Source organism: Chamaea fasciata, unplaced genomic scaffold (assembly GCF_029207755.1).
Source record: "Chamaea fasciata isolate MVZ Bird 193981 ecotype frontalis unplaced genomic scaffold, bChaFas1.0.hap1 SCAF_14, whole genome shotgun sequence".
Classification (NCBI taxonomy): Eukaryota; Metazoa; Chordata; class Aves; order Passeriformes; family Sylviidae; genus Chamaea; species Chamaea fasciata.
Window position 1 is genome coordinate 6,783,426 of NW_027094099.1, and position 65,372 is coordinate 6,848,797.

Consider the following 65,372-nt stretch of genomic DNA (forward strand, 5'->3'; position numbering starts at 1 on the left):
TCATACTTGGAAATAGGTTATCCTGAGGTTGTATGGTCTCCTTCCTTGGAGGTTTCCAAAACCAATCTGGATTAAGGCCCTGAGCAATGTCACCTGGCCTCAGAGCTGCCTGCTTTGTGCAGGAGCCTGGCCAGGAGTTCTCCTGAGGTCCCTTCAAACCTCAACTGCCACACGAGCCCAGCCTGATGCAGGAACAACTTTGTCAGCCAGCACAAGAGAGTCTTTCTGAATTGTACTCAACTGGTGGCTGCCTCTCCCACCTCTGAAAGGGATGATGACCTATAGGTCAGACTAACACAGCAGACCCCTAAAATTTTCTTAATCTAGTGGCATAGCAGAACTCAGCCAGTGACTCAATAACGTTGGCAGCCAGCTTACACTTGTGCTCCTGCTAGTGACAGCCAGGGCAGGGAACAGCAGAAATGTGCTGATGTTGAAAGGCTGGGCTGTGGGGCAGCATAAATTAAACTGAAAGTGGAAATTGAAGATTCCTAAATCCTGAGTGCACTTCAGAAGAATTCCTCATTTTGTCCAGGGCCCCCAGCAACCAAGGTACAGATCACCTCAAAATTATAATAAAAATCTTTTTAAAGCATGAACATAGTAATTTTAATATAATGTGGAAATAACTCTTCAACCTCAGAGACATGATTCATTCCTCCTGAAGTAAGTGGCTTTGTAATTAGAGCCCACAGTAGAGGCTTTTCTAAAGAATATACAGAAAAAAACCAAAAATTGAGCATGCTTTTGCTAGCCATTGACTACTCACAGTTGTAATAGTAGGATCAGATCTGGGTTGCAATCAGTATTCCATCCAGTCTTGTAGCTTCATTACCCTTTTTAAAATACTTTGGTAGATATAAACATCTCTTCACTGTTTGTAAGGGATACCACATTCTTAGCACTATCACATTACAAAAAGTAAAAAGGTAAATTTTCTTCTAAATATCGATAATAACTTTTTTAAACGATTATTTGTAACTTTCTTTTCAGCACAATTTAAGTGGTTACCATAGTTGGAATGGAGTACAGTGCACTGCCAGGAATTTCAGAAAAAGCCCTTCCACCCCAGGAAAAGTTCAGTTGCATTCTACTTTAATGGCTTCTGGCAAGCTTGCATTATTGTTTTTGTACAAACAGAAGTAAGTTTGATACAAATAAAAAATGGAACTTTATGTGAATGAAGCAAACATCAAATTCCTTAATCTTCAAAAGAAACTGTATCCCTGAATAATTAACTATGATATATTTATAAAACTAGAATAATTGAAAACAGAATTCTAAGTTGATTCATGTGGACTGCGCTGAAATATTTATTATTGCAAGTCCAGAAGATCTGTCTGGGTTTTGTCACTGGAAATGTCTAAACTCAGTGTCCAGATGTTTATTTAAGTTGCTCCCACATAGTTCTAATGTCAATTACCAGGGGTTATCAGAGAGCATCACTGTGTATCTTCCTTGACTAATATTCTCATTTCTTCTGTATCTTTGATGTTTTCTTTCATTAAAATTCCTGGCTCACAGCCACAAAAATCTGCCGTGCAGGCAAAAAAACTGGTCGGCAGGCATGACACATGATGATGCCCAATGTCTGTGCACGGATAATATTTATCATCAGCTATCATTTAAGCAGTACTATAATCAGTACAATGCCAACTTAAAGCAGTTTTGAGAAAGACATGTGAAAGCAAGGATCAGGAACTTCTAATCAATATGAAATAACCTGAGTCAGTAAAGAAAATATTATTACATATAAGAAAGGTTTTGTCAATCTGTGTGGCTTGAGTTTATTTCTTCTTTCCCCCCCTAAGGAAAACGCAGGGAGAAAGTCAATGACAAAATAATTTCACACATAATTACAAATGGAATTGATGGATCTGTAACTCTGGAAACCAGAATTACATCAAGACTTTTATAGTAACCAGGAGACAACACAGACCACTCGTAAGAGTGACTTAAACAGAAAGAGCTTATCACACAGTCTCTGAAGGTTTCATACATTCAAATACAAATAATAGCCAGATAACCTAGCTCATGTTTATATATATATTATCTGTTACCCAAAATCAGGGGGTTCATTTCATTGTACGTAAATTCTGGAAGATTTTTAACGATTTGTAAGAAAACAGAAGGAAAACAATGTTCATTCAAAATAAGTGGAAGTAGAGCTATAAGATGGCTGAAGAAAAGAGTACCAATGCCATTTCATGTTTTCAAGTTAGTGTCCAAGTACTAATACCAGGTTCTTCTCTTGGTGAAGAATTTTAATTCTCATTGATCTATAAGCGACAGGCATCTTGCAACTTCAATGGAAAACTGCATAAATGACTTGGGAACATAAATCTCATTGACTGTGTAATTTACTCTCCCTACAGTGTCACTTCAGGAAGGTGTCTCCATCTACCAGGTAAAGCCCTAACAGCTGAGCATTCAGCCTTGCATTCTCCCTCACCAAGATCTACAAATGGTGTCATTGCACCTCCACATTCACTTGTGATTCTGCAGTACAAGGTTTGTCACAGTATTTGGGCCCAGTGCAGCACAGGTCGGGCAGTGCAGATGACAGCTTCAATTCAGAAATGGGTGCAGGAGATCTCATGCTGTTACAGCCAGAGCTGCAGTACTCCCACCACTGTCTGACTACTCCCTGGGTAAATTTAATGTGTATGTTACTGTCATCAAGGAACAATTGAGAAAGCATTTTTTCAGGGGAAAAAAAAAAAAACATACGGAAATTTTACAACTGAAATTTCTATTCAGGAATGTGTAAAGAATGTCTCCTGTCAAGTACTCAGCTTCAGAGACTCAGCAAACCTTGGACTGAAACCACTTGCCACATTATATCACTGTCTTGATCTAATAAGCAAGTACATTAATACCAGCTGTGTGGAGAGAGAGAGGAAATAGGAATATGTTCATTAAGCATTATGGCTCCACTTATATCCCTCATGATTTCAGTGGAGATCTGCCAATTCATGCATGACACAATTATGGTCCCCAATATAAACCTGAAAGAAAAGCAATGAGGGTGTCAATACAAATTCTTACAAATTTTCCTGTCAAGAAACCACTCTTAAACTTACTGCTGGAGGACAACACATTCACTCATATTTACGTGATTAGAAGTGAAATGCTCAGTTCAATGATTCTAGCAAGTTGCAAATCAATTTGCTTCCCACACACATTTCACTGGGCTCATTTATGTCTCCTCACATCCAGTAACTGGTTCACAACTCTTACTCACAAATTGCCTTGCACACAGAGATTAAACAAAACACAGAGCCAATATCCCAGTTCAACAGAGCACTTGCACATAAATGTTCCTAGAGGAATGAAGCTTTGACTTCAGTTCAGTATTACAGTGAGCTTTCATGCTTCACCAAATCAAGACGCAATTTAGTAAAAGCTTAATAACCAAGTGGTCAGAACAGTTGCTTTAAACAAGAGATGACTAAATGCCTCTAAAGCTTTGCATAGATAATAATTACATATGGATTTACAAAGGGGTCAAATGCAGTTGCACATCCATATCCCATGAAAAGTCAGTGTGAGTGGAAAATGTTTGGGCTGCAGTCAGCTAACATTTACCCACCACAGTGGCAGCAGTGACATAGCACTGCAGAGAATGAGAACAAAACACAACCATTAGCTGACCGAAAAACAAACAATACCACAACAAAATAAATGTTTTCACACAGCTGTTGTTTCAGCTTCTCTTTCCCTCCCACAACGTGGGAGTTCACAACCTAAACCCAAAAATTAGGAGACCAGAAAATCTCAATGGTGATCTCCACACATACCACCCTAAAAGCAGTAAATTCACAAAAAACCCCCTGTAAACCACAAACTAAGGGGAAATACAGGTCAGTTGGCACCTCCTTGGAACAAAGCCACAACGTGCAACACCTACACCCTGAAAAATTTGTCCTTACAAAATATTTTGGACAAATTACGCTTCTTTCTTATCCTGCTCTGAAAAAGAAGCAGGGCTGGGAAAGCTGAGAAAAGCTGCTTTTTCCTACAGTAGAGTCCACAGGGTAGGACACAGCTTCTTCCAACACAGCACTCCTTCAACTTGTCCTCTTTGTGCCATTCATTTTCATTTGTAATAAAGGGCCAGTTGCAATTCCCCCAGCCCAAGTACACTCCTTGCGGCACTGACTTGCTAAATGCAGAGGATGAGCCAGACTCCACCCAAACCGTGCCAGAACTGGGTCCTACTGCAGGTAATTTTCACTGGCAAACCCCAGCATGGCACACGACTGAGGTTCCAGTCCTGCACGCAGGGAGCTGGCTCGGCAAGGGAGCTGCACAAAGGAACAGAGCGGCAAGCCACATCCACACCTACGGATGGGGCTGCTCAGGTCCGACGCCGGCAGGCTGCTAAAGGCTGCCGGCTTGTGGTGTCTGCGAGTTCCACACACTAACCCCGAAACCGCTGCCTGGCCCCTCATCGACCAGGACCAGCTTCTGCCGTGGCTTCACACTCAACTTTTGGCTCATCAGTCAGTAGTGTCGGGGTATTGTTTTCCCTGACTCCTGATACTGTGTGCCTGTGGCAGGTTCAGAAATTCCACAGCACTGAGCCAGTTTCCAAATTCTCTCAACTTACCAGCCCCATTTCCTCCACACAGGAGCTCAGTCACTGACTTTTTTTTTAATCACGTGGCCCTTAGAAGTAGTCCACAAGCCACACAGAACACTATCAACACAACTCTAAAGAACAGGAAAAGCAACTATGTCTTTTCTACCCTTAGTCAGTCTGAAAGGCTGCCAAAAATAATTAAAGCCCAGCAGCATTTAGGTTTTTCTTCAGATTTTATTTCCTAAATACTTGGCATAAATTTTTAGGTGGTTAAATTCTTTAGATAATGTTATCACCATAGCAGGCAAACCAGACTGCATGTTCTCTCCCTCAGGAAAGGTTAAAGCTGCTGCACAGAAAATCTGTTACAAGGCTTTTCTTCTGAGCACTTTGGGAATCAGGTACTCCCAGCAATGCAGAAATCAAGGGACTACAGCTGCTGCTGCACAGATCCCTGCCCCACCTGCTACAGCTCTCTAACTCACAGGACACGTTTAAGCTGTGTCTCTGTGCCATCTCTCAGACCTGCAAGATTGGCCAGCTTTAGGTCCACAGGTCTTTTCTCATCCATTTGCATTCCTAGTTTTCTTTTTCTATATAGCAATCATTTCCTAGCTCCATCTCCATGTTTTCCTTGTAGAGCACTGAAGCAAAATAGCTCCAATTCTCTTCAGAATTTTACATGGTCAAAACAAAAATTATTCACATGAACAACTTCAAAACTATATTACCCATTCTTTATTTTTACTGTGTTAACAGCCCATTCCAATATAACAATCCATTCTCAAAACAGAGAACAAGCTTCTCAGCTCTCACTATACATTTTGAAATGATGTGCAAGTGGGGAAACAATGAAATACACAACAGCGATACCATACTCGATCAGAAACTTTTTTCAATGTGACTAAACCATTTAATAATTCATCCTTTCATTATCCAGCAAATTCTTTCACAATCCTCTTGTACCCTAACCTTTCACAGACTTCAAGATTGCATATCCTCCTTATTGTAGGACTCTTTTTAAACCTGATTTTCTTTCTTATCCTTCACAGAATCTTAATTCAAAGTGCATACCTTTGCTCAGAAGCAACAACCCCTAGGAAAGCTTCTAGGTTTTACAAATTTTTAAATAACAACTTAAAATTCATACCTTTAGCTTGGTTTTGTAGTCACCCAAGATTCTCCTCCACAAGAGCTCCCCAAAACTGCACTGAACAGCCAGCAATTGTTTAACAAATATGTAATACCCTTCACCTGTTACCACAGTGATTTCCACCCCACCCTACCTCTCCTTAAGGGGGAAGTTTACCCATTCAGGGATCATTTTGGCAAAGACCCAATATGTTGAATGCTATCAAAATAAAGATCAAGAAAACTGCCTCTGCTTTAAAAGTTTAGAGAGCAAAAGTATGTGTTAATAGCACAAGGAAAAGAGTTGGTTTAGTTAGCAGAAGTGTGTGGTCAGCAGAAGCCTAGTACCTGGTAAATTTCAGCACTCTGGAAAACAAGTCCCTCACTGTGGAGCTTTGTGTGAATTCCTTTAGCACAGAAAAGCCAGCACAGAGGGAATGCACACAGCATCTTACAGAGGTGTGACAGCACAGTCAGTACAGGATAAGGGCAATGATGCTAACCAGGGGAAGAGATGCAAACAGCCTGGAAGCGGTAATTTATGTTTCATGAAACAGCAAAGGGAAAGTCAATACAATTCTGAGGCTGCTTGTCCTTGAGCAGTACAGACTGCAATAATGGGAGGACTGATGACAAGATGCAGCTGGACAAGCAGGTGGCAGCATGGAAAGCATTGATCTGAGAGATGAGCTGCACCCACAAGAGGAGGTCGCCCCTGTGGCCTGTGAGTCAGAGCTACGTGCTGGACAGAAATAGATACAACTGAGATCCACTGGGTCATCAACAGGGATGAATGTGAATGGCTGAGAAGAAGCCAAAGAATTGTGCTGACAAAGGCAAGTGATGGTGAGAAGCTGGGAGGATGAAGGAGGAGCATAAACAAGAGAGGAGGGAAAAAAACCCAACCATGAAAAGAAGATAGAAGGGTGAGAAGGCCTGGAAATGACAAACACCTGCAGAGTCTGAAACCAAAACAGGAAATAAGGAAAGCCTCAGGAGAGCAGTCACGGCAAAAACACACAGATATTGAGGTCTCTGTGAGGTATTCAAGGGAGTGAGGCAGGTAGGAGGTGCCAGGTGCACAGCTGGTATTTGGATGGAGTTCCAGAAAGCAAGGTAAGATAGCAGTGGCAGGAGTCACAGACACAGACAGCAGACTGTCACAGGAAAGGGAATGGGTGGTGCAGGAATGCAGAATATGGGTTGGGTTTAGTAACAGCAAGGAAGTCTGAGAAAAAGGGAAGAGCAGCTAATGAGAAGCCAATGAACAATGAGAACAAGAAGGTTGCAAGAGGAAGGGGTTCAGGAAAGAGCAAGAGATGACCTATTCAAAAAATACTACAATTAGCTTAGCAGCAGTTCCACCTGTCCAACTGCAGTGCCAGGGAATGGACTGTGCCACAGGGACTGCCCGGGGGGCTTGTGGAGCACTTGGGAGAGAGTTACTGCCTGCACTCAAGAAGAGGCTGAGTCCTTCCTCCCGCATTTTCATCTCATGCAGCTTTTTGAAGGACTTGCAGCTGGAGCAGCCTTGGTTTCCAAAGACATCACTCGTGCAGGAACATGTACACAGCCAGGGACAGCCCTGCACACGCAGCTGTGGCAACATCTTGGAAAAGAGGTGTTGCCAGGCTATACGAGGAATCTCTGAGGTTTGTTTTTAAGAACCGAACTCAAACTGGGCTCAGAAAATCCTAGACCACGGTGAAAATACCATTGTGAGATACTTGTCAGGTGTGTTCCTTACCTTTCAAAACTCATATTACTATTCATGGTCTTGTACGGAAGGTTGTTTTTTGTCTTCAAATAGCAGCCAAAACTTAAAAATACACACAACACTTTCTCCAAGAAAACCAGAGGTAAGACCTCCTAATTTACAGTATTGGACTATGAAAAAATAGTACCTCCAAAGTATGAAAGCAGTATACAAAAATACAGAAAAACATAAAAATCTTTAATAAAAATAGTAAAGTCTTCAGATTAACTTGATGTCTTGATGTGTTTTGCCATAATAACCAAAAATCAAACAGCAGAGTCCCTTAAAGCCCAAACAGAATTTGTGTTACAAAATAACTTTACATTCTTACCTATTTTACAACGTAAGGGCAGGAAGTCTTGTTTTAAGGTGTAGGCACAGAAACAAGTTCACATGTGGTAAGAAGTTACCTCAGAGCCCAAAGATCAGGTATTTATTGTAACTCCCAGGGCAGGTATTTTCACCATGCAATAAAAGCAAGGTAATATTAAATAGGTAAAAGAAGTAGCTCACATTTACACAAGACAAGAGCTTTTGTACATGCGAGCAGTTCTTCCCAGGCACCTCAGCTTACTTTATGGACATGTTTTGTGCCAAAGCCCTCTGCAATCACACTTTCGCACAGAAGAAACCTTCTGTTGTAGCTGATCCATCAGAGCCTGCAAAACTGTATTAGAGAACTAACTTTGCTAAAGCTGAGAACTGTGGGGCATTCCACAAGGATTAACTGCCTCAGGTGCTCAAAGGAGACTGATAAATAATTGTGACATGTCTATTTATGATGTCTACACTGAACCCTTCCAGGAGCTGTCATGTGAAAATTTAAAAAAAAACAACTGACTAGATGAAGCATTCTCAATATTCAAGTTTGGGTTTTAAGAAGTACTGCATAAAGATCAGTTACACAGCCCATCCAGAGACATCCTTTCATGTATTTAGTCTTCTGCTGAAAAATAATCTTCATCTCTCACTTCTCTGTACTGCATTGAGGCCTCCCCCTCTGGTTCAAACCTGAGCATTTTTATATTCAGTCTCTCTGCAAGCTTCTGTGCTGCAAGCTTGGCTTGCATTTCCTGTGTCAGAAAAAAAAAGACACAGGTTAGAAAAAGTGTTCGTTTGTCATTCGCATGAATAAACTAATATACTAAAATATAAACTTGACATCATATTATCAGTAATTTCAAAGTCGCCTTAATTTAAAGTTTTAGTAACTAGCAAAGAATGTCAGGTTTCTTTTCACACTTATACATAACTATGCTATTAATATTTGACTCTTTTTAATAAGAGTTGAAATTTTCCACGTGGCAGCCCCCACCTGTGATATAGTAATGTCAATTTTAACAGAACACTTCTACAATAGTGTCTAATTTAAACATGAGCCTGACACTACCTGGAAAACCAAAATCCATTCTAACAGAATTTGAAGAACCTCAGAACCTGGATTCTTCAGACATAGCATAAATAAAGGCAAATGTAGATACCTGCATATTTTAACAACAACAAATACTGCTAGGCCTTCATTTCTCCAAGGGACAGAAATTCTTTAATGAAGAGTGGAGTGAAGAAAGTGCAAAAAGATCAGCATTTCAACACACAGAGATTGTGTTTAATGTAGGACTAATATTTTCAGAGGCCAATATATCACTGGAAGAATCAAACACAAGACAAAGTGCTTTTCCTCAAAGTCTGCCCATCTCAATTCATCATCATGAAAAGATCCCTTTATCTTTTCTTTTTTGGAGTGATCCTGATCATATAATTTTCAGACTGAATTGTAAATTCATACCTCATAAGCTTCTTTTTGCTGTATCTGAATTGCTATGGATTCCTCTATGGATAACAGCTTAGCAGGGGAGTGGTGAAGTGGTGGCAGTCGAGCTGCTGTGATGTCATCCAAGTGTTTCTTATCTCTGAGTCGTCTCTCCTCTGCAGGAACAGGAGAGCCAAAACCCCCGGGGGATCGACTGGATGAGGAACCAGGAGATGATCCACTCTGGTCTCCTGAGAGTCTGGAAGACACAAGACACCCACACTGTAACCCAAACTCGCATCACAAGGTTGAACAACTCCAGTTTCAAAAGTTATTTTTAACATGTAAGAGTTGAAAATATATCTGAAGTACTATGAAAATACAGACAAAAAAAGAAAGTAAACAGCACTCAGAAAAAACAGAGAGACAACATCACAAGTTACTCCTGACAGTGAACCAGACTGGTTTGCTGATTTATTAGCGAACTGAAGTAGCAATGCTTTGGGAGTCATCACACAAGGTACAAACTGTCAATGCTACCAGAACAGACAACATAAACTGTAATTTTCCTAAAAGTGCAGAAAAAGCAAAAGGCTTCCAGCTATTAAAGTTCTACATGCTCTAGAACTGATCCAAAAGTTTTGCCAATTGTTTAGCAGTTTTGCACCTTAAGCTGTGAAATTCTATGAAGATTCATGACAGTTGTTTCAAATGGGTAGAATTAAACCAGTGCTCAGTACTGAGATTCTGTGGCATTTAAAGCTGAAGAGCCAACATATGAATCTTGTGAGTCATGAGACTTTAAATCCCTTTAATCATCACTAGAAAATAAAGCCATCATGCTTGTCCTGTACCATTTCCAATTTTGTGCACATCAAGTATCTCACGAAAGGTTTTTCTGTGTCATAATACTTACACATTTGTTTTAAATTTGGGTTTTTTAATGACTGGATTCTTGGCTCTGGCCTCTAGAACTTCAATATAATGGGGTGTCTTGGGATGCTGGCTTCCAAACACACTGCCCTTATGTTCTGCCACTTCCTGCTCTTTTTCCAAGATTTTTTCATTATTTTTCCCATCTGCAATTGTAACTCTTTGAAAGGCATCAACCAAGGCTTCTTTACCACTGTCCAAAGCAGCTGTACTTGCTGTACTATCCTCAGTATTGCTCTGGGAGACTTGCTGATCATTGTTCAGGTGATTGCTTGTGGCTGACTTGGAGACAACTTCACAAAAACTATTCTGATCCTTTGTAAGAGTCTTTACTTTATTATTTTTCCTCTGAGTCCTTTGTTTTTCCAAAGCTGGATCTGTGGCATCTTCTTCAACACATTCAGCCTCCTGCCCTTCAGCAGGAATGTCAGAAGGGTCTTTAATATTAGAATTTTCATGACAGACTGAGGAATGTGCACTGTTTGCTGTGTCCTCAGTTAGGACAACTTCCTGTTTGCTTGTATTGATCTCTTCCTGTTTTGCCTGAAACTCCAACCTGACAGCAGATAACAGCTCAGCTGTCCTGGCTACTTCTTCCTCTTGGAAAATGGCAAGCTTCAATTTTTCAACAAAATCAGAGATCTTCTTACCCTTATCTGGAAGCCTGGCGATGAACTTCCTAAAATAAGCAAAAATTATTACAAACAATCCTATTCCAACTTGAGATACAGAAATTTTATTAGAATAGCTAATGGGACAGGTTTCACATTGCAAAATCAGCTTCTTATTTACATACTAAACTTCTGAAACACAGCAAGATGCAAAGCACTTGCAGCACAGCAGTAACTACGTGTTGTCAGTGAAACACAGGAGCCATGGAATGGTCTGGGTGGGAAGGGACCTGAAAGATCACCTCGTTCCGCCCCCTGCCACGGGCAGAGACACCTTCCACCAGACCGGATTGCTCAGAGCCCCAGCCCTGAACACTTCCAGGGATGGGGCAGCCACAGCTTCTGTCCCAGTGCCTCAGCAGCCTCACAGGGAGTTCTTTCTTCCTTCTGTATCTCATCTAGACCTACTCTCTTTCACTTTGAACCCGTTCCCTCCTTGTCCGTCACCACATACTCTTGCAATAGTTCTGCCCCATCGTTCCTGTAAGTTCCCCTCAGGTTCCGGAAGGCCGCAGTGAGGTTACCCAAAAGCCTTCACTTTTCCAGGCTGAGCAATCCCAATTCTCTCAGCCTTTCCTCGCAGGCCAGGTGTCCATTCCTGTGCCCGCAGGCAGCAGGGCCACACGGACACGTACAAGCGGAGCGCTGCCCCGCATCCCCAGCCGCTGGAGCCCGGGGACCCGCGCCCCGGCCGGCCCCGCAGGCGCGGAACGGGAGCCAGCGGTTCGTCCTCTGCCGCCTGCGCGGGGACGGGCGAAGCCGGCGGAAAGCCCGGCCCGCTGCTCGGCGCCCGCGCTCCGGCTGCCCTCACCGGTCGGCCAGCAGCCGCTCCTGCCGCCTCAGCATCTCGCGGAGCTCGGGCAGCGCCCGCCCGCGCAGCCCCGGAGCCGCCGCCATGGGCCCCCGCCGGCGCCCCGCGGGCCGCCATCTTGCCGGAAGCGACGGCGCGGCGGCAGGGCCCGACTTCCTCGGACGGCGAAGGGCGGCGCGGCTGGCGCTCCCCGGCCGGGGCAGGCCCGCGGGGGGCCGGGCTGCGGGGCCGGGGCCGCGGACCCCCGCGCTGGGGAGTCGCCTTCGTCCTACGGGAACTGCGGCTACAGCCGGGAGAGCTGCGCTTTGTGCCCTGTACGGCACGTGTGAGGCGCGCGGAGCAGCGCAGAAAGGCTGTGGGTTTGAGTTTGAGAGCAATTTGACACCTTTTAGCAATTTTTTGGGTTAGCACTTCAGCAGACTGTGACTTTCACCCCTCCCCAGAGACCGGTTTGGTATTCTAAGTTTTTCGACATCTTTTGTCTGTGGAAGTTACTCAGCAAAGTATGAGAACGATTTTTTTCCCCCTCAAATTCCAGGAATTTTATCATTTTTAGCCATTGCGTAACTCCAAAATCCAGGGGGTTCCTTGCCTATGTTATGCTACATTTACTATACTTCATTTTAAACTCTTAAGTACTTTTTCTTGTGAAATAGACATCTGTCAATGGATATGCTCCAGCTAAATTTTTAAAGTGAATGATTAGCGAAATGTCACTGCGGGGTCCCACGCGCGTGACGCGGCGCTCGTGGTCCGGCCGAGGCTCCCGGGGGGCCACGGCGTCCCGGAAAGAATTCCAGCAGTGCGCAGAATTGGCGGACGGTGGGGCAGCACTGACCGCACCGCGCCTGAACTGCCGCACGCACCCGCGCTCAGCCTCTCCGGCTGGCAGCAGTGGGTCATTAGTGAATGGCGATTCCCGGGTGGCAGCTTTTTAAAGGGGATCCCAGCGGATTGAGGTTTCTCCATCCGAGCAGAAGTGAGAGGCACGTTTCCCTGGGACATAAAGCCGTTGTTCTGTGAGCAGGACAAAGGCAGGGCCAAGGCGGAGGGACTGGAGAAGGAAGCTCTGAATGTTTGCGCCGCTGGACGGCCGAGGGAAAGGCTGAGGGCCGGGGGAAATGGGATTAAACAAGCAGGCTGCTACCCATGGAAAACAAAACAAAACAAAACAAAACAAAACAAAACAAAAAACCACACAGTCAGGGTGAGAAAACCCATCCAGTGACTACTTGAAGAGACCATTTCACTACCTGGATCATCTGTGGGAAATCCCTTGGGGCAGTTCTGCCTAAGAATTCAGGGAAATCACTGAGTTTCTCTCACTGGGAGATCCCCCGCAGTTACAGGACACAAGTTCTTTGAATTGCTGCCCCTGTCATGCAGGTTTAAGTCATGCATCTGTGTCACATTTCTGCATCATGCAAGGATGAACACTTCAACCTGCAGATAAGAGAGAGTGGGAACACTGGGCACGGAAACCGCTCCTGCCAGCAGGGAAATGAGAATCTAGAAGGAATGATCTCATTAGACCACTGCTCTCATAAAGCGTTCAGCTGCTTTACCACAGTACAGAAAAGCAATGCCATTATTTACAGTGGGTTCAATTTATGTGCTAAACTGCATAAACACAGAAAAAAGTACAGCAAAGAGGAGAATGAAGTGTTAATAAGATGGCTTCTGGGAACCACAGCTGATCATTCTGTACCTCACCTGGGATACTGTTCACTAAGTCTGTATTTGTCCAAGTTCACTGGGAAGGAATACTGTTCACCTTTAGAGTTTGGGAGTGTTAAATTTTGGAGTAACATTGTCTGTTTACAGGTAACCCACAGTTCCAGAATGATGAAATAGTTGAAATTTGGAAGGTGCTGGAACAAAGATTCTTGGTTATGAACAGGGGGGCAGTATCTAGATACAATGCAACTGAGACAGCATCAACTTCGGTACAAATTTGAAAGAAATATATATTAGGTCATTTAGTACTATTTCTAAAAAAAAAAAAAAAAAAAAAAAAAAAAAAAAAAAAAGTTTTCTGCTTTCTTCAATTTTATAAAATATTACTTCTTTTCAATTGGAAAAGGAGCAAAAAACCCCTTGAGATTGTAGTTTTTGAGAAGGAAGAACTACCTTTATAGTTTCCCTCCTCAGAAATACTGAGGAGCAGGAAGGCAGGAAACGAGCTGCACATACAATGTAAATCACCCCCAAAATAACAAGAAAAAAAATGGTATGAGAATTTGGAATTCAATTTTTATTTAAGAAAAAACCCCCTAACCTCACAGATGTTCACTTCTATGTATTTTCTCTTTAAATCACCAAGTCCCTTTTTCTTTTGAGGATATTCACATACCATGAGTTGTAAATGGCTTCTATGTCTTTCTTTTCTTGTGTTCCTTCCATGTTGTGCTTGAGGTAGGGCTGGAAGGGCCTTAACTCAGGTCTCTCAGGCACTTTTCTTCTTTTACACATGGAAATAGCCCCAGGGGCTGGACAAGAGTGAAGTAAAATATAAGTGGAATGAAACTCAGTGTGTACATCTCCATTCTGTGGAGCAGTGATTTCCTGTGCAAAATTACAGACTTCATGCACAGAGAACTTCTCATCTGTCCATATGCAGAATTTTCAGATGTCAAGTATTTAGCGCTCTCTGAAGAGCACTGGCATCCAGCTCCCAGAATCCCATGTTGTAGGTTCAGCACCAAGCACTGCTGACCTCAAAAACATTTTATTACGGCTTGTTGGCAGTCTGGGCTGAATACACATAAATAGGGAAGCATTATTTGAGTTACAAACTTGACACTCTTCCTCTGAGCATTACAAACCTGTGACATTGTGATTGTCATGTCTGCACAACCTCTTCTTTAGTTGACACATAGATTGCTTTATTTTTACAGTCTTAAAAATAAATCTGTATTATCAGTAAGTGGATATCAACTGTAAATAAAGATGGGCCACAGCCATCCCAGTCTCATCCTGCTGAGGACTGGAGAAAATCATCCCAGATGGATTCAGATGTTATCCGGAGGACCTGAAGCTGTTGGGTTTTTTTCCAAGAGCTGTGCTGCCCAGTTTTTTGTTTATCCTGTGCAAGTCAATAGTTTTTTATTTCACAAAAGAAAGAAATTTCGTCTACTTTTGTGACTTGGCTTTGAGGAAGTGTTTAGGCAGGGAGTACCTTCCTGTTCACAGGAGCACATCTGCCAAGGGAAACACCGACGAGAACATGGAGGCTCCGTGGGAGCTGCTTTCCATCCCCACGTGTTTGGAACAAACAAGGTTGTGAAAGTAAGAGTCTGCAGCGTTTTAAGGTAGGTTTATTTCTAAAAGACTGTTGACACAACAGAACAACAAGTTTAAATACAAGTGTTTATTGCAATTTATCCTTTTCATGTCCTGCATACCGGATGTATTAAAAGCATACAATGTAATACATTATCTGTACAGCATATATGAAAAGTTTATCCCAAAATACTTTCCAGAGTATCTGGAATATATCACAAAAGAATACTTATCATGGTACAAATGTAGTCATACAATTGACTTACATTTAGTGTACTTTATGGGCCCTTCTTACATGGCTTTTACTGCTGTTTACAGAAATTCTACTAGTTTCTAATGTGACAGTACTAATTAACTCAGTCTCAAATTGAGAAAATTTATACAGAAGTGTTACAGTCCTTTCAGTCAGGTTTGTTATTATCTATGCTAATTTACATTACTGCTCATTTGACTGGAAAGCTCTACGTTTTCATGTAACACAATGATATAAATACAGTTCCTCTCCTGTTCTTCACAGTTACCAAATTTAGACCAGTAGTCCAATCTAAGTGATGGTCATCCAGCTCACTGCATGTCAAAATGCTCTTAAAATACAGCTTCGACTACAGTCCTTATTTGGCTTAGAAAAAAATACCGTATTTTATCAAACAGTCAAGACAAAATTTACACAGAACACCTTTACAGTAAAAACTTAAGGCCTTGCTGCATTCCTGGTAAAGTCTTGAGCAGATTATCATAATGTTGCAAGTCTCAGAGTTAAAACGACTTGCAGCATTTTCAGGATATTCTCAGTAGTATATTAAAAGTAGAATGAACTTCCTTTGAGTCTGTGTCAAAACAGCATTTTGATACTTACCCTGCCCTCTACTACCATTCATTGAGCACCTCACAATCATCAGGTTCTGTTTTCTGAATTCTGGCTAAAATCAGAGGTGTAAAGGATTTTCACTTTTTTAAACTTGTCAGTTAATGTCTTTTACAACAACATGCATTTCCTTTTATCTAAAAATACCACCTTCATCCATTCATCTTAAGTTTGAAGGTAATTTTCACAAACCTTGATTCAGAATTCAAGTCCTGAATTACAAAGGGACTGTTTGGGCATGGAAATGCTAAAAGACATGTTGTAAGATCTAAAGTTATATCCCTAATGGACATTAATATACCCGTTGGGATTAGTTTTTAGTGTCTTTCTCTTCAAAAACAGATACTGTCCAACTATGTGCTGTTATCAGCCACTAGATGGAGATAAGATTTCACAGGTACAAAGCTGATCCCTGAAATCAGTTATTACTCATCTTTTGTGTTCAATATGAGATCAACATTATTATTTTAAATATAACTTTAGTAAGTGTACTTGATTTGAATAGACAGGACTGAATTGCATTAGGCTGGAGATAAAAACAATCCCTTTGGGAAGCTTTGTGGCAAGGTGAGCACCCCCTGGGATTGACACTGCATGCAAGAACAATATTGATCATACGGAACATAAGTGGTTTGTTTTCTTTTGCGGGTAATGTAATTAAAAATAAAAAGGTCCTTCATTCATCTTAACAGAATTAAAGTAAAATATTCTTATTCATTTGAAATTCACTAAGAGTGGAAGATCAAAACAAGATGTAAATAATACCCTATATTTATATATTTAAATTAGTTCAGTACTAGATACAGTCATTCCTGCTGCTACTTTGAAGCCAAAGACAAGATTTTAAGTACTTTGGGGAAAAAAAAAAAAAAAGTAGTACTCAAAAACCCCAAATCCTGATTCAGGATTGCTATTGCTGTTGGCATTGCAAGGACTGCTGCAGGTTGCAGTAGGCAAACTTTTGCTTAATGAGAACTCCTTCCTCAAATGGAAAAGTAAATAAATAAAGCATCAGGGATTTTCCTACACAATTGCTACTGAATGGGTCACCCATGGTCACTCTGTCCCATGACTGGGGAAGCGCAAACCCCTCCCTCAGAGCAAATTCCTTTATAATCTGCTCTATCCCTTACTGTTTTGAGCATCAAGCACAATATTCATCTGCCATGTGTTGAGGGAATTGTTTTAAACAGCCCAGTTCATCTCTCCCTCCCAGACAAAGAGTGCTGGCTACAAAAGAGCTGCTCCCAGGTGAAGACAGCCCTCAGCTGCACCAGGTCTCTGGGACAGGTTGGGCAGATTCGGAGCTTTCACTTCCTTCTGCCTGCACAACTTCAGGTACTGCTTCAGTAGTATTGACAACAGAATATATTAGAGCTTCATTACACAAACAGAATTACAACACAATTGAGGGAAAAACCCAACTGTACAGCTATACAAGTCCTTCTTACAGGGATTTGAAATGACACATTGCACTAGACAGCTTCCAAAGAGGCAATATTGCCCGACTGCTGCTTCACTCAGCCCGCTGCTTCCCTATCCTCTCACAGTTAACGTCAGTAGTAACTTCAGGTAAAAAGTTACTAAAGAGCTGCTTTCAGGATAAATTTAGCAAGACTCCGTGCTGCTGCTCTTCTCTATGAATTGATAAAAATTTACCTAACCAAGCTGCAAAGGCGTGAGATATCTGCTCATATTTAGGAAGCTCGATGAGCTGAATGCTCAGGATGTGCTGCTCTTGGTGCTAAATTCCAGCACTCTCTTGAACGGGGTGTATGTCCTCACCGGCCTCGGGCTTTCAGGAAATCTGTTCTCAATGCTTGTGCTGTTCAGGAGACAAGAGAAAGCTTACAGAGTTAAGGTCAGAGTATCACACAGCTGGGCTCCTAATGCCATGGCAATGAACTTGTACCCTTGTGCTGATATGGACAGGCTAAAATTAAACTTATCAGTGCTCTTGGTGTGTTCCTTATTTCTTTTTTATAATGCCACAAAGAATATTTGGTAAAAACCATGGCAGATACTGACACGTTCACAGGCTGGCATTTGCTGCTGCTCACAGTGGAATGCCCAGCAATAAAGTTATTAGGACTAAGAGTCCTGCAACAAAGAAAGATGGCGATATTGCATTTAAGAACACAATCAGTAAGAGTAATTCCATGAAATCTAAACTGTACAGAGGTGCATTCCTGCAGAGAGATAAATCTCAAAAAGAGGAAAAATATCAGATAAGTAGAGGCTATGCTTGCATACAGAGGGGCCCAAGAGAGGGCAACAAAGATAGGTTTCTGTTGACCACCTGAGTGAAAAAACGCTGTATTTAAGGTTCCAAAACGCATGTTATTAAAATATGCTCTAGGCTGAACTCCAAATTTATTTTTAAATTATGAAGGAAATTTTAGTTTGCTTGCTCATTTTATATGCTAATTTATATTCCTCAAACCAAACTAGTCAATTTGCAGGGTGGTTACAACAAACAAGTTTACTTGTTGGTAATAAAACTAATGTGAAGTGGTCATCCTTATTTTACTGGCTTGTTTCCTGTTTTACTCTTCCCTGTGGGGACTTGGGGGGAATACTGAAGTGAAAGTGTAGAGCCCTGCTCCCAGGGCTCAGTGACCTGCTGCAAGCTCAGGGCAGAGAAAGCAGGGGAGAAGAGGAGGCACTACACCCGAGCTTCCCAAAGCCAGGCTCCAGAGCCACTGGGACCACACCTGGGCTTCCCAAAGCCAGGCTCCAGAGCCACTGGGACCACACCTGGGCTTCCCAAAGCCAGGCTCCAGAGCCACTGGGACCACACCTGGGCTTCCCAAAGCCAGGCTCCAGAGCCACTGGGACCACACCTGGGCTTCCCAAAGCCAGGCTCCAGAGCCACTGGGACCACACCTGGGCTTCCCAAAGCCAGGCTCCAGAGCCACTGGGACCACACCTGGGCTTCCCAAAGCCAGGCTCCAGAGCCACTGGCACCACAGAACAGCAAGAGCGTTCTGGTGCAGACGTGGCAATGTCACAGCACTGTTTACCTGGCAGTCCTCCACCCTGGGCCAGGAGATCTCCAGAATCACTGCAGCCCTCCCCTGTCGGTGTTACCTGCTCTCCTGGTCACACCTCCAGGCACAGAGGGTGAAGTGTGCCCGAAGCCAGAGCTGAGCAGCCTTGGGCAGAGCTGTCCTGTGTCTACTGTCCTCCAGCAGCCACTCTGCACCAGAACTTCTCACACCTCACAGTCCCCTCTCTGACTTCTCGACTTAAATTGTATTATTGGCAACAACTACTCCCCAAAAGTCTGCAGTATGTTTGCATCTTTAAGGAAAGAATAAATCCTAAACCATAAATCACTGAAGTAAACTGCACCTAGGAGTGGAGTGCTCTTTTAAACTCCACAATCCACTTAATCAGTTTATCAGCAAAATGGTTTACTAATACAGCACGGGTAAGGGACAGTGTGAGGAATTTTCCTACAAACAAGGAGAAAAAGTAAATACCTGTATGGAAGATCACATTCTACACCAGTATCTCTGGTTTCTATATTGGTCTTTGGTTGGTTTTCCATTAAGTAGTCCAGTTTATCTTGTAATTCTTTATTCTGGGAAACAGTAATTTTCATCACAAGTTTATTTTATTTTTGGTAATTAAACAAGGAAATAAAATTGCACATTGACCTCTCCCTACAAGAAACAGTGTTAAAGTATGTATTGAGAAAATAAAGGAATTCTTAATTCTGGAAAGAATATGAATTAAACCAACAGTTTTATTCAGCAGCTTCTGGTTTAAGTCATTATAAAACCATTATAAAATTTTAAGTTAAGAAACTTAGCATGAATATTGAGACTTTATTTCATGTATTCCTGACTGTATGACTGGTGTCATAAGTCTAATTTCCATCTGAAGAACAGCAAATACATATAGTAATTATACATCCAGATAGCACTGGATGACATTGGTTCAAATTTAATTCAGTTTCATAAAATAATCACAATAATGTAAACTTAAAAGGTAATGCCTTACCTCACATTCTAAGAAAGAGATTTTGTCTAAAAGCTGTATTATAAATAATTCCTTTTCTTTTACTTTCTTCCTTAGCATTTCAATCTATGAAGAAAAACAAGGACATTTAGTCTGATGGGGATGGGAAAAAGAAAACAATCTAGGTATCAAAGGAAGAAAATGTGTTTAATATTATTGTTCAGAAACAGCTGAATACCTGTAAATATTCACAAACTGCTTCAATTCCTGGATTAGCTACCAAATTTAGTGGACTTTTCCTCAAGTGAATTCATTTTGCAGAACAGCTAAACAGAAATCAAGGAACACTCAGAACACATTCGTTTTTTGCTGGCAGTCATTGCGGGAATGGCCATTTCTGAATACTTTGGTCAGATTTCCCATGCATTCTCACCAGTCGCTTTTAAACTCTGTGTACTAAAATCAAAGCTGTGAGCAAACACTAATACCCCCTCTAAAACCACCACTGTAAAAATTTTCAGCATATCTGGAAACAGTGATTAATAGAAATATTCCCATCCTGCAAAAAGAGAAAGATAAAATACTCAAGGCACAATTAAAAAAACAATAGCAGTACTACCACCCTACCAAAAATGATAAAATATTTAAACAAAAACATACAGAACTGTGAAAAAAAAAATGAAGCAAAACAAATCACATATTGAACAGAAAAATGAAAAGTTGTAACATCAACTGAACTTTAATTTAGTCTCTGTGACTTTCAGGTATCACGTGTCACGGACAAAATGATCAGTTGTTACTTGGAAAAGCTAAAACATAAACGCCTTACAGTGTTTTCAGCTGAACAGTTACAGGATTACAGGAGTGCTTTCATCATCCATCTTTCTCAGAATCAGGTATTTCGTTTTTTAGCTCTTTTAAAGTCTTTGTAAAAACTACCCACGACATCTAAAGCTATTGTCATTTCAGGCTTCAACTCACAGAAACACAAAGCTTGTAGCATTTTCAGAAAATCTTGGAACATACCTTGATCTTGATATTTAATTACAACTTAAATAGCATGACTGAATTAAGTCAGCTATGTCTTCCCTGGTTCAATAGCTTCAGTCCTGCCAATAAACTCCACTCTAGAAAAGATAAGCTGTTCTCTAAGCACTTTCAGTTGGATCTTTTCTATTAATATTCTGTTCTCCTTCTATGCATATAAGGAAATAATACTAATACCAATAATCAGTGCCACACAAAGAAGCCCAAAGCCAAGCACAGCTGTGTGATCACACTGACACAGCCATTCTTGCTCGTTATTGAAAATAATCAACTCCATCTGCTGCCTAGGCTGGTTTTTACACCAAACACAAAATATTTCTCTTTCCAAATAAGTGATCAAATTATCTGTCACCCAAAAGCAAGACCAAACTCTAGTGTTTCACAGGCATTTACCTTAACTTATATTCATTCTATAATAGAAAGATCTTAAGATATGAAGTAAATTGAGAGTAACCATTATGTTCACCAAGTATTATGTACAAACAGATTTTGTGTAAGTAATTAAAGTTCTGCTTATTTTTCACATTGGCTAGAGAAAGACAGGTAGGCCCCTCTGGATGTTTTTGAGTTAATTGGAATAGTCTGAAGGTGAAGACGATCATGGACACCTTAAAATCTAAGAGAGAATACAAAAAGGAAGACCTTGGCAAACAGCTTTCTCCCAAACACAGAACTGAACTCAAAAAAGACATTTTGTATTTTGGTGAGGATGCTCTAGGGAGCAGCAGACTGAAGCATACACAACAGTATCTCCAGCCTCTTTGTAACGTGTTTACATAGTGCCAGTCAGAACCCATTAAAACCATGCCCTTGCCCCAGAATTACACCAGATTTGTAAAATCTGCCTTCTTTTCTGCAGAGAATATAGGACTATATCATCACAAGCTCTGTGTTTCAGTCTAGCAGTCAAACAGAATGGAGTGGTTAGACCATGCAGGTTACAGAATGATCAGGCTGTGGATTGTGTAACCTACATGAAACTGTTTGGTGGATCTTTAAACATTAGGAACTCAGACACAGCCGCGTACCAGATACATTTCAGGAGAAATAAATGCAGCAGTGAGGCTGCATCTGAGGGGCTAAAATGAGAGGCTCTTTCAGCACCAGGAAAAATGTCCTGCAATCCTGCTCTCTGGATGCAGCAGAGCACCCTGCGAGGCCGCTGCAGAAAGAAAGCAGGGTCAGAATGGAGCAGGAATGCGGCACCAACACACGGCCAAACAGTGGCCTCAGCAGCTGCTGCAATCCAAGGGCTGAAAACAATGGCCTGACACAGATGACACATCCCAGCACAGTAATTTACTATAAAAGTAAGTTTATTTACTGAATAAGGACTTGAGTACACATCATCTCGTGCCATTAACACCAGGAATGAAAAACCTGATTTGATTAATCCTTGAGAGGGTATATCACAGGAAACCAGGAAAACCAGAAATAAGTCTAAGAGATTATATTAATATATTACTATATTAAATTTTTAAACACCCCCCCCCCCCAACCAACAAATCCACATCTTGAGAGTTTCTTTGGTTCTAGAAGCTACATAAAGCAAGAAAACAAGTAGCAGGTGATAGAGCAACAGATTTTGACTTTGGGTTGAATACAAGGTAAGGAGGAGAAGGGGAGAAGCAAGATGGGTCAAACACGCACAACACTCAACTCCAGGCCTGAGCAGTGGCCAGAATGGTCAGAAAAAATTCAGTGCAAGCCAAAGACTCTCAAATTCCATGGACTGACTCTTGTATCCAAGTAATTTCTGGACTGACTCCAGGATAAAATTACCATCAAGATGTTCCTATGTTTTCTTTGGTCAATGCCCATGGCCTATAATCCACCTCATCCTCGCTGTGTCTGCAGACCTCAGAATTTCTGCCCACTGAACTCAGCAACTTGCTCCCAAACCTGGCTTTTGCATAACTACCCTCTTAGATTTCTTCATCATTTTCTACAAGTGCTATTCAGGTACGTCCTTCAGGCTCTCTCTTCCAACCTTCTCCAGAAATGTCCAGACAGACTTTCCCTAGCACTTAATTCTTGGCCTGACTTACATTGTTAAGACTCCACATTTCTACCTGTATTTCTATAACCTTCATGTCTACACTTAGCACTCAAACAAAACTGGCAACCTACTTAGAAATATCAGTTACATTAATGATCCACCCATGTCTTTCAAAACAGTTCTGCTAACAGTAATAATGTGACTGTAGCAACCCTGGGCCACACTGTCACCCTTCTTCCTACCACTTCGTTCTCTCTGACCTCCCCCAAGTCACTGTATCCATTCTTCCTGCTTTCCCTTCTCCACCTGGTAGACATCTGACTATTTCAAAACTGGGAAGAGAAAAGCTACAAGCTACAAGGCCTAAGCTCCAGTTTGTAATTTATCTGGTGTGCAGAAACTGAGGGGCATCACTTGCTCTCAGCCCTTCAGTCACCCCACCTCAATCCCTGGCATTGCCCTGCCAGGCAGAGAAAGGGCACCTAATCTCTCCCCATCCTGGCATGACCCATGAAGTTCCCTGCCAATGGTGCTGGGTGTGCAGTTTGCATTTCACATACCTACTGCAATTTTTAATGATCTGAACCAGCACGTAAGGTCCAACATGGAATGTGAATCATCCTGAATTTATCCACTGACTCAGGATCAATATGGTCACACACTTCTTTTTAAGATCTCTCATCCTTGTTTCCGCCCTACTGCTGTTACCACCTCTATGCTTTTGCCTCCTTCTGAAACCTTGAGGTCATTTCTCAAACTGCCTCAGTCTCCAGATTGTCACTTTGTCTTTCTGCATCTCCCAGAAAATTCAGTTCTTCTTGTCCATCCATTGATGAAGATCTCTTTTTTTCTCACTGCTGCACCTTATAGATTCTCCAAACACCAAACAATTGTCATGGTACTTGAATGGGCTGTGTAAATACTTTCTAGGAGGAGCTGAACTTCTGACTATCTCCTGCACCACCAAGCAAATAAACCTTGCTCCCCTAAGATGGAAAGTGAGATGTAAGAGTCAACAGCACTAAATTGATCTCATGGACAGAATACCTAAGAAGAACAGTCAGGAGGAGAACTGGAGAATTACAAGACTGAAAGGAAGAGTCTCTAAAGAAATGCTGGATATGTGACTCATGGTATTAGAATGAAAAGTCAAGAGAATTACATAGCTATTAAAGCAGAAGGAAAGAGCATCTTGAGAGAAAACTAGAATTGTATTTGAATGTAGAGCCTTTATAAAGAAAGCCTGAAATAGGGAACTTTATTTTCTTCTGTGTAACTCAGACACAGATTTGGAGGCATTAAGCTATACAGTGATCTCCTGGATTGGAACAGATCCAGCTATTAGGTAAACTCAATCACCATTTAGCACTTAACAGTATTATCCATTAGTTAAAAATATTTACCAGAACATTAAAAATATATTTAAGTATCACATTATTAAAGTATGTTTATATTTTCCTTTTTCATCTACTGTTAATGGACTGGGCATCAGTAACACTGATACAGAGACATGAACAAACTGGTCAGAAATATGACTACACAGGACAAATGGATGCTACACAGCATGCACAAAACAAGACAGACAAGACATTGCAACACCAGCCTGAGCTCTCAGAGGTAATTGCTGTACAGGGAGAACAGGATTTTCCTCAGTCCTGTATTTCACTGGACCTTAACCGGTATTTATGGGAGGCCAGACGAGTTGAAACTTTTGCAGGGAGCATAATACAGCGAATAGGAATAAGCACCTTTGCCTTTTAGTCCTCCTTAAATCACATGAGCAACTTACCCATACTTTTTGTATTTTAAAACTCACATTGCATTTACAGAAAAAGGAGACCTTCCTAAATGAACGAGCTCTACGAACACATTATCCAGCGGTTGATGTCCATGTACTGCTAAAGCAGGAGCTGACATGTCCTAACGAGTTACAGACTGGCTCATTGTCTGCACATCAACCCACCTCGTTAAGCACTACCTTAGTAATGGGCAAGTTTCTAATTAATCACTTGGCCTGGCAATTCCCAGCTGAAAGTGCTGATGTTACGCATATATAAACCCTCTCACCCAACACCAGCAGTGATTCTACTTCTGCCAACAGATAAGCACTGTACTGCTTGCTCAAGTCCACTGAGGAATGCCAAACACTTGTACTGGGGAGGGGGGAGGAAGGTGTGGCAAGTTATTCACGTTTTGTCCTTTATCTTCTTTCTCCAAGCCCCCAAGGTGGGTTTCTCTTTCTACATTTCTTGTTCTGCATTTCTGTTGTTGTTTCGTTTTCATGGTAGGTACTATGCAATGCTGATTTTGGTTATTAAAAGTTTGGCTCTGTTGGTAATTCCATCTTCTTCTCCTCTGTACTTCTGTGTGGCTTCTTTTTTTTGACCTTGAAACTGTTACTCCATACTAAAAGAGGTAAATTTCACTATATATCTGAAGTTGGAGTGACTTGATACAGATGTTTTCAGATGTTTAACTCCATTTTGGAAAAATTTCTTCTTTTTATACCCCATTTGTGCAATACAAAGTATCTTCTCTATTTGGGATGTCATTTGCTCATTAGCACTTTGTCCTTTCATGCAAGTATCTTCCCCGACAGAACAGGAGACAGCTTCTCCCGGTGTCTGGTCACCATTTATTATCCAACGAATCTGAGACTAAAGCTGGAGAACAGCTCATGGGCCATGACCTAGAGACAGTTCAATTCAGTAGTTAGGGGAATTTCACGTGAAATCTGAGGTCTGTAGATAATTTCTTGGCATAAAATCAAATATCCTTTTTTCTTCAGACCCCTTCAGAACAGCTTCCTAGTTCTGCATCAACCCCCTTGCCTTGCTTACAAAAGATAAACATCTCTTAAATCTCTCCAGGCTTGAAATCGAGATCAAGCCACAAAATAATTATTTTGCTAATTAAAAATCTATGTTTTGTATTTCATTTATCTTACATGAAAGTCTCATTTCCTACAGTGGCAGAGAAAGGATGAACTGGTTGACCAATCAGATAGATACTTAGAAGAGAAGCTTTTACCCCTCTACAGAACAAGAGTAATTTCAACCCTGAAGGGAACAGTATGGTAGCAGCTTCCCATGCCCTCCTGTGGTGCCTCTGTGCTTGCATCTGCCTGCCCTGTCCCATCTCTGCAGGGGAAACTCCTTAGTGGAAGGGCCTGAAGTTTGTGTGACTCTGCCTTTCATCAATGAGTCTCCCTGCAAATTCTTCCTCTCATCAAATTGTCTTTTTCCTGGATTCCCTTTGCATGTCTCTCTCTGCCCAGCCATACTTTAAGATAGCTACAAAGGCAAGGGCTAAAAAATCTGAGCCTTGGGTGACCCACTCTGGCCATCTGTCTCTCCTCACTCATTTTTTAAAAGCCTTCGATGTACAAATAGAGAGAAATGGGCTGGGTTCCTAAACACCTGCCAAATGCAAGTCCTGCACTTTTAACTGCCAGCAGTGCATTTAAACGTGCTACACTAAGCTGTGAACAAATAGATTTGTTTAACAAACAAGTTCAACACAGGGATAAATCTGTCAGCCGTAAATCATCTGCAATTTCTCTCTAATGAGAACATGAGGCTTTAAGACTATGCAGGATAACTTTCTGCTCAGCTGGTGCACTAATGAGCACCAATTTTTGCTCTCACGGAAAAGAAACCTTATGTGGATGAAAAATGTGTGTGTATGAGAGCTAACACAGAGAGATTTTGAAGGTCACCAACTTCAGAAAACTTCCATTTTACTTCTTCCATTTGTTTTTCTTCTGAAAGTTATTTTCTGTGTTTGTATTTAATTTATGACTGGTTTGACCAGATCAAGTTGAAAAAGGTTCTATTTAATACCTGAGATGGAAGGTTTTATTTTCAGAGGAAAAAAATTAGAGGCAAATCATTTTTTTGCTAAGGAGTATAAGCACACTGAATTGTGAGCATCCTTCTCTGCCTGGGCTCAGTTCCCTAGATCACATAACCATTGCATTCAGTACCAACAAGATGAGATCTGTGAAGAGGAAGGTGTTAGTACTCTTTACCTCCGTGGCCTCCTACATTTGGTACTTCTCTGCCAGCATCCCCTTTCATGCCTAAATTAGGACTGACCACCACCTCCTAACACATTTTTAAATGCCATCAAAATAGCAGCCGAGGTGTTAGAGTTGCCTGCTGCATCACAAAACTGCACTACAAAGCTTCTCTTTCACTTCCTCCTGGCTGCTTGCTGTTCTTTTACAGAATGCCCTGCATCTGTCACTCACAAACGATCTGTCATCTTTCCCAAAAAGGGCTTAAGAGCAATCTATTTTGTGATTTTTTTTTCCAGCCAGGAGATTCATCTCAGTACTTGTCCCATTTTGACAGTTCTCCAAATGAGTTTGAAGCAGTATATCTTGGTTCAGCATCCCTTTGAAGTGATGTTCATGTCTCCAATTTCTCTGAATTGGAGGTGGTAACAGCATAAACTCCTTGTGATTTACACTGGAAGAGTAAACTCCTTATTTATTTAAACCTCAGATCTGTGTCCAATATACGAAGATTAATACTGAACAAAGCTCATCTTGTAGTCAAACGAGTTTAGGCTTTCTCACCCAACAGCTCATCCAGTAGTTCTGTTTCAGTTTCAAACATAAGCACTGCTGATAATTTTGACTACATACTTTCCTTCCATTTCTCTCCTGAGTTTCCCAGGTTAGCCTGTTCTCACTCTATTGACTGCCACAGAGAAGCTAAGTGTTTCAGAAAGCAAGATTTCTAGCTTCGGAATTATTTGGTTATTCTTTCTCAATTATTTAAATGCAAGTTACCAATATCATTATAATACCCTCATAAAGCCTAAGATGGCATGTTATTGTACAGATAGCAGCCATGGAAATACTGCAATAATGAGTAACATGGCAGGTTTTCATTACACTTTTCTTGATATTCCTTGCTGTTACATTCTGCAATCAGTCAAATTTAGTGTAGGGAGGATGTGTGTTTAAATATACCCTGATGAACATGTCTTCCGGGACTTAAATAGTAGTGCAATCTTCCCTATTTACTCTAGCAGATATTTTTAGTGCTGCTGCTCACTAGTTTTTAACCTAACTTCAGAACGGACTCTTCAGATAGCATTCCTTTTCAATTTTTTTGTTGCCAATTTTCCAGCTTCTATGGCATAGTTAGCAAGCGTTCGCTTAAAATGAGCCAAAAAATACTTATCTAATGTTATGCAGAGAAAAGCACAAAATCATGAGAAGCACCACATGCTTGCGTAGTTGAGGACATACATATCTGCAGTGCTTTTTCTCTTGCCCCATGGTGAACAGCTACTCTTCTCTACATTATTAAAGCTGCTATGTTTAGGCCTTTAATTAAGAGTCCAGTTTAAAACAGGGCATACCAGCTATATTATGGATATTTTCTCAAACACAGTACAAACACAAGCAACAAATAGCACAAGATTAAGAAACACAGCCCCAAACATTAAATGCCTGATATATTTGGTAGCACCTGACCTGATCAAACTCTGGTACAGGACTCTTTAGCCAGCTCACTAGTGAAAATATAGATGTAGCTACACAGGTGTTCATGCAGTTCTCAAGGACGCTGAATTAAAATAAAAATTAAAACACACAGGGACTAAAGGAGAGAGCAAAAATATCTACCTATGTGGCAGTCAAGACTGATAGAGGTTTAACTGAATCTGAAAAGCAGGCAGTCAGACAGCAGTTAGAAGCAAACATGTTTGACAATTAAGTAGTGACTTGGCCAACTAACACTCATTTAACAGGATAACCAGATGGTCTAGAAGGACTTTCTGTGTATATGAAGGCACCAGCAGAGATACATTACAAGGAATTAGCAAGCTACACTCACCCATTAAATCTAATATTAATGAAATCATAATCATTGGCTCAAGCTTTATATGTGGTTTTATTCCAAAACAAAACATGAAGCTGAAAGGACCTGTTATACCAATGCAGCCCACTAGAGGTCAAGTTACAACCAGAAGTTTAAAATATATTTAGTAATAAAGGGTAAAATTTAGGTCACCATCCTCCTGTATTACTAGATTCATTCAGGGTGCCACATATATCACAAATCCTTTAGAACTTTTGTTTAGAACCAACAGAAAAAACTGTTAATCCAAAGTCTGGAGTACGGAGAAACAAAACAGATTAAATAATTGTTCCCATAATCCATTAATTAGATGGATTGGATTATTGGACTGGAGAAATTTCCCTTAACAAAACACCATCGTATAAAGACTGTAAGTTCAGTTTTAGACCAGCTATGATGCTTAAAAACAATGATAATGGCAAACTAAACTAAAACCAAAACCTCAAGACTTGATGTCTGATACAACAGAAGAGCTTTAATCCCTCTGTGTAAAAGACACTTAGTTTCACACATTTGATCACACAGAAGAACTAGATCAGAATCTTACAAAACAAAGCATACGTAAATACATACAAATACAAACTTGATAAAAATAGAACGTGCCCATGCCTAATCAGAAATCCTGTAATAGCACATTGTGAATGTAGAAAGAATGCCTTAGATTTGAGTGGTTTCTAAACATTCGATATCTTGAGTATATGATGTAGGATGTCCAGATACAAATCAAAGGTATCTCTTGAATGCCCATCCTCTGTGGAGTAGGTGGCTTGTCTAATAGAGCTGTCAGTCAGCTTTGTAAAGCCCCAATTTAAACTTAGCTCTTTCCCATATCATTCTTTCCACTTGGAGAAACAGAAATGTTTGCAATTACAGCCTTCTGACTGCAGAACAGTTTCCTGACACATAGGTAACCTGTAACCTAAAGCACCTATGCAGCAAAATTCCACTTAAAATTTTACAGGAAGTGGCAGCAGCTAAGATGATGTCCCCAGACCAGGGCAAGAAGAGATGAGCAGTGAAAAACTGTGCTTGCTCACCTATTTCTATGAGGAATCACATTAAACAAACAAACAAAACAAAACAAACAAACAAAACAAACAAACAAAAACCCAAACAAAATCTCCCAAAACCAGAAGAACAAAACAATAAAGGTCAGATTTGCCTTCCACTTCTGTACAGGAAGCAGACTGTTAATGACGAGACTGCATCGTATCAGAGGTACCCTCTGAATGGTTTAAATTGAGCTGGAAGTTGTGTCGCATTTCCTGAACACCCATGAAGAGATACAGAATTAGTGTCAGCCTAAAGATCACATTATATAACCCACAGCCACTGGATTAAACTGCTTTCGTCTACTCTTTCTGCTTCACTGGCTCCAGATGCTTAACTCAACTTCCACGGTAACAAAGGTGGCTAAGGCAACTGCACAAAGAACACAGTTCCCTTTGGATTATGAACTAAAAGAATCAGTGCTCCCCAAAGACTCTGAGCTGTTTTACTACATCTCACCTCCTCAACCATATGCTTGACTTTCTTCTGCTGGCAGTGGACCATGTCATCCAGATGCTTGATCCGCTCTCTCAGGCTGGCTGCTACCTCCTCCAAATGCTGTGACCTGGTAAAACATGCAAAAATCAAGCCTGTGAGTGAGGAGCTATGCAGTATAAGCAGAACAAGAACAACCCCCACAGTCCACCATAAATCAGGACAGGCAAGTCAAATTGCACTGACAGATGTCAAACTGTCCAAAGGACGTTTTAATGTGCTCTTAGTTCCAGTGGCCATCTCCACCCAAGTTATCTCACCTCTGTCTTGCATACTGACATGCTTACTCAGAGCCTGAAGTGCTGACAATTTAAACCATGTGACAAAACTCATCTCATGATGTGTTTTCCTTTAGTGAAAGGCTTTTAGACAACTAGATCTTTAGCTTCAGAGACACACATTCAGCCTGACTTACTACTACCTGCAAATATTTTGGAAACGTATGCTAAACAAAAGCCAGGAAGCAGGTCTGCCTTCAAAGCTGTTTTACTGCAGGGGAGCCTTGAGTCAAGAATTTGGCAGAGCTGCCAACAGCAGCAGAATGCTAACGGGAATAGTATTACTCCTCAACAGCCAGCAGGAATGCTATGAATGGTTTAAATTTGTGCATACAACTCTTCGGATAGATTCTGCATTTCTTCAAATCTGTTTAATACAGAAAGTGAACTCCCACGGAACTCCTGCCACAAGCTGGTTTGGCAGCTTGTCAGAAAAGTAGCTTTAGAATATGCAAGGGAACAGGAGTGAAGCTTTTCCATAATACTTCGTCTCTTTGGCCATGGGAGTCTCCATTTTTATCTGAATGTCCAATTCTTAAAATTTGTCAAAGAAAGCAATCGCTTGCTTACGAAATAAACTGCTATACTTCCGGGTTCAGGACTGGATAGAATTTGAGAACAGGAGGAGGGGAATCAAAAACAAAAAGGGTTTTTTCATCTTGGCCTGTGCACAGCAGAAAAAAAAACAACTGTTAAAGCTGCAAATAGAAAAACCAGTCTAAGACAAAGCAGCAGATGGCAAACTGTAAGACATGATTCCAGTGAATGACTGAATTGTATGCTGTTTCCCCCAAAAAGAGTCTCTATTAACAGTGAAGTACTCTGCAGAAATGTAACTGCAGCACTTTGACAAGGACTTGAAAAATTCAAAGCATTGCTGCACATTTTTCACTTGTGCATATTAAGGTCTCACAAAACTTTAATTTATATTTTGATTGCAATTGTAGCACATATTTTGTATCTTATTGGAAGATTCAGGATCTTAACATTGACAGCAATGGAGAAATGGAACAGACATCCTTCCTTAAGGTGGAGCTCAAGTGTCTGATAAGGTACAGACAGGTAAAGACAAGAATAAACCAGCATCATCTGAACACAGATTCATTGCTTGCATGGCATAGATTGCAACTGTGAGCTTGCTTGCATTGCACGAATTCCTGCCTGAACACTGCCTTTACCCTTTTACTGCAGTGTAACTTTTCACACTGAAAAGGATTCACTGAAGCAGGAAGAGTCTGGGTTATTCAGAGGTAAAGGAAAACAGCAATTATCTTTCATCTCCATATTCTATGTTGTATGCGAGCAACATCTGTTCACTTGAAGTTATTATTTTTACAGGCTGCTGTGAAAAGCCATTCTTACCCTGAAACCAGAGAAGCTGGTCACAGATCAATACAAGGCACTGAGAAGCTCTCAGCAGGGACCTCCTTTTATGTTTATGCTTCCCAAAGAACTTCAGGACACCCAAAACCTTAAAACTGAATTTCTGGGTGCCACAGAACCATAAGTCGTAATCAAGTACTATTATTCAATCTCTGGTTATAATTCATCTTTACCCACTCAAGCACTGTCAAATAAACCTTTGAGTTTAGATAGTGAAAGTATTCATAGTCAGGATCATACTCCTCTGAATTTGGGAATGCAGATTTAAGAAAAATGCAAGCCACAGATATGTCACAGTTTGCTCCGTCTACAATGGACTTGGCACATTTGCAAACAACTTTTCAGAAAAGATGCATGAAAGTGGTAAGTGTTGCAAAAAAAAATTGTCTTGATATTTTACATGTAAATAAACCTACCTTCAGACGGACAATCCCTACTAGACTGCAGTTTTAAAGGGGGAAGAGGCAAAATTCAGATGTCTACAAAAACCAAAGAAACCCCAGAAATTTCCTGGCAACAGTAGAAGTTCCACAGGCAAGTCATATCTCACCTTTCACTGTCGGAGTTGTTTTCAGATTTTGCTCCAGATATTTGTAGTTCATTTAATTCAAGTTGTTTTTGCAGCTGGTGACGCTCCTAAGCAAGAAAAATTATCCTTCAGTTCTCCCCATGTATCAAAATGTAAAGGTTCCACAAAGCACATTTCATTGCAATTCAAAACATCATTTGTGAAATTAAAATAGAAACTGATTAAACAAAATTCATGCCATTTCCTATAGCCAAGGAGCACAGAATACATAATAATAAAATCCATTTCCCAGCTATGCATGGAAACAAATCAGTTTTCAATTTCCTATATGAAGATATATGGCTGTATTTGAAACTGAATTTTTTCAATGAAAAGATGAGTCATCAAAATCTTTAACATACATAAATGTCAAACTGTCCACATTATCACTCCAAAAACATCTCCCAATGCGATAAAAGGTACTGCTGCTTCTTTTTCCCCCAGAGTATTCCTGTTTATTTTTAAGTGCCCACCAGCACAGTGCTTGGAAAGATCTGTGAGGACATGGGGTCTGAGTCAAACAAGTTAACAGAGAAGTGTAAGTGTTTTATCCACCTTGATGGGAACTGAAGAGACATTCAGTCTCACTGGGTGAGTATCAGCTAGATAAGAGCAGATTAAAGAACTAATACGAAGGAACTCATCTGTACATGTGAACTGTACTGCAATCCTACAGTCACTATATAATACTTAAAAGTTGTAGGCTGAAGCCCAGATGAAGTTAATGCAGCCAGGGGCATATTCATATTAAGCTGACTAGTTTCTCAGTGTAATCATGAATTCTACTAATGAATTTGCAAGCATTAGACAAAAGGGGCTCAATGCACATTAGACTAACCAGCTAAGCCAACAAGACTGGCGTATAAAAATGTATTTCTCAGTAGATACTGATATTAAATATGTACTGCAATAAAGTGAAATTGATGAAAAAAACCCAGTTCATTTGAAAGAGCAGAAGATTGTACTCCCTCCACTGACTAGAACACTCTCTGCTCCTGTATTTGAGATAGTGAGGCACAAATCTTTAAAGATAATGAGATGCCTGTTATTGAATGAAATGAGAAATGCCAAAGTATATCCAAGACCATTTCAGTCACTGCAGCCAAAGCTGCCCTTGAGCTTCACATTCTCCAGCAGCTCCTCCTTGCTGATTAGAACAAGGTCCAGAACAGCACTTCTCCTCACTGGCTCCTCTATCAACTGGAGAAGGAAGTTATCATCAACACATTCCAGGAAGCTGGATTCCTTATGCTCGGCTATGTTGTCCCAAATGATGTCAGGGTGATTGAAAATCCCCAAGAGGACCAGGACTTGTGAGCAAGAGGCTGCTCCCATTGTCTGCAAAGGGCCTCATCCTTTCAGTCTTCCTGGCTGGGTAGCCCCCGTTCTAATGTCACCTGTCCCTGCCCTCCCTTTAATCCTGACCCTGTAGGTTCTCCGTCAGCTTCTTACCCATCCACAGCAGAGCTCTGTGCACTCTATGGACCTACCACAACAACATTTCTGAAAGACTCTGGGTCATTTATGATTATTACTTGATTAGGCTTAAGACACCTTGCACACTGAAAGGACACTGAATGGTTTCTAAATTCTCTCTTTAAAGTAATGGTTCATTTCCTAAATAAATGCTGCCCTGTAAGGACCATCAGGAAGAGAGAACCACCTCCTCCTCACAGGGTGGCAGTCCAGGTGCATTTACTGATACAAATACAGTAACTAAGATGCAGACAGCAATGGTATGTCACTGAGCAGGGAACTGAGCAGCAGAACAGTAAGAAGTGAAATGTCCTCCACGCACTTGTGCATTTCCTCTCAAGGCAGCAATCAGCTCTCATACCTCTTCCATGCGTTCAATCAGCCGGTCCAGCTCACCAATCCTCTGGTCTTTCTCCTGTATGCTTGTTTCTGTAATCTGCATCTTCTTATTTGCCTCTTCAATAGCCTTCAGAAGCCGATTTGTTTCCTCCTACAAACAAGAACATTTACAGTTACATTAGCATCTAATATATTAATGAGGAATATTTCTTCTTCTTTTCAGCTACAGGGCCAGGCTAATAGCTCTTAAAGAGCTCAAAGCTTTTCACTACACCTACTCAGAAATCTGGAAGAGTTGTGACCTTAAAGGTGAATTATATAGAGCAAAAGATTCAGGGTACTTTGAAACACACAGGTATTAGTAAAGCATCATTATAACAATCCAAGAGAAACTTTTACCCATTTCTTAGATAGCTGATTTCCCTTCCCTTTCCCTGAGGATGCTGTTAAATAAAATATGCTGTTGCAAAAGACAGCTTTCTAAACACCGTAGTCAGCCACGTTTAGCTTTGTACTTTCCTTACATGCAAAGCAATATGAATAAAAAGGAGCATCTATCTTCAATCTCCTTCAATATCTGACTCTATTATTTTAAAAAATGCAACAATGAACTGCTCATAGAAAGGTTTAACTTGGGGGTGGAGGGAAACTGGGGGACAGGAGAGTTCTTGCTCCAGTAGCATTCAGTGAAGTTGCTCCCTTTCTCCTTTTTAAACTGTCACTTGAAATTGGCCATTGTAATTTCCTTTTTTGGAGAATCAGAAGTCATAAAAACCTACTTACCCTATTTCAGATTCTGAAATCTAGATGATCATTGATATTACAATGTTTGAACCCATATTTTTCTCAGTCCTACAACCCCAAAAATTTGGAAAGCTTAGTAACCATGGCACGACTAATCACAGAGACAGAAGTGAAGGAACACACATCAGCTCTGAAGTGTGAAGTGATTGAGAAACGACACCCAAGCTAAGCACTGCTCTTACAGACTGGCTGTACATACCAGGAGCATTTCTTTCTCAGCCTTGTGTTTCTGTTCCTCTTCTCGCATTTTTTCCTCATACTGACTATACAGCTTTCTGGTCATCTCTCTCATGACTTCAGCATTGGCTTCCTGTGCTGATTCCACCTGTGAGAGAGGAAGGTTCCCCCATCACTAAGTACAGTATTGCTGGCAGCCGGAGAAAGAGTTCATAGGATGAGAAAATAAGAGTCTGAAGTTAAGCTTCCCCTTGTTATAACTCTGACATTGCAAAAGTAGAATTCCATTTGCATCAAGACCATTTACAGCATTTCGCCATTATTCACATGATTTGAATCTGTAGAAGTTATTATTCCATCAAGTTCCATGTTGTGTGAATTTAGCTCATTTGGTCACTGCTTATCCAAGATCAGGCCATGCCTCTCTGCTGAACCCTTCCAGAACAGCCTCCAAGTCACTTGGTTTGTTTCCCCGTTGAAACAACACTGTCTCCCCCCACTCTACTGAAGCATGGACTAGAGATGGACTAGACTCAATTCCTGTTTCTAAATGACCACAAACACTCAAAGCAATTCTTTATTGCAGTACCCTCCCTGCTCTCTCTTGGTTTTTCACATTCTGCTCTTTGTGTAGACATAAGAACTGGGGTAACCATGCAGCAAAGCAATCAAACTGAAAATTAAATTTCTTGGGTGTGCGGAAGGGTTAATTTTTAACAACAGAACCAGAAACTTTACTAGAGTTACAGGGAAGAGGGCAGAATGGTCATTCGGAGACAGGATTTCCTGCTGTTGGCTGAAAACAGACTGAACCACACCCTCAGTAATTAAACACCAGATAGGATATTCACAGCTTAGGCCCATCTCCTATGTAAACCACAATAAAAGTGAAGTAAAACAGCTAGTATAGGACTTAGTTCTCTTCCTAGAGATGCTGTGAATCAGCCAAGGTTATAGTGAAATGCTGTGGGTACTACAAAAGTGACAGGAAGAGGAGGAAAAAAATGTTCCATGCTCATCACCACATTAACACAGCTACAAAATACAGAGTTCTGATGATTAAGGTTTTGGGTTGGATTTTTTTCTATCTAAAGGACCAAAAGATTTAGTAAACTCTTGAATTCACCTTGCATGGCAGAAACAAGCTTGTTTAGTACCCTGGAGAAAAACAACAGTGTGTTCCATTCTTAGAAAAGGGATGAGCCCTGAAGGACTCCACTTGTACTACAACTGTCCCCTTTGGCATCTCACCTAGGCCAGCCCTGGAGCACAGGTAGTGACCTGCACTTTATGAGAGGGTGTGGAGTTAAATGAACCTTCCACATTTCAGGAAGCCTGAAAGAATCGTATCATTTAGAGAAAGCTGATCATTAAACCCCAGATTCCTTAAGATACACTGAACCAGAGCATGATCTCTGGCCTTTTATCTCCATCATTCCTTTCCTTATGCCTTGAGCAATGAGGACAGTAAAAACAAGCATAAAAAAGTGGATGTATCAGGGCATCTGTTATAATACACTTAAGTAAAATCTCCACTCTAAGCTATTATGGATTTATGAATAACCAAACCTCCTTAATGAGCCCCTCAGGTGTGTTCTCCACCCAGAATGTAATCATGGTACACAGCAGTTACTGCTTTTCAACACTAACCTCCCAGATCCCACATCATCCTCTTACATTCACTCCTAGAATGAATTCCCAGATGTCTTGCCACTGTTTGAGACACAATTTTATATTTAACTGTCAAAGAAAGTAATGAGGTATATTATTCACTAATTTGGTACTAAAACTGAAAGTGTGAGGGCAGAATTTACACTTTTGCTGTGTAGATGCAGGGCACGTATTCTGCAGAGCTTGACAGGCTTGAAGATAAACAAATCTTTATGCATTCAGTTGAACTGAGACTTAAACTGCAGTTCCCTGCTCTTAGAAGCAGACATACCTTTCCCTGGCTTGCTGGGGCATGTCTTTAACATTACAGTGAAGCCCAGATTTCTGTTTTAAAATCTTAATTGCATCATCTTTGCTTCTGTTACTTGGTTTTTTACCTCTTTTTATTTCCTGCTGACAACAGCGGGTGCAAAATACAGCTACTTTTATGGCTTGTAGAGTTTCACTGTGAGAGGAAAGGAGGACATGAAATGCACTTATGTTTTCTTGTTTAACCATTCATTATTAAGCACGAGTGCTAGTCACTAGCAAAATAGCCAGACAGAAACACCTTCTCTGACCAAATTAAACATGATATAACTGCAGTCACCTTAATTTCAGAAACTTTACCAAAAACAATAAAAAATTCTTCAAAATTTAACAAATGCTGATTTAGTACTATATCCAAACTGGTCTACTTTGAGCAATTTTAAGAGACAAAGGTTTCCAGGCGGTGGGGGTGTTGTTTTATTTGGGTTTTTGTTTTGAGATTAAAGGAATACATTTGGCTGATGAGGGGAGAACATGGTCAAGCTTCCTGTCATATTAAACCTTGCAGTTTGTGTTTTATTCCCTTGCATTTCTCTGATAGGAATGGCTTCATTCCCTTTTGAAGATGCTTGCCCTTACCTGCTGACCACATGCTCATAAGACTTAACGAACTACCTATTAAAAATGGAGCAATACCAAAGAAACTCAACACCAAGAAATTCATGTAGCAATGTGTAGAGTTGTAATATTCCTTCACTTAATAGGAATGGACACTAATAACCATTTAATGGTTTGAATTTTCACCTGTCAACATCTCAGACTCTTATGTTACATCCCATGTTATGGGAAGACCGCCTGTCACCAGCTGAGATCCTCTGCTGTTAAAACAGTATTGATTCACAGGAGTAAGTGAGCTTGAGGGCATGAAGAATGAAAAACCCTTTACAGATAAGGTCAAGGAATTCATTTAACATCCACCTAATGCCCTTACTGTGCAGTATTTTTAGGAGAGGTTAAATATCACACCTTTAACTTCAGTAACTGATTTTCAATTTGTGCTGTTTCCAGTTGCTTTTGCTTCTCTCTCAGCTTTTCCATAGATTGCTCGTGTGTATGTTTTAAATTCCTTATTTGTTCCCTTATGTCAGTGTTCTCCAAGGTAACATCCACTAGAGTTTTCTAGAAGAGAGAGGCAAAGCATATATTAAAAATCAGAAAGAATTTGATGAATTAATATAGGCAAGAGCTTATGAAACAGACAGCACATTTAAAGAGCTTCCTGACATAATAATGCAGTGTGAACAGTTTTGCAAGTTTTAACATCTAAAATTATGGCTTTTGTTCTTGCTAGAAGGTATTTCTGTGAGGAGTATACTTGATGAAATCAAGCCTTGAAACACCATTAAAAAAAAAAAAAACACGGATTAATTTCAGTATAATCTTCCCTCCTGTCTGAGGGTGATGCCATACATACAAAATGCAGTGGACTGAAAACAACAAAGTAATGTACAAGAATGTAACATTCTTGTTCCATACAAGAAAGCAGGGGCATTAAGTTGTTCAGCTCAGACACACTGGGATTCAGAAGTCTTTAAAACTGCATTTCACAGGTATGTAAAATCTCACAAGTGTCTGGCATCCAAACGTGCCACTTCATTTCTGCTACCAACTGAAGGCAGAACTAAGTCAGGGGATGCCTCATTTTGTACTATACAGACCAATCACATTTTCACCTTAGATCCTTCATAGAGACATGACTTGTGGTATTAGTCTGCTGCATATCAGAATCTCTTTATATCTCTTTACTGTACAGTGTTTTTAATTTTTTTTTGACCCAGAAACTTCTGGAACATTTTTCTTTGTTTCCTAAATTAGGTGCTTTAGATATCCAAGACAGTACTTTATGGTGTTGCTTAGTGTTAGAACCTGTTATCTGTCATCAATGTTTTCTGTGTGCTTTAAATCCATGTTAGAAAAGGCAGCTGTGAGCTGGGAAGCAGCTAGGAAGATGTACCTGCAAGTCTATTGATGCTGATGTCAAGGAGCTGTTCATTTCGCTAAAGCTATCTAAGGCTGCAGCCTGCACTCGCACATGATTCTCTAAGGATTCCTGATGAGCATTTGTCACCTGAGCAGGGGAAAAAAAAGAAAAAAAAAAGTTTTATATTGAATAACGATCAAGTTTACCTATTCTTTCCAAGAGAGCTATAGAAGAGAAAGATGCCAAGGTCGTTCTCACAGTAGTAGGATGCTTTAAATATACAGGCCTCAAAGTATATTCTCACAAACAAACAAACCTTAAAATCCAAATAATCTAACAGAAATAAGGCATGAGTATCTAAGTTAATTGTTAGTCTGCAATCACTGTATAAGCTGTTCTTTTTGAAAGGACAAGAAGACAATTGGCAGCTGTCTATTCAGAAAGATTATATACACAGAGTGCACATATTGTAAAAATTCAGAGCAAAAAGCAGAAGAATACAAGAAATAAGGAAATCTAGAACTATGAATTGTAGAAGAGCCTTAATTAAGAAGAAACTGACTAATCAGGTACATAAAGAAGCAACACCAAGAAGACGTAAGGATGAAACAGTGCAAAGCAGGGAGGGGAAGCCAGAGGGCTTTGTTGTGTGAAAATTAGTCATTTTCTGATATGTACACACACACATGCTTCAAAACTGAAGGGGGGGAAAGACACAAAATGACATCATTCAAGAAGAGACCAAAACCCAAACAGTGTAAATTGTTATGAATGATTCAATAATAAAGAGGAAAAGAGTGTTACTAATGGAAGCCAGCCCAGCTCACAATCTTCGATGGACCAGATTTGTTTCTTGATAAAAACAGAAGAACACCAGGGACTGATACAGGGGACAAGTGTGTAGTAACCAAGCCATACACAGATTAGATCAGCATAGGGAGTAGAGGCCAAGTAGTCAGTGTCAACCTTCTATAAGTGTGTGCTGCTCATGTAAAATAAATGAAAGCAGAAATGCTTTGGATGGATTGAGAAAGTTACAAGGTAAGAACTTGTGTAAAGAAACCCAGGGCAGGATACTGGAAGAGCAAATTTCAAACAAGCTTTATGAACAAAAAGTTGTCCTGGAAATTGTTAAGATAAAAGCACAGTGATTGAAAGCTGAAGCACAGAGTATAGAAAGGATTTTAAACAGGATTTGCAAATAGCACAGAAGACAACAGTCATGTAAAACCAAAATCAGCTCCTAAGTAACTAACCAAACCAAAAGTTCACATTATTAGGAAGAACAACACTTGTGCTTCCTTTCAGGCAGTCCAGAGTTTTTAAAAAAACAGGGAAGGATGTCTCCTAATGTGCCATTTATGTCAGAAGGAAGCTTCACGAACTGCTGATTTGCTGCAGAACTAGATATTCCATCAGAACTGGTCAGAAACCCTTAATTAAGGAAGAATTTCTGACTCATGCAGGATTTCTACTGGTCTGACAGAAGTTCTGGAAGTGCAGGATATCATCACTGCTATTCAGTAAAGATCAGCAGCAAAGACAACAAGCTGCACCTGAATCAGCATTTACCACAGGCATGCTGGGGGGAGAGTGAGTCTTGCTGGCAGAATTATGACTATTTAACATCTTTTGCAGAAATTGAGTTTTCTCTCTCTCTTCCTCTCAAGTCAGGGGGATTTTTTTTTCTCTCTCCTTTTGAGACAAGTTGCACAGAATGGAAGTACCAGTTTACAGCAAGTTCTGATTATTGTACCTAATACAGCATGCAGGGAACTGACAGCCTCCAAATGAGGGTGGGAAGGGCACAAGTCAAGGTCCCAATCCCTTGAACTCAGAATACTTCTAATTGCCAAAGCTTCCTCTGAACCAGGGCTGTGAAAATCAATGCTGAATATAAATTCAAAGCAAGTTTTCAGGGGGATTTTTTTTGGATCAAACAAGTCAGCAGTTTAATATGAGGGTTATTTTTACAGAGTGCAACAGCTTTTATTGCTAAAGCAGCATGTCAGGAGAAAGACAGGTCATTCAATGACTATTGAAATATTCCATTAAAAACCAAAAGGTAAGTAATTTTTAGCACTTTAATACTAGTGAATATTGCCACTTCTTTTACTTAGTGTTTAAACAATAGAGTCAGTAAAACAGAGCAGGGTTGAAATGACTCCAAGTTATCAGTTTTTCCTAATTATCAATGTTATTTATTCAATTCACCTGGAAGCTGTTACATCCATCTCCACTAACTACCAATACACATAGGCAGTGGTATCAAGATCTTTCTTTTCTTTCCAAGAATTTCCAGCCAGTTAGTAATTTCACATGCAAAAGCATCCCTGTCCTCCTTTACCTTCCTGGATGGAAAAATAAAGAAAGAAAGGAAACTACAGATGTCACATAAAACAGTGAACTGAAGTGGTTTGGGACATTAGTTCTGTTCAGCTAAAGCAAAAGAAAAGTTTCCAGATAACACTGGGACAGTTATTCCCATATGCTTTCCCTGCAAATGAATGGATACTTACTTTCAGTTCATTTGTAAGCTGCTGTATTTTTCGTTTCATTTCATCATATTCACCATACATTTTCTTTCTTACTTTTTCCAGAGTTGCTCTCACCTGGTGTCAGAAAAGTCAAACACTTTTATCAAAATTTTGGATTATACTGTTTATATAGTAGGACATGATTTTTTTCTCTATTCATTGGTACTTTCCATAATTTCCATTGTTAACCTACACTGCATAACAGCAATTTATTCTCAAAAAAAGACAAAAACTTAAGTCTCAAGACTTGTCTACATAGGGATGATACAAATAACTGTCACTATGAGTAATTCTAAACCTCTCTGTACATGCTTAAACGCTTGTAAATTAATAATTTAACTAAATTAATTTCAATTAAATATCCATAAGTCATTCTAACCTGATTACTAAATGAATTAAAATTAATTTGATCACATGTTGTTTTATTTCTGAAAAAAGGCACAGACTTAATATACCTCCATACTTTTAAGTGGTTGGTTTCCCCTGGGTATCTTTAGAAGATAAACACTTTAAATTTCAGTCTTTCAGACTTGTATCTAACTAAAAACAAACTAGCTTACATTTACCAATGCAATTTCAAATCTGAAAAACAGAGAATTCAATTTGATATCAAGAACTGTGGATGCAAATTATTCCTTGCCTTTCTAGGAAAAAACCTCAAAAAACCCCAAGCTGCTTCCAGTTTAGCTTTACACACCACTGCAGTCATGTTTGCCTACAGCCTACATAATTCAACCTCTTTCCCCCCCCTTCCTCACCTCTACCAATCACAGGCTGATTGCAGATCACTTAGGGCAGTGAATTTGCTGTGTCTCTGCACAGTGGGCTGAGCTGAACTTCAGCAGGGGATGTTCTCAGCAGCTCTGCAGAGAATCAGTCCCCCCACCTACTCCCAGAAAGAGGGACACCAAACCTATGCAAGGCATGCTCCCTAACCACGGGGTGCCTTTGGGATGAGGAAGAGAGAAAGGAGCTGACTCCTGCCCAGCACCTCAGGAAAGCACTGCTCACCCTGTGCCTCCCCATGCACAGGCACACACACCCTCTGCAAGATGCAGATTTGACTCAGGCACAGGAAGCTGTCAGCAGCTCTGACACAGCCCATCACTTTTGGTCTATTTGAGTCAGCACACACACAGCACAAGCTGAGGACACTTGTTTAAGACTCTGCTTTTAAAGGCAACACTACTCTGGCAGACCAAAGATCACAAATTAGCAGAGCTGAACACAGCTTCCAGAAGACGGAAGAGCAAAAGCCAGCATGTCTCTTTCCATGTCTTTCCCACTTTTTCCTGAAAGCATCAGTACCCTGAATGCGCAAGCAAGACAAGGCGGTTCACCCGGTCTGATGTGTCCCTCCACAAGGGACAGACAAGGGCAGAGAGATGGTTCCCAGCCCAAGCAATCCCCGGGTACCACAGACAGTGCAGTTTGGGGAGCTGGCCCTGCTGTGTGCCAATTCACCTGTCCCTTGACACCACCCCAGCAGGGCAGAGAAACTACCCAGGCAGGAGAAGAGCAGCCAGGGCAGCTTGTGTGCCTCGCCAGCACTGCAGCACTGACACACCCTGCCAGCCCTAACCTCAGCAGCTTGAGAGTGGTGAGCACCAGGAGCTGACAAACTGGGAGTACCAAGGGAGAGAAGCAAGTGCTGATAGCCACAGACCAGGCAGATGTGAGGAGCACACACGATTACAGTGCTTTACACTGCTCCCTTGATTCAGGGTTCCTCCCTTTTCTAGCAACTCAGTTTGCACTTGAATCAGTGTAACGTGATAAGCACTGGCCCACAGCCTCCTGGGTGGTGAAGGTGGATGGAAAAAGGTCAGATTATTTGCCCTGAGGTAAGCAGGGTGTTACTGCCACAGCCTGAGAGCCAAAGACTGATGGGCAAAGAGATGCTGAGTTTCAAGAAAAGCAAAATATCAAGCAGGATCAGAAATGCAGATTTTGTTTTTAAGGAGATCTTCTGCCAACTGTGATAAATGAGCAGGCACAGAGAAAGTAGTACAAAGACATCCTTATTAGGCTGACTATTTTAAGGCTGCCCCAAAATATACCCAAGTGATTTTACTATGTCACCTAATTTAGAAGCCTTTTCAGAGCTGGGGGGGTTTGGGGACGGGGGAAGCAGAGGAAGAGAAAGACTTTATCCTTTCAGGCGTCTGCTTACATAGTTTCTTCCATCAGCAAGCACAGTTCCCAGGTACAGAGCATGCTTTTTTCCCAACTCAAAGTCTAGTAAGGCCAGCCTCTAGCTTCAGAGTAGGTTCCCAGTTCAAACTGGGAACGGAGATATTGGGCTAGACACCAGTGATCCCATTATACTCTCACAGCTCTACATGATATATGGAAAGGGTATTTAACAAATTTTGAGGTGAAAGTGTAACTCACTTCTTTAATGTAATTCATCTCCTCTTTCAGCTGATCAGCTGACCAGCCATAAACCACCATTTCTCTCTTATGGTTGTTGTCAGTTCGGTGCACAACACCATACACCATCCCATGAGAGAGCTTCCCTGGAGACATCCCATTTGGTACATGGTAGAGCTCCTATAAATTAAAAAAAAAAATTAAAATATCAGTACTAGAACAAGAAAACCTAAATAAAACCACAGTAACTTAGGGCCAGGAAAGAAACCAGTCATAGGGAAAGCACAACAGTACACATGAACACTAACTCCAAAACATTTTGGCACCAACCTGTCAGCCTTCAGGTTTTTGGAAGAACTTATAATTGATAAAGAATACAGAGATGTCTAATTACCACTGCCTTCAATGGAAGTCATGTAGGCACACCTAGAGACAGCAGGCTGGATTTGTACAAGGAGAGGTAGAGGCATGTAAAAAAAGGTTAATATGGCTTATTTTCATTCACCACCAGATGGTATTTTTCTGCACTCTTGCAGAACAGTCAGGTCTCTAGTTCCCTCTAAACTCGTGCAACCACAGAATTATCCCTCATTTCCCAAACTCCCTGCTGCAGGAAACAAAAATTCACACGTTTACTCAAAAAATATAGAAAGTTCTAGGAAACTAGAATTAAAACCTTTTAGGCAGTGTTCCTTAAAAGAGAAAGTATTGGTTTCTCTGGAAGATAAACAAAGAAGAATTTCAGTTTGCATTTAAAGCTAAGTAATAACCTCCAAAGCAATCAAACTCTCCATTTCTTTTACAGTTGTTGCAGAACTGACATTGGAAGAGCAAAAGCAAAGCTATGAAATAGCATTTATGTGGGTGTTCCAGTGTTAATAAATACTGTAGAAGGATGAAACTTCTAAATCAGGTGTTGCTGTGTAAACAGAGGTTGCTTTAAAGAGCCAACATTTTTTATTTGAATAATCTGCAGAAATCTGTGAAACATACTCGTAATAATTGCATGTCTTGCTTCAAGCCACCTTTCACAGGCTCCTCTTGTTCATCTCATCAATATACTTAATAAGAAAAATCTTCTTGCAAGCAGCAGGAATCATTTCCCTCAGCATGTAAATGAACATCCACAAGGTCAGATCACCACCTGACCTGGCTACTCAACTCTCCTCCCTTCTAATCAGCCCAGGGAAACATCCTTCTGTTGCAAGCATCTGAAATGAGTCAGTCCTCAGAACGACTCATTTCTCTTCTTGATTACAAGGCATTTAAACAACTACCTTCAATGAAGACATCCACATTATGACTTTTTTTTTTTAAAAAAAGGGGAAAATATTACCAAATGTGAAACATTTGCAAACTAGGAACCTAAAAATAATCAGTGATTTCTGAATGGAAAGTTAGAATGCAAAGTTTGGAAACACAGCTGTTACTGATAAGCTTTGCACAGTGTTTCTGAAATGTCAGTTCTAGAGAAAAATCAGGTAGAGATGGTTTTACTGAACTTACTTTTTTATGCTGGATATACCAGATGCAAGTACACTTGAGGAAATTTACTACATTACCTTTAGAATATGTTTGGGTTTGGTTTTTTTTGTTCTAAGCATTGTATAAACACTCTCTTTGACACCAAACAGAGGCTTAAAGAGATGAAGTTCAGCATCTTATATCCATCTGCAGCCGCATCCTAGGGATCTCCAGGCCTTACCATGATGGTGAAGAGAGGACACCATCTGCAGCCTAAAGCAGCAGCAGCACTCTCAGTTTTTAGGAGCCAAACCAACACAACTATGGTAGCAATATAAGAATAAATACTTCTTTAGGTAAGGGAAAAAGGAACAGGAAAATTTACTTGTGTTAAGGAAAACTGATAGAGATGGACTTTTGTTTTTTAGTGTGTGCTTCCTACATGGCGCTGACAGATTTTCCTCAACACTGTAAATCCTAAATGGCTTTTCTTCATCACATCATTAATAGTTTAACCATGCTGCTGAAGCTCTGGGTGTGTGTGTGCAGGGCTGGGAGGGGAACAATCACAGAGCAGACACCTGATGAAGAACATTTCAGGCACAGAACAACAAAGCTGTAAGCCTTCATTTGAAAAGAAAGCTTTAAAACCACTTAATGAAGAAAACATTGGGCAACCAGCCCTACCTATATATGATATAATTTTGCACTTTGAACACTTTATATGCAAAGCTTCATATCCTCAAAATGAGATGTTTCATGATTACGTATTATTGGGGGTTTTGTTTAGCTGTTTGGATGTGCACAAACAAAAGTACTACACCTCATATTTAGAAACAGAGAAATACAGAAACCAGATGGGGACATGACTCAAAATTATTTTGTGTTTGTTTGTTTCCAGGGTTGTGCAGTTTCTTTCATAGTTCATTGCAGCTCCTCCCCTGCATCTGGAAAAAAGGATTACACACAAGTTTCCATCTTCCTGATAACAGACTGAATAATCACTTTGATTGTTTAGAGGTTACCAAGGCGCCAGACACTGAATTCATAAATCCATACCCTTTGCCCATGATCACTCATTTTTAATGAGGTGAACAGCTGAATACCAGCAATACCAAGGTCCTTTGTGCCTCTGAAACATTAGCAGAATTGTCTGAAGTGTGTTTGCAGAGTTCTGGCATGGAAATTCTGACCAAGTTTTGTATTTTTAGAATATTATGAACACACTCCTAAGGAATGCTTTGAAGGATTCCCCACTCCCCCTTCCCCTCCCAGAAAGACCTACAAATTGAGACCAATGGGCTTGCAGCTGAAGAATCACCCATGGTACTTACACACGTATTTCAGAGATGAACAGACTTAAATTTACATTATAATGGACAGTACATGCAGGATTAGGTGCACACAAAGGCAGACTGGTTACATGGCTCTTGCAACAATGCTAAACTTGCCTGTTATCTGTATTTGCACAAGCCTCCTGAAATGCTTTTGTTACTTCTCTTTCAGAAGATTAAAAGACTCTCCATCATCTGTTGACTGTTCCAGTTCTCTGTGCTACTTAAAATACAGGATATTGTTTTTACCCTCTCCTTATTCTTCCCTCCTATCAGAATCCTCAGACAAGTGCCTGTTAAAATTTCAGTTCTTGCTTGTTTTAAAGATGTGTGAGCCAACAGCTACACAAGTAACTGTTCTCATGTTTCCTTAACCTTTGTCTCGTCTTTCATTGCTGTGAAAGTTCTATTCCAGCCATGCTTATCTTCTACTCACCCTTTTCTGTTTAGTAACTCTTAATTTCCTCTCAGTGACCACTTGTTTCCGGGTCCTGTATAAATAGTCAAAAAAGGGCTCACCTGATGCAGTCTTTTCTTAGGAGAAAGGTTACAATCAGAAAACTCTTCTGAATGCAGGGTTGAGATGGTTGCTTTGCTTGTTGACTACTTTTTCAATACAGCTTTGCCTCTAAAGGAGGCCTTGCTGAGTAGCTCAGTTCTCAAGTATCTCCACACAACTGCAGCACTAAGCCTGCACTGAGTACACTTCTGCCAGTTTGCCTCCTCTCAAGCTACTTCCACCCACCTTTGCCTATTTTTCTCCCTTCATTGTTTTTTCCATTTCTGCCTTGTACTCTGTTCTTCCTCTGACACATCCTCTCTCCCATGCTTCCTCTTTCACAAATCCTGGATCTTCCACATCCTCAAGAACTACAGAACTGTTTTTTAAAGTCAATTACTTCCCATTATTTTTCTCTCTGTCCCATACATACCTACTCTCAGAACTCAGGTATTTTTCCAGGCAGGTCCTCAATAGTCTCCACTCTGATCTAGTGAGGCGTCTCAATGAAGATAACAGCATAAGGTGAATACATGCACGAATTTAGGAGCAAGTAAATACTGTAAAGCTAACCAGAATAATGCTTTAAGATGAAGGGGTTTGTTACATTAATCAACCACTGCTGTTTAAGGTCAAAATATCAGCCAAATCCCTTCTAATGTGAGCTAAGGATCTGGAAAGGCAGAGTTAGCTCAATCAGTCTGTAAATATTTCTCTGTACCTATAGTCAGTTTTACAACAGCTTAAGGTGACAGCAAGGACACATCGTGTGGATGCTCACACATCCTGGATCAGCCTCCAGGAACGTGTCCTGTCTGTGCTGCAGCAACAGCCAGCTGTGCTTGGTGTGATCACAGAGTGTACCAAAGAAACACTGTGTTTACCTAACTAATAAACATTTAAAACAGAAGCCTACACCCCAAGGTTGCAAAAGTCTTGATAATTACCATGCATCCTGTTTGTGTCTCTGTCCAGGGAGGCAGCACAGGTAGCGTGAAACAGGTGAAGACATTACCAAACCAAACCCTAAATTAAAGTTTTTAGCTGTTTTTTGTATGGCCCATGGTTTTACTTGCATTATGAGGGATGATCTGCTTCCTCATCCACCAGTTTTATAAATGAAAGTCAGATAGGCTCATATTTTATAATTCTCCCTGTCCCAAAATTGAAAGCAAAAGCACAGAAGACACACCTTTTTTTGAGAAAAAAGGACATCTAATGTAATGCTTAACACAATTCTGTGCAAGTATCCCTGTGGCCTTAAAATTTTCCTGATTCATGATCTTCTGTTTATCTACACCGTCAAAAAACTTTTAACAAGAATTACATCAGTTAAGCAAGGCTTTATCTTTTCCTTAACAGCCACATTCCAGGCGTTTCTAAAATATCGTTATCTTTTAGGTGTTCACTAGTTACACAAGGAACAAGAATATTCATGCTGTTACTGAGGTTACTATTTTCTATTCAGTAAAATGACACATTTGTAACATTGAGCTCACCAAGAAAAGTTACTGTGCTCTGCAAAAGGTAGCTCTGGTTTTATGCCTTTTCATATTCCTCTACAGCCCGTGAAAATCATGTTACATTTTGGAAAGTTTTACAGTAAAATAGTATTGCAACAGGGAAAGTATGCCACAACAGACATGGGTGTTCTTAAATTCATGAAGAATGCAAGAAGCATCGCTGAACATTTTCCAACTTTGAAGCTCCTTGGGTGCTGAATTTAGGTGTCCATCTCAAAAGAGAAGTGCCAGACATTATACAAAGTCATACTGAGCCCATGAAATCTGTGCACAGAATGCCAGTGTTTACACATCGGGAAACTAAGATACAACAAATACAGCAGAAACCTCAGAAGTCAGTGGAATTCTTTCTGTATTTTTTACGAGTGCTGGTTTTAAAAAAGGTGTTGCTTAATTAGTACATGGCAAAAATCAAGTGACCAGTGCTGGAGAGACCAAGAAACAGTAACATCACCTGTAGCAGATGAACCACATTTTTTCAGGCACAAGTTCTGCTTTGCTGACAGGAGTGGGCTGGCAGCAGCAGAGAAAATAGGCACTGTCCTAGATTCCATGTGCACCACAGCCCCACCTTCACTGCACTCGTATTCTTGAACCAGGCCTGACACACGTTTCTGCTTGATTCTCACCATGATGCACAGAAGCAAATTCCCCTTCTGGCTTCTTTACTGCCTACCTTTTTTGCTAGGGGGGGGAAAAAAAAGTTTGCTATGCTTCTGTACTCTTGCTTAGGAAGTAAAAAGAATTTCACTTCTTAGTTGTGATGTTTAAAAGAAACAAGAAAATTAAAGTGTTTGAGGATATTTGCAGCCAAAGTACCAAATTGAGTTTAAGACTAAACACTGCTCAAACTTGGCTGAAAGCCACAGACAGTAAAGTGACACAAATTCCCAGAGTGATATCTCATTTTCATTCTCCTGTCCAAATAGCCAAATGAAAACGAAACGTCTGTCTATACATATCTTCACATTCTGCTCTCAAAAGCGGAGCTGCAGCTTCCAATGACACTTCCAAATTTAACCATGACAGTGAAGAAAGAGACTGATGGATAAAAATAAGCCCAATCCCAAACAGGGACATTACAATTGTCTGGTAGCCCTTTATTATGTAAGACAAGAGAGGCTTCTGGATATGCAGATTTTGCATACAATCTGCCATGCACAATATTCCTTTGTACTTCATGGTGAAGTAAACAGCCTCACACTACTGTCACCCATTGTCTACCATGGACAGAAATAATGGAACAGAATCAGAATAGTTTGTGATTCTCTCTACCTAAAGTACTAACAATTCAAACAACCCAACCAACCAGCCTCTACCTGTGATTCAAGTTCTCATACGCTTCTTTCAGGGTATCATATCCTAAATATGAATATAAAACATCCAACCTGACACAAACTCACACCCCCTTCAGTTTCTGAGATCAGTCTCTAACTCTGTACCATCTGCCAACCTTTCACAAAAGGCAGGGAGAGGACACCCTAGTACAGAATTGCCTGCAGCAATTTTTTTGCACCCAGATCCATCACTTCATTTTAATCTCTTACACTGGTTCATTTCTATTTCACGGATGCATAGCAGTAAAAAAGTTAATCTAGAAACTTAATGCACTGATACAAATGGAATGAAATACAGCACAAATTTCCTGTGAAGTCTGGACTCCAATGAAAAAGGCTAAGGCAAGGGCTGTCAACATAACTGATAAAGAACCACTGCTGGTCTGACACCAAGCAGCAGAACAAGTTATTGGGAGGATCAGCCCCAGAAAAAGCTGCTGTGTAGTTCATTAGGTGCAACTGAAGCACCTCTTAACAGTACTGAGCCTGAGAGATGCAGGCAAGTAACAAACACAGGCAGTCATCACCGTGTCACATTAGGCAGCTCAAAATCACCTCCTTCTAATGAAAGATTTGAAAGAGAAGATTACAACCAAATGTCACACCATGGTGTATTTATAGTTTTCTGGCATTCCCTCCAACACTGCAAAGTCTTTTCTCTCCTCCCTCAGCAGCAGAGACTTGTCCTGCCCAAACAGGAGAGCACCTGCAGCCAGGCTCTGGGTGCCTGGCTTGGTTGAGCACTCCAGCAAAAACTCTGCAATCCTACAGATTCCCCTGCAGTTCATTTCTGTAAGCCACATTAATGTATTTTAAATACCAAAAGCATTTCTCATGTTCCCATTTTCTTAGGAGTCAGCAATTAAAGCCAGCACAGAACTCTAGATCCCAACAAGAAATCTGCTGTTAAATTTGATTCTTGCTGAAGCTGGATTTTTTGACCTTAAATTGTAAAGTGCAAGGTAGGAAACAGAGCAGTTCCCAAATTTCAATTATCCCTCTTTCCAAAACGGGGGCACAGTTCTCACAGGACAGTGTGAGGATAATCTAACATTTGTAGAAGTTGTTCTCAAAGTGCTTTAAGCAATTTCCTTAACACAAAGTCAGCTGAACACAGGTGATCAGCAGACACCTGATCATTGTTTTTAGATTTTGTTTTAAAGTAAACTGTGCAGTAAAAGCATCACAGCATGACTAGTCATGAGGCATGCGTGCCCTGTAAGTTACTGTGTAACTAATTCAAATAAAGCAATCGATTTCAGAGACAATGAAAATCTACAGGTAATTCATTGTTGTCTGGCTTTGGAGACATGAGGAGAAAACAGTTCATAAGCAGTGATATTTTTGGAGCTGTTTCCATGCACTATGGCTATACTATCTGTGGGGTATTTTTTTAATCACACAGAAACAGTAAAACACAAGTGGTTGGCACAATTCCTCAGTGTTTTTTCATTACCATGAAATTGGCTGAGTAGATCCCATCTAGATCTGAAGCCTGACTTTTTAAGTCTTTCAATTGTCTAAAAGTACTGAACTTTAGAAACTGCTCAGAACATACAATATTTAAATTGCATATGGTGTTTTCTGGTCTCAACTAATAAGGACCCACCTCTCACACATCACTGTTTTGCACATGGAGCCAAATAACGAATTTATTATCTTCATATCCTCTCCTTAACATTCTCTGATATAAAGCCCACTTGCCGTTACTTGTATTGTGGGAAATAAAAGCTCAATAAATACAAGGTCCCACAGAGAGAAAAACTGGTTATGTAAGAGAGTCACTACAAAGTGTCCAACCCTAATCCTTAATAGTTCTTTCTCATTATCACATTACTCAGGACCATAAAGTGAGTAAGGCATGAGTAAATATCTATCCTCCTCAAAAGCAAACTCAGATTCCTCTTAGGGCAATGGGCCCATAAGCTTAGGCCAGTCTGAGGGTTGCTGCAATCAGATACCAGCTGACAAGAGACTGACAGAGAAGCTACTCTAAGAGCTACAGCTAAACACCTCTGTACAAAATGAGTTATGACTATTTAATGGTGGCCCAAATTCAGATTGCATTAAGGTCTATTGTATCTATTCTGTAAGTAACACTTCTAGATCCTGAAGAACACATTACTCTGCCAGACCAGTGTGTGAAAACCTTAATGCATAAAAGATTCCAGGACAAAAACCAACTGATAAGAAACCCTTATTTTGAGCATTTTTCTTTGCATTCCTTAGAATGTTTGTCTTTCTCAGTAATTTTACAGCTATTTTTGCCTTTAAGTATCACTAAGAAATTATTTCAAGTAAATCCTATCATTTTTCTTCCTACTGTCATACTGCTATTCAGACATTGAGTCTGGCAAGCTTCACCAACTTTTTTGATTTGTCAAAGTATAAATGTGGTAAAGTTGTGGAGCCTGTCCAACTTCCCTTTTTAGTCTTCATCCTTAAGACTAATTAAACATCATCTCTTGCAGTGAAACAGCTCTTATAAAACAAGTTCTGAACCAAAGCAGATTATAAATTTTTTTTTCTGTGTGCACACGATTCAATTCTGCAAAAAAAATGCCCTTCTGAACCCTTCTAAGCACATGACCTTCAAAATCCCTTTCACTTCAGAGCAATCTTGAATTCTTTAATTTCTTATTTGTACATCACCCTTTACTGAAACTACGTAACACACAAAAACATCAAGGTCCCCAGCACACCAACTACATTAATGCTCAAATCTTGCACACTGTTATGCCTACATGAAATATAAAACCCTTTCAGGATCAAGATACTGTTTAATACAGGACCCTGCTCCTAGTAACAGTTTGCTGCTCTTTGATATATGAATGTGAAATAATCAAGTTTTAAAGGTACCTCAGTCACAAATCACCTGTTGTTTCTTTTTCACTGTCCTAATTTATATGCAGTTTTGCCATCACTTAGGCTCAAAACTCACACCCAACTTGATGACCTTCTACGTGTTCTTAAATCTTCTAAGATGACTGGGCTTTGGGCTGCCAAAACAACAAATATCAACATCTGCGTAGAGAAATGTTTACTTCTAATTTATAGAGAATTTAACTTTGATTCTTAAAACTTACACTCTTCTTCCTCTCAGTTTCCTTTGGTCCCTGCTCAGGCTGTGACACTTCATCTGGTGGCACTGTTAAGCGTAGCCTACACACATTCATCTGAAAGAAGAACAAGATTTAGGTGTTACAAAAATGATTTTAATAATTTGCTGTACAGAATGAACTGTACTGAGATTCAACTTTGAACTTACTATTTTCTGTTTTCTACCACACAGCTGACAAAATTTTATTTTTAAAGGTTAAAGGGGTTTTTAGCTGGCAAAAAATAATTCAAGGGCATCCCCATAATTACATACCTGAAATAGCAAAAATCCATTTAAATCAACAAATTGTTCTTAGGTAGTCATAAATGACATTGAGAGCTGAGATAACAGAACAATGAACATAATTTTCTACTGTCTGCATTTTGTTTGCTGGTTTGACATACTTTTATTCTTCAAAAGGGATTATTTAGAAACACAGAGTGTGTTTTAGGGTAAATACTTCTTTTCTGCTCAGTATATATTATTGAAATCTGATACATACAAATGGTTTCTAAAGCTTCAAAATGCTTCAGAAAAAGGTTAAGAGGTGCTGGTTCCTAAGACATTCTCTTGCCAGCAGGCACAATACCTTTCTGTCCTCAGCTGCAGTTCGCCTTGCTTTGGGCTGAGACATCTTTGGTTTAATGGTGTTTTCCAAGCAATACATATAATACAAGAAACTTGCTTAAAACATTCAGTCTTAGTCCTGTTCATGAGACATTTTTGTGGAAAACAACTCTCAGTCCTAAGCAGAGCATAGCAAATGATGAAATGAAAAATGTGGCTGTCCAAATTCAAAGCTGCACAATACCTTCTTGTAAAATCCCAGCTGTCTGCTGGCAACAAAGAGAGCTCTTAAAACCCTTCCTTAAAACCTCTGAAGTATCTCTTTCATGATCACTGAGGGCCATCATCACTGTTCTACAGCCCAGCACCTCATCTGATCTAGATCTCTCCAGCTTCTGAAGACATGCTGAGTGTGTGTCTCTCTCACACTCACCTTCCCACTGCACTTGTCCCAGCTAACAGCTCATGTCTTGGTCATTACAGCACCTCCTTTTGCCTTGAAAATGGCAATAATGTTCTGCTCCCTGCATTCAGAGCACTGCAGCAAAGCCCTTCCCATACACCCCAAATGTTACCAATTTACAATTCATTTCTTCCCGCTGTCTTTCAAATCATTTAAGCTGCCTTGACTGCATTTTCAAGCCTCTTTACAATACAACTTCCTCAGAGACCACTATTCAGCAGCACAACAAGGATCCCTATTTTCCATTTCCAGACAAAAGGCCTTTTTCAGCTTTTCAAACAGGCTTTAACTTTTCCTCCTTCCCAAGCAAAAACAAATAGAAAAACTAACCGCAACTTCATTATTTTTCATTCAGCATTTCTTTAAATCTGTTGAGAGGACAAATCATTTAGACTGCTGATGTCAACTGTATTTTAGAAATGTTATGTACCGCCTTCCATCTTCCTCTCAGTTTGGTCTTTAAGGTCTGCAAGGCTAGCAAGAAACAGTGTCCTGATGTCGCCATAGTTTTTCAGCCTTCTGATGTTTTACATTTCTGTACTGGAGTTTCTCACCCATTGTAATACAAACAAACAGTGATTTTTGTAAGTAATGCATTCCTTTCCAGGGGAAGGACAAATTGATGGACTTCTAGGTTGATCAGTGGGGTCAGAGAGGTGTTAACCTCATCCCCTAATCCCTGATCAAATTCCAAAGACTATGTAATCGAGATACCAAAAATAAACTTCCTTCTTTCTCATTTCACAACCTGATGGGTGAGTGTGGTTTTGTCATGTCTGTCTAGAGACATCCTGAGATAGATAAAGTTCTTAAAAATATGTGAGATGCATCTGTATTGTAAAGAATAAGAAGGGGAAAAAAGCCCATGAGAAGATCAAGGTGAAATATAGCCTACTCTGTGACATATCTGTGAAAGCAATGTTTTGTCCAGTGGCCTCCTCCCTGTTAATTTATCACTCATCCATATGCTAGAAAATCTAGAACAAGAAGCCACAAAGTGACATAAAGCCCCCAAAACTTAAAAGCAATTTCTGCTTTCATATTTGCTAAAGAATACTGAAACAATGAAATGCATTTTAAAATTATGAAATTTGGTACATTGGCTTTGGACACTGATTGGCAGCTATATTTGTTCTAAGAACACCAGACTGTCTCCATGTACTGCAGAAGCTGGAGGTACTTCCTACTTACAGATTAGTTATCCAGATACATTAACAATAAATTCCTCATCTTTGGAACTCATTGATTCATAAGGTAATTAACATCACCTTTCCTCATCTATTTCCTCGTGCCCTTTCCTCCCATAAGCTTATTAAGGCTCTTTCCTCTTAAAACATTCCTGTTTACAGCAAGAAGGGAAACATAGACTGGCATTCCTCCATGTAGGCAAACAAAGACCAGAGCCATCAATAGGAAATATAAGTGAATTTCTGCTGCGCAGGAAGTGATAGATGAGGTCAACTTTTTATTATAGTGATTTTGAACAAAGGAAAACTGGACAAAAGGGAATGAACACATTGCTAGGATAAAACACTTAAAAGGTCCTTAAATAACTAGAAATAGATAATGACTGGCAACTCAAAGTTAGGAGAAATGAGGTTGTGTATGCTTCTCTGAAGCTAATAACTTGCCTATTAATCAGTACAAGGCTAATTATAGCCAGCAGTGATTCCCATTGTGGTGATTGTAAATAAGTAATTATCCCTGTACCTGTACACTAGTGAGTGAACCACAACTGCCCTTCAGATCACAGTTGTTATAGAGCTACTGCGAAGGAAATCACAGTCCAGTACAGGTGGCAGTCAAGTCATCACAACTACACTGGAAATATAAATTAATAACAGTAGTTTGTTGAGACTAAGACCACTGTACAATCAAAAGGTTGTCATCATTTAAGCTGTTTTTTTCTTGCCCTTTTCACCTTGCCTTATCTATTACCCCCAAATCACTTACCCCACCCCGGCCCAACTGGCAATCATAAGGATTCCAGCCTTGGAGTCGTGCCCAGCAAGGCTTGTACAGCAGTGGCAAAGTACCACCCAGTTCCTTGCTAGAACAAACTTACACAGGCTGTACTCTGCTATTGTTTACAACAATTGGACTTCCTCAGTATCCCTGGGGAAACAGCAGCAAATGTATGAAGCAGCCATGCAGTCCTACTCCTCCTAGGCCCCAAATGATGCATTCTACCAAGGTCAGCACTACAGACCCATCTGCTAAAATTCAGAAACACTACAGAGATTGGAAAGGAACAACAACAGGCACAGCTATTTCCTCCATCCCCCAGAAGCAGTTCTGAACACTGTCCAGGCACTGTTCTTGCTCTGCAGGGCTTCCTGAAGGAACAACACACTGTGCCATTGTCGGTGAGTTTACTTGACCAAATCAATGAGCAGGCTCACATGAAAATCGCAGCAAGCCCTCCTCCCACAGCAACCACTGCTGTAGTGATGCCTTAAAATGGAAATGAAATCCTAACAGGAAGAGCCTCCACTCAGTGCCAAGCAGTTGCAGAATAACATGCAACTGAGGATGAAAAAGTAATTTCCAGAAACAAACTGGGTAATACAAAGAGAAAATGGGGAGGACAATGAGAACTACTCTTACAGGGAAAGAGTTGCAATTCATCTTCCTTCATCTGCTTACTGACAGTAAGAACAAGTGAGAAAAAACAGGGACAGACATGACTTCCACCTTACCTTTGTGTCATTGACATTGTAACTTTGTGAGCATAACTTTTAAAAAGAAATACTGGGTAGAAGAAGAACCAGGTATCTTTCTAACAATTCTACAAGACTGACTGACTTTTGCCTAATTTGCACCATCAGTAGCTTTGGCCAGTCAACATTATTTATAATCTTAATTGTGCCAACATTTTATGCTCGCTCCTGGCTTTTTGATGCCAACAACCCATGAGTGGCATTTTCAAAGCTCATCTGAAATAATTTGTGATCATTTGTGAAACAAAGACACAGACAGGAAAACAAAGACTGAACAGGTTCACCCCAACAGAACACCAGACAGCAGAAGTTTCCTGACTGCAATGAAAAGTAACAGGTGAAAATATGCTTTTTTACCGAATTTTTAAGAGGCTAGTGGGACAGCATAGAGGAGAGCTACTGCAATATGGCAGTTAAGGAAAATAAAAAAGCCAATCTAGCTTAGTTTAAAATGCTGAGAATCCATGGCCCAGATCTACAATCCACATGTATGTTTACTGTCCTACACAAATCACTAGGGTGCAACTTAAAACAAATTCAGATGACAGATTCAGTTTACGTTATGTTCTTTAGCCTCTTCTTCCCCCTTTCCAAAAAAAATCAAAGCACTCAGAAAGGCATTAATCAGAATGAACTACAGGCTGAAATAATTATGGATTTTTTCATTAAAATTAATTAAATTAATGAGCAATGCTGTTATAGAATAACCAAAGTTACTAGTACAGCAACAGAAAAATACAGGCTGTTCTACTAGCAAGCAGTCTCTAAGCATTTTCCAGGAGCCCCACAGGAAAAAGATGTGGTTCAATATTGATCTAGCTTCAAACCAGCCCTGGAGTTCAACATCACCAGAATTTAATATTGTTGATACTGACAAAAGAAATTGAGATAACACATTTGTAGAGTAACTATCTACTACCCTATCAGTTCAGTGGCCAAAAATCACTGCCTAAGGGCCAGTGTTGGCTTTAGACCTTTGAAGGTGAAAGCAGAAAAACAGTGCATGCTTACTTTCAGTCCTAAAAAGCAAAGAAGAAAGTACTTTCTTTGGTCATTTATCTGTTGATTAGCCTGCTCCATTTATGAAATCGCTGCCCTGAGATTCCACACACAATTAAAGGGCACTTTTCCTGTGACCACAGGCACACAGGAATGTGACACATGTCTTTCATTTATTCAGCAGTTATTCTCTCTCCCCCCTCTTCTGACAACTCACGATAAGGGAGCCACACTTCTCTAAAAAAAAGGACAACAGTGGGTTGTAGTCTCAAATTAAATTTTTACCAGTTTTCTTAAAAGAATGTATCAAATACAGTTCATCGTTCCCAAGTAATCTATCAAGGAGAAAAAAATAAGAAGCTTATCACCTGAACAGAAGTTCCCTTACTGTAACTTCTTTAAGAAATATGAGAACAGGGAAACTCAATGGGAACATAGAAGACATATAGGGAACACAACAATGATTTTCAAATCATCGTAATTTTTCCTGTATATGAACAATTTCGTTTTTTATGAAAAGCAGGGATCTTTCTGTCAGGAAGATTCTGACCTTCTTGCTATCATGTAAAACCAGAGCAACACAACATTCTTCAGTTTTTAAATTATGAATTCATATTTTTGAAGCATCAAAACAATAATTCAAGAAACATCATGATCACATAGGTGTATTTTTGGTAAGGATAAGATTATCACTTATTTTGATCCCTTTCTTTGCGTGTGGAATCAACATTCACAATGATAGCAGTGCAGTTAACAGCAGCAAGAAAAGGGCTATTTAAAGCTGGGTGGCTGTAGAGAAATTCCTATCATATCTGCCTGAGTTTCAACAACTTTTTACAAGCCCAGCAGAGTAATATATGGTTATTATTTAGTGCATGTAGGAAAAAAAATTGAAAAAAAATCAGCAAATTAGGCATCCACATTTGAGGAACTGATTATACAATTAAATTACTATTGCCATATAAATCATTACGGAGAGCTTTCACAGGATAGGATAGGCGAGTTCGCAATTGTAACTATCCAGGCACATTTCAAGGATGCGGGGGAAGTCTCCAACACAAGTACACCTTCCTCGCAGGTTTACAGCACAGGCCAGGGTCTAGAACTACAAAAGGCTTGCAGGACTCCCCAGAAACTCTTCCTTTCCCCACAGCTACAAAGAACGCGCAAAAAGATGCTCTCGCACACCGCAAGCTTCACCTGAAAACACCGAAAATAAGGAAAGATTGGGGGGGGGAAAGGAGAAAGGCGCTCCGCAGGTAACTGCACGAGGGGGGATGTCAAGCCTCCGCTTCGCCCCGCCAGCCCGCCCTCGGGACCCTCCCGCCGCGCCCCCGCGCAGCCCCGCGCACCTTCCGCCGGGAGCGGCCGCCGTCGCCGGGCGGTCTCCGGGGGGTGGTGGCGGTGACCGTGAGCCCCGAGCTGTAGCGCAGCATCCCCACGGGCGGCCGGGCCGGCGCTCTCTGCGGCTCCTCGGGCCGGCGGCGCCGCTCCGCCCCCGCGCACTTGGCCGCGGGCGGCCGCAGGGGCCGGGCGGGGGCGGGCCGGGGCTCCGCTTCCCCCTCCGCCCCGCCGAGCTCACGGCCCCGCGCCCGCTCCCGGGCCGCCGGCGTGCCCCATTCCCTCGCGTGGGGCGACACCGGGCAAAGTCGCTGTGGGACGCTGAGGTGCCAGTGCAGGGTGGCATTCCCTCTGCTCACGGAAATATTGGGTGTCGGGGTGCAGCCTGGGGAGAGGAGCTTCGAGGGGAGACCCAGAAAGGTCCATCTGTCACGCAGCCACCTCCCGGCGCTGGGAAAGGGGCGTTAGGGCTCGCAGGAGTCACTGGCGGCCACTCAGTCCCGTTCTCCGGCACCCACCTCTGAGCGCTGTGAGAGAGCGCTGTGTGAAAGCTGGACACTGTCCTCCCCTTCTTCCCACAGCAATTCGTGAGCCACCCAGGTCTGTCAGTAGTTGTCCGTGCTCCAGGAATGGGTACCGGGCTCATACGAAAGCTCGCGGATCCCAGCCAGCCTCGGGGTTGACAGGCACAAAGCCGGTGCAGCTCAGTGCACGAATGACAGCATCAGCCCCGGTGCCAAAGGTCCAACAAGGTGAGCGTGGTCTGCCCGAGCCGGGCCCCGAGCCAGACTGCAGTGTGGACTTCAGCATTTCAGGTGCTCCGTTCTTCCGGATCTGAGCTGAGGGAGCGCCATAACCCTACACCATAACCCTGCACGGCCTAGGCACACATCTTCATCTGCAGCCTTGGGCATCTGTCACGAGCACTACATTCCTTAGTAATCAAGGGAGTTATAAGCAAAGGAGATGCTTTTGCTTGAAAGAAATGAAAGAACAAATAACTTAAACAGCATTTTAAAACTAATTTATCTCCTGTCTCTGTGTAATTAAATTAAGACCACGAGAAAACAGAGTTATAGCTATGCAATGTCCTTGCCCGTTAAGATGTTAACAACCAGAGAACTGAAGACAGAAAATCCACACTAGAAAAATGGAAACTGCACTGAACTATGGGTGCCTCACCCTCTCTGTGCACAATGCCTCTGTTCGCTTCTGCCTCTCAGCGCTCTGTCCCCAGGGCAGGATACTGAGCTCTCGACATGACAAGGATCTGAAGGAGGAGAGGAAGAAATCATTGCCCAGCGCAGAGGAATGAATGAAGGGTCTGCATTTAGTATTCAGCATCTTTTTTGTTGTTTTCTCAATTACTGTTCATTTCTCCTCCCGGGGAAGGTAATATAGCCCAAGGCAAATGAATTAGAACATCCACTTGTATTTGGATTTCTCTCAAGGCAAGATTGAGAGCTACATGATTCTTTTTGTGGCAAGGTGTCTTGCTCCTACAAACAATTGCATTTTCATATGAATCACCCCCTGTCTTAAGTCCTGGTTGTAATGCTGCTTTTGTGGGTTTGCAGGTGGATACTAGATGTGTCATAATCAACAGGAACCAGTTCCTCCACAATTATGTTGTCTACCGGTGGGGCTATCCCTTAGCACTTGTTCCTGGTCATTCTGATGAGTCTATTTAAATTCTGGTATGCAGACAGCTGGTGACCTCTGTGGTTTCAGCTGAGAAGGAGTTCACAGACCTGTGAGATTGCCCTGGTTAGTTACAAGTTGTGCCTTCGGGACTATTTCCCTCTGGGGCTTCCCAGTTATTGCAAGGCACCAACACAACTGCTTTTCTAAGAACAAGCACGGAGATTCAACTATGGAAAAGGACCTCCCTATGGTAAGAGTATGGCACAATAGTCATTGGCATGAGAGAGTAAGGCACAATGATTAGATCTCTGGGAAAATCTGCAAGGTCTGCATCAACTTTGAGAATATTGATAATTTTGATGGAAGTAAGTGCAGATGAGCAAAATAATTGTCCATGGATAACAGACAGACAATAAAAATATGGTCTTCTCAGTTATGTCTATTTTAGTTGCAGCTCTCCTCATTTCTTAGAAAATAGCAGAAAGACATGTTTATTTGATTTACCAATATTTGTTTGAAAAGAGGCATCTTCTATTTAATCATCAAATTAATATCCTCCAAGAAAAAATAACCTACATGCATGGTGAGTAGTTTCCTTTTTTTGGATACTCTCAGAATCTCCTTCCCTTCCCCCACCAACAAGATACACAACTCTAGTAATGAGAGTAATTTCTTTGCTGCCTTGCTACTTGACCATGCAACCATTTGCAGTCTCTTTACCCATTCTGTAGCCTGTGTGACCCCTCTTTGAATGAAAGCAACATTTGGAACAACTTTTTCTTCATCCCCAAAGCTCTGCCTGCAGTACAGGGATTATGGAGCCAACCACTTACATGGAGTGAACATATGGTACTTCCTAGGTGGCAAAAAGAAAGCTCAAGAGAAGCTGTTGAAGCAATGAGATGTAGACAGCAGAGCTGATAAAAAACTCTAGAATTATTTTTGGATTAAGAAGGGATAAACAAATTTGTGATCTTCAGCTTGGACAAAAGACAGTGGCAGGGAATGGGTGACAGAGGCAAAGAAGATCATGACTGGTATGCAGAAGTGAACAGGGAATAGCTGGTCATTATTTCCTACCCTTGAGAACAGTGAATTTGAAGAAAACCAGGCACCACATTTCTATGTGAAATTATGTCATAAGAATCACTGATCATGAAGAGTATAAATGCTCCCAAAAAGTAGCTGGGTAAGCTCATGGAAAACAAGCTACAAGGGCTATGAAACATGAAGACTGTGAAACATGCCTGCAGCTACTCAGGAGGTCCCCAAAATGTGGATTTGCTGTGTTGATATCAAAGGACCTCTACCACTCCCTTGTCCTCCTGGGCAGGACTGACTCCCCACCGACAGTACTAGAGGTGCCAGGCTTCTAGCAAGCAACAAGTCTCCTCTGCTCTCGAAAGGTGCTCCTGTGCCCAGCTGTGCCTTGCCTTGGGCACACTCAGCATGTATTCATGGCTGCAGCTCATTATTCCACGTTTGCCATTCTCTCTCACCCCCTGTGGAGTTCTAACACTCTTTCCACACAGTCTCCTTCATTCCCTGACACCTCTGGGAGAAGTCTCTGCTTGGTTTCAGCTTGTCCCTGTTTGCCAGGCCCCTTGACCTTACCTCCCTGGTTCTGATAATCTGAAGTAGATTTGCCAGTTTGGAAGTCTCTTTTTTCGTACAAGAGTCATGGTACACTGCTGTGAGCATTTCATACTTTGCTTGGGACGTGGCACTAGTTTAGAAACAAGATGGAGGAATAGAAAGTAAATCACTACTTGGGAATTAGTTTGACTAAAATAACCCTATTCTGCTGATTTTTACAGCTGGACAGACTGCCCAGAAGGTATATAATCATACAGACTGCTCACAGACAATATACAATATGGTAGCAGAACATAATCCAACCAGGAAGCTGAGCTTTCAGTTCAAAACCTGCCAGTGCTTTGTGACTACAATGGTCCAAAGGCACAGTGGGTTAATTACAGGATGACACTACAGTATGAATATCTGAAGCAATAGTTATTGTGAAAAAGCTAATATAATTACATAGAAACAGCAATAAATTTAAAGTGTAGGCACCTTCTTTTGTTTTTTGTAACTACCTTGTTTCCCATCACCAGCATTACTGAAATTTTTTTTCCCCAGGAGGCTCAAAGACCATTATGCTGTGGGAAAAATGAAACTGGATGTCACAGAATCAACAGGCATTTCTATGAAAAGCCCTTGATCACCAGATGGACACAGCATGCAGTACATGGAATAGGAAGAAGGTCTGCCCTCTTAGAACAGCAGGGGTGGATAGCCTGGTCGTACCATAACAAATTGCCAAAATGTGGACATGGTAAAAGGCTGGTGGTTTGTTGTTGTTGCTTTGTAGGTTTGGTTTTTGGTTTTGGTTTTTTGTTATTTTTTTCTTTCCATCAAAACCTCCTCTCCATCTTCAGGCTAACTGCTGACATAGTCCAGAGGGGAAAGAAAAGTTCCTGTAACACATGACCAACTGGAATATTATATACTATGAGATTTGGGAATAATTGAAGTTACAAATTGTACAAGAACTCACACCTGTGGTCATTAAGGTTATAAAGTCCCATTTGTATTGCTACAAAAATGAGGTTATAATTAATTTCTAATAGCCTTCACTTTCCAGGGGGATTAAGATCTATTCTGCCTTCATCATCCCTAAGGCATGAAACCCATTTATAGCAGAGATTATCAAATGGACAGATGCATGTAAAATATTTCAAAACCAGACTTGGTAAGAACTGGAGGCTTGATCAACAATGTTTCCTCAAAGCTGTTTCTTTTTTCTGCTAGCTCTCACTGTTGTATTCTATAAACATACACTTAGCTCAGCACCATGTAACTATCAGGCTCCTTTTTCGGTATTACAGCTCATGTGAAAATTTTAGCCTGCTAAAAGTCATAACAGAGCCTGACACATACCAGAAACTGAGCCCCCAAAGTCAGTTACCATAGGTCCTCTTGTATGCATATGCAAACCAGTATATAATACTGTGCGGGTTTTCTCGAGTCTTTTCTCTTTTGTCTTTCACAGGCAAATCCATCTTTGCTGCATTTGCAGTTACTGTTACCCTTTTGAATTGACATAACACATACAGCTACCTGAATGTCCAGCTTGGTTTAGCTGCAAGCAACAAATCGCTTCTCAGACCTATTGATATAACTGTTTGCTCTCACTTAACACTATTGGTACATGGCTAATACAAGATTACTACAGAAACTCAGAGCCTTTCCTGCTGATCTCACACACACAAATCTAACATTAGGAACTCCCCCATCAGGATTTTGAAATTCAGAATATACATTTTATTTGTGCAAAGCCCTCAGTATGTATTTCATGTAATTATTTCAGTTATGGTTGAATTGAATAAAAATTAAATTCCTGGAGTTACCTGTAGTAACACCTTGCTTCCATCTTTACTGATAATGTAAAGTCACAGACTGCAATTGCAGAAAATGTTTCTTTTAATATCTTCTGCTTTTAATTGTTATTCTACTTTCTACCTAAAGTCCATGTTCCTGTTGAGTTCTCAAAGTACTTTTTAACTATACAGCAACAAAATAAAAAAATGCTAGATAGCTCAATAAGTAATACAATGCCATGTGCACAGTAATTTCCCCTGGAACAGACAGAAAGGACAAAAGGGAATGGGTTAGTCAGGAAAAGCTATTTCTGGGCATGAACACTGAGCAAGTCCATTGAAGCCAAGTAGGTAATGACAACAGTACCAGGATTCTCCCATGTACCTTTATGCATCCATGTCAGAGCATTTCACACAGTTTGTAACCTGAGCAGTGGGAAAAATGAGAATTATGCCTGGTAGATGTGATCTGTAGAGCCAGACTGTTAAAAGCAGTTTAAACAGAAACAAAGTTTACTACTACTAAGATTTTAAAGTAGGCTGCAAAGCTCTAGAAGGAGAGGTTTTTCAATAAAGAGGTATTTTTACCTTTATTTGGGAGGGCTTTTCATTAAGCATTTCTCTAAACTATAATTTTACACTTCTATAGTCATTACTTTTGTCTTTAAAAAAAAAGACTGGAGTTAAAAATCAACTGAGAAATAGGAAATGCATTGAGACAAATATAGGACAGTTTAATTTATCACATGTCTGTATCTGAATGAAAAGATCGCACTTTAATTTTTCAGTCACAAATTCTTTGGGATCTAGATAGCATCACTTCAGATGCTGCTGAAGCATGTAGGGCATCAATACAGTTCTGATTCAGCAGAAAAAGTACCACCCCTGATTCATCTTCACCATTTCCTTTTTCATGTAGGTCTCCCATTCAGTTCACAAGTGGGTCAC

The 65,372-nt window shown here is 40.7% G+C and overlaps 1 protein-coding gene across 3 annotated transcripts; it reads right to left on the reverse strand.

The window, feature by feature from the left end:
• Positions 1-7,649: 7,649 nt before the first annotated feature.
• On the reverse strand, positions 7,650-59,998 carry MYZAP (myocardial zonula adherens protein). Of its 3 annotated transcripts, XM_066195906.1 has the most exons (15): positions 59,412-59,566; positions 53,297-53,386; positions 44,075-44,233; positions 41,663-41,755; positions 39,177-39,290; positions 38,189-38,341; positions 35,265-35,390; positions 34,284-34,412; positions 32,429-32,514; positions 30,182-30,287; positions 19,793-19,876; positions 19,270-19,370; positions 10,139-10,834; positions 9,259-9,481; positions 7,650-8,545 (listed from the first exon to the last, which is right to left on the reverse strand). In XM_066195906.1, exons 1-15 carry the CDS (start codon positions 59,493-59,495, stop codon positions 8,408-8,410), a joined length of 2,382 nt encoding a protein of 793 aa, XP_066052003.1. In that variant the 5' UTR covers positions 59,496-59,566; the 3' UTR covers positions 7,650-8,407. The 3 variants fall into 3 exon arrangements, with proteins under 3 accessions (XP_066052003.1, XP_066052002.1, XP_066052001.1); XM_066195905.1 differs by lacking the exons at positions 7,650-8,545; positions 9,259-9,481; positions 10,139-10,834; positions 59,412-59,566 and adding exons at positions 16,643-17,609; positions 59,919-59,998; XM_066195904.1 differs by lacking the exons at positions 7,650-8,545; positions 9,259-9,481; positions 10,139-10,834 and adding an exon at positions 16,643-17,609 and having other exon boundaries at positions 59,412-59,550.
• Between the last annotated feature and the right edge of the window lie 5,374 nt (positions 59,999-65,372).

Excerpts from the sequence above, each read along its gene's own strand:
- MYZAP (XM_066195906.1), bottom strand. The coding sequence starts at position 59,495 with ATGCTGCGCTACAGCTCGGGGCTCACGGTCACCGCCACCACCCCCCGG. Across the intron at positions 44,234-53,296 it reads AAACTGAGAGGAAGAAGAGT|GAGCTCTACCATGTACCAAA; the intron begins GTAAGTTTTAAG and ends TTTAATTTATAG. Across the intron at positions 30,288-32,428 it reads AACAACTCCGACAGTGAAAG|GTCACAGCATTTGGAGGAGG; the intron begins GTGAGATATGAC and ends ATGTTTTACCAG.